The sequence below is a fragment of the Pan troglodytes genome, chromosome 2 (genome assembly GCF_028858775.2).
Source record: "Pan troglodytes isolate AG18354 chromosome 2, NHGRI_mPanTro3-v2.0_pri, whole genome shotgun sequence".
Lineage (NCBI taxonomy): Eukaryota > Metazoa > Chordata > Mammalia > Primates > Hominidae > Pan > Pan troglodytes.
In genome coordinates this window covers 184,757,237-184,829,325 of record NC_086015.1, presented here as the reverse complement: position 1 = coordinate 184,829,325, position 72,089 = coordinate 184,757,237, and the positions used below count along the sequence as shown (strand labels likewise).

The 72,089-nt window shown below is 37.6% G+C and overlaps 1 long non-coding RNA gene across 1 annotated transcript; it reads left to right on the top strand.

Annotated features, from left to right (window-relative positions):
- Window positions 1–13,404: 13,404 nt before the first annotated feature.
- Window positions 13,405–34,231, top strand: LOC134809624 (uncharacterized). Its single transcript, XR_010155876.1, has 3 exons — window positions 13,405–13,469; window positions 13,803–13,988; window positions 34,170–34,231. It is a non-coding gene; the product is annotated as an uncharacterized LOC134809624 (long non-coding RNA).
- Window positions 34,232–72,089: the final 37,858 nt, after the last annotated feature.

Below are 72,089 nucleotides of genomic sequence, written 5' to 3'. Positions count from 1 at the left end.
GTCGTTTCCACCTATTTTTACTGCATACATCAAAACCATCTGGTTCAGGGCTCAGTTAAGGTTTCAAGAATGAATGTCAAGGCTGGGTGTGGTGGCTCATGCCTGAAATTCCAGCACTTTGGAAGGCTGAGACAGGAGGATTGCTTGAGCCCAGGAGTTTGAGACCAGCCTGGGCAACATAGTGAGACCCTGTCTCTACAAAAAAAAAAAAAAGCCAGGTGTGGTGGCGTATGTATCTATAGTCCCAGCTACTCTGGAGGCTGAGGTGGGAGGATCATTTGAGCCTGGGAGGTTAAGGCTTCAATGAGCTGTGATTGCACCACTGTACTCCAGCCTGGGCAACAAGTGAGACCCTGTCTCAAACAAACAAAAACAAACAAACAACAAATGTCACAAGCCTTTGGTTTTGAACACAAATTCCATCTACCCGGCCCCACCCTCCCAAGAAAACCCTTGTCCTCACTATCTCTCCTCAGGAAGTCTTCTTTCCTCTCCTCCATGAGGCCTTTGGAGGCTGCTTTAATTTTTTCTGGAATGTGCCCTTTCCTAAGCCACTGCTACATAGAAATCCCCACCCCATAGGTTAATAGGTACACTTTATTTTTGGTGTGTGTACAGGAGTTCTGACTTCTCAAATAGATACATATTCTGTCAAGAGTTTGTATCTCTGGGTTTTCCACAGTTTTGGAGCAAGAATGTAATTTTGAGATGAATTTCTGAATGCTTCCCTCTGCCAATTGTTTTTTTAAAACAAATTCTTCAAGTATGTTTGTGACTGTTAATGGCTTGATGCATTTTTCTCTCCATTATTATATAAGCATAAATATAATATATTCATATATCACATTTCTTCTCATCCCTACTCACTCCACCCTTCCTCACCAGCTTAAACCCTTCAAAGGCTCTCCTCCTTCTCCTCAGGATAAAAAGAGCCCTTTGTGTTAGCCCTTACTCTCTGCTATTTACTTTCTAGCCCCTTGCCACTTCTTCCAGTTCTGGGTTCCACCATATCTATGCTCATCGATTGGTATGTCTCATCTTCCTTTCTCCTGAGTGATAAATATCCTCACCTTGTGCTAACACTTCCCTCCCTCACTTCCTTCCTCCTTCCCTCTCCCCTCCCTTCCTTCCTTCCTCCTTTCCTCCCTCTATCCTTCCCTCCCTTCTTCTCTTTCTTCTTTTTCCCTTTATTGCCCTCCCCCTCTTCCTTTCCTTTCCTTTCTTTCTTTCGCTTTTGAGATGAGGTCCTACTCTGTCACCGAGGCTGGAGTGATGTGATCACAGCTCAACGTAGCCTCGACCTCTTGGGATCATGCAATCCTCCTGCCTCAGCCTCCTGAGTATCTGGGACTGCAGGTGTGTGCCACCATGCCTAGCTCATTTTAAAAATTTTTCGTAGAGTTGGGGGTCTTACAGTGTTGCCCAGGCTGGTCTTGAACTCCTGGGCTCAAGCAATCCTCCTGCCTCGGCCTCTCAAAATGCTGGGACTATAGATATGAGCCACTGCATCTGGCCCACATCACTCTTTATTTAAATTGTCTTATATCTTGTCTGACTCCTATCTAGATTTTAAGTTTCTTTGGGATAGAGACTCTACTATTCAGTCATCACTTTTTTTGAGGGGAGGGGCATGAAGAACAGGTTTGGTAAATGCATTCTTAATATTTTTTCAATGTTGAATACATAGATAATTCTTCATCTCCAACAAATGATTCTTCACTGTGGGCATATCAAGTATACCAGAAAGTCACTAGAGGACATATTTCTGAGGCAAGAGGACTGTTTTCCTCAAATCATATGTGTATGTGCCTGTTTATCCTCAATTCACTATCTTTTTAGTCAAAGTGCAAATGAAAATAAAAAAAACATCAAGCACTGTTTCTTTCCCAGTCCTTGGCTTTCCATGAATAGAAACTTTCCTTAGAGTATGGCATTTCAGAGTCTGTAACACTGGAACCATTGGCTTGTCATTCTCAGGAAAATACAGTTAAGGGAAAAGAAAGTGACTCCGATTGCTGTTGTTAAAGCTTACGTGTCTACAGTTAGTGCATATCCCCATCTCTTCACCCCACCCTCACCTCCACTGCCATTATCCACAAAGGCAAAACATCTGTGTTATTACAGACACAAGCCCCTTCAGACTGAATGTTACTTAGTTTTGTCCCGTCAAAGAACTCTGTGCCAGCAGGAATCAGGCAAACCAGGTTGCAGTGCTAGCTTTTATTCTAACTATAGGAATAAGAAGGTATTCAGCTGGGCGCCATGGCTCACGCCTGTAATCCCAGCAATTTGGGAGGCTGAGGTGGGCAGATCACCTGAGGTCAGGAGTTTGAGACCAGCCTGACCAACATGCAGAAACCCCATCTCTACTACAAAATACAAAATTAGGCTGGCATGGTGGCGCATGCCTGTAATTCCAGCTACTGAGGCTGAGGCAAGAGAATCGCTTGAACACAGGAGGTGGAAGTTGCGGTGAGCAGAGATCACGCCATTCTACTCCAGCCTGGGCAACAAGAGCGAAAAAAGGTATTCAATACTTTCGGTCCCATTTAATATTTCTGCCATAGAAAGTATAGGACTACATTTTCTTGCTACAGCCTCCAAGTTTTCTTGATACCCATTTTAACCTGATTTCACTAAGATTAAAAAAAGAAAAAGGAAAGAAAGAAAAGAATAAGAAAGAGCAAAGAAAAGGCAAGAGTGTTTGATATGATTATAGTTGAGTTAGAGGTTGGTGCTTGACAGTTATTTTGCCTCAGGTAGCACACCCCTGCAAGTGACAAGTTCAAATTCCATTGTATTGATCTGACAGGCTCAGCCCACTGGACTAGGCATTCCCCACTCAGCATATTGCCTGGAAACAAAGTGTGTCTGATCTCAAAGGATGGCATTTGAAAAATAGAGACAATAGGTTTAGGGTAACTTGCTTCATTCATCCTTTTTGTTAAGAAACCCACAATTCATGTTAGTCTGCTCATAAATTGTTATTTTACAGTACTTAAAAACAGGCTGGGTGTGGTGGCTCACACCTGTAATCCCAGCACTTTGTGAGGCCAAGGTGGGCAGATCACTGGAGTCCAGGAGTTTGAGACCAGCCTGGGCAACATGGTGAAACTCCAGGTAAAAAAGCACCTGGGCATGGTGGTGCATGCCTGTAGTCCCAGCTATTCGGGAGGTGGAGGTAGGAGGTTCACCTCAGCCAGGGAGGTTGAGGCTGCCGTATTAGTGCCACTGCAATCCAGCCTGGGTGACAGAGTGAGACACTATCTCCAAACAAATAAATAAACAGAAACACCAAAGTACTTAAAATAGTACCTGAACTTCTAGGTAATTAGAACATAGGAAGAAATAATTTTTATATCTTAATTGATATACTATTTTTTTATCATTAAAAAAGGCCAGCTGCCTTTTCATGTTCTAACCTCTACAGATAGGAATGTGTTCTCCAGGCAAAATCATTAGAAGTCTCAAAACACTGAATTTTAAATACCTATCTTTGCTACAATAATAATAATATTCATTGATCTACATTTCAACATTACTGGTTTTATCCTAGAATTATCTACTTTATTTTTAAAAGTGCAACGTGTGTACCTTGCTGAAAAAAAATTTAGAAAATATAGTTAAGTAAAAAGAAGACAGGGAATCCCCATCACTCCCTCATCCATCTACAGACAACCACACTAACATGTTTATTTCTTCCCATTGCACTTTTACATTGCTTTACATAAATGTCATTACAGTATACATACTATAACTTCCTTTTTCTTCTTTTATAATTTCTTTTTTCTTCATATCAGTGTTTCAATAACATCTTTCTATGTTAGTACATACAAATCTTCTGAGAATTTCTGTTTTGGATTGAGACAGTTGTATGTTTTGGGGGCACTTAACCTCTCTGAGTCTCAGCCCTATCATCTTTAAAATGAGAATTCTGATGATATCTACCTCAAAGCATTATTGAAAGGATTGAATGAGATAATGTATTTAACTCAGAAATGGACCTTTGCTCATGGAACTTAATAAAAGTTAATACAGTTGTCTCTTGGAATCTGCTGGAGATTGGGTCCAGGAAAGCCTCCATTCTTCAGGATTTTAAGCAGTTCTATAAAATGGGGAAGTATTTGCATATAACTTATGCACATCCTCCCATATATATTAAATCATCTTTAAATTACTTATACCACCTAACACAATGTCATTGTTACACTATATTTTAAGATATATATATATATTGTTTGTTTGTTTGTTTGTTTGTTTTTTTGTTTTTTGAGATGGAGTCTCGCTGTGTTCTCCCCAGTTTTTGTCTCTATTGCATTAGTCATAGTTCTGGTAGCTGTGCCTTAAAATAGTTAACAATGTTCCTCCAAAGAATTAAAACTCTAACACCTTTGTAATTCTCTATATCTCGCTGTGAGATATAGAGAAGTGGAATTATTGGATCAATGCATTGGAGTGCAGTGGCACAATCTCAGCTCACTGCAGCCTCTGCCTCCCAGGTTCAAGTGATTCCCCTGCCTCAGCCTCCTGAGTAGCTGGGATTACAGGCGTCCACCACCATGCCTGGCTAGTTTTTATATTTTTAGTAGAGACGGGGTTTCACCATGTTGGCCAGGCTGGTCTCAAACTCCTGACTTCAAGTGATCCATCCGCCTCAGCCTCCCAAAGTGCTGGGATTATAGGCATGGACCTCGGCGTCCAGCCAAGATTTATATTTTTAACTGCAGTATTGTTATTTTCAGTGTGTTTCCTTAATATTTTTGATCTGCAGTTGGATGAACTCACAGATGTGGAACTGGATGCAAAGGGTTGACTATACTATTATCTATCTTAATGGCTGTATTGTATTCTAGCATATGGAAGTACCATAATCTATTTAGCCATTTTCTTCTTGGTGGGCATTTAATCCTCCCCCTTTTATATGCAACTATAAACACAAAATACTGTGCTAAACATCCTTTTACACACACAACTGGCAACATGTACAATTTTTTTTGGCATAAACCCCTGTAAGTCAAATTGCTAAGGTACAAGGTATGTGCATTTTAAATATACATACTGAGAATTTTTTTTTGAAGAGATACTGTAGCCACTTAAACTCCCTCCAACAATTTTGTTTAAAATTTTTGCTGTGGCATTATTTGATATACAGAAGTTTGTTATTGTTGTTATTCTGTCATAAAGTTAATGCTGCCAGAAATTTTCTTTATTGTTTCTGGCCTTTGTGTCATGCTAAGGTTAAATACATATTTTTGTATATTTATTTTTAGTAATTTTTATAGTTTTAAAAATGTCATTAAGTTCTTAATTCATAAAAATATATTTTCATGTATGATTTGGGGTAGACAAAGATTAGTAAGAGTTTATGTTTTTTTAATGGTATTGATGTAGTTGTTATACATGTGTATATGAGGTGTATTTACCTCAGCATATGATACCTTGTGTAGTAATATTCTGAAGTTTGCTTTTTTTTTCCCACTCAGTGATATGGTTTGGAAATTTTTTGGTGCCGGTGCAGAGAGCCCTGTCTTATCTTTTTCTACTTATGCATCATATTCATAGTATGGTTCTGGCATAGTTTATTTAGCCAGTCCCCTGTTGGTAGTCATTTGGAATTTCCAATTTTTTACGATTTCAACTACTGCTACATCACTGTACTGTCTTATTATGAACATGTGCCAGTGTTTCTCTGGGAGATATAGAGAAGTGGAATTATTGGATCAATGCATTGTCGGGTCAATGCATGTCTTTTAGTAGGCACTGCAAAATTGGCTTCTAAATTGGCTTACCAATTTTACATTCATACTGGTAGTATATTAAAGCAACCTTGCTTATTTAAGATCTCTCTTTTACCAATACCAAATTCCCAGAGTCTTTTTCCAGACTCTATTCTATTCTACTGATTTGTCTGTTTTGCTGTTTTGGTAGAATTTGGAAAATTCATGAACCAGGGTCAGGCCTAAAAGCTATGTAATAATTCCCACTCCTTTATATATATACATGTAAGACAATTATTTTTCTATCATCAGTTCCTAAAATGCTTGAGTGAGCTTTTTGTGTAGAGCTGTCTTCCTCTCTTTTCTGCAAAGGTGTTTGAGTTTTAAAAGAATTACAGCCAGGTGCAGTGGCTCACGCCTGTAATCCCAGCACTTTGGGAGGCCAAGGTGGGTGGATCACCTGAGGTCGGGAGTTCGAGACCAGCCTGACCAACATGGAGAAACTCTATCTCTACTAAAAACACAAAATTAGCCGGGCATAGTGGCGCATGCCTGTAATCCCAGCTACTCGGGAGGCTGAGGCAGGAGAATTGCTTGAACCCAGGAGGTGGAGGTTGCAGTGAGCAGAGGTTGCGCCATTACACTCCAGCCTGGGCAACAAGAGCGAAACTCCATCTCAAAAAAAAAAAAAAAAAAAGAATTACAAAGATGTTAGAGTTTTAATTCCTTGGAGGAACATTGTTAACTATTTTAAGGCACAGCTACCAGAACTATGACCAATGCAATAGAGACAAAAACTGGGGAGAACATAACAAAATTTCTCTATATGTGTTTTGAAATGAATTCTATGAGTTCTGTAAGATGGGACAAAAGATGGGTATCAAGGTTTCTTGGCCAGACACGGTGACTCATACCTGTAATCACAGTACTTTGGGAGGCTGAGGCAGGAAGATCGTTTGAGCCCAGGAGTTTGAGACCTGCTTGGGCAACATAGTAAGACCCTGTCTCTACAAAAAATAAAAAAGTAGACAGGCATAGTGGCACATGCCTGTAGTCCCAGCTACTTGGGAGGCTGAAGTGGGAGGATTGTTTGAGCCCAGGAAGTTGCAGCTATAGTGAGCTGTGATTGTACCACTGCACTTTAGCCTGGGTGACAGAATGAGACCCTGTCTCAAAAAAAGAAAAAATTTCTCAGTTCTTTATGTGATCCTGTGGAGGCTGTCATTTCCCCTTGGTTCTCTGCCGGGGGAAAATCCGAGGTATACCAGTAGAAAAAAAAGGTCCCTTGTCATTGCTGCTATTGCTTTGCCTATTTTCTTCATCTTAAGGTTTGGAGAGTGCTTTAGGGTATAGAACATTACAATTTAAGAATGAACATTATCAGAACTGGGGACACAAATTCCTAGAACACAAACTGTTGAATTACTGAAGCTTTACAATATACTTGCCACCTGGTACCAGTCCTTTCTCATTTTTCTTCTTTTTAAACACTTTTTGGGCTTTGATCACACATTTATTCTTCCAAATAAACATTACAATTAGTCTATAAAGTTTAAATATGGGATTAGAGTTTTTGTTTTACATCTATACATTTACTTGGAAAAATTAATCTGTTTATCATATGGAGTCTTATCAAATGATTTTTCTTTAATCAGAGAATGTTTGGAATAGAATTATTAATGTGGAATTGGCCATAATTAAAATATTCGTATGAAACATGAAATCAATTATTTGTCTCTCAATATTACATTGTACCACATCTCATATATTATAAAAGAGCAACAAATGCCACTTGTGGGTGATGGCACTATGAATTATTTTCTTTTCTGTTTTTTTTGAGATGGAGTTTCACTCTTGTTGCCCAGGCCGGAGTGCAATGGTGGGATCTCGGCTCACTGCAACCTCCACCTCCTGGGTTCAAGCGAGTCTCTTGCTTCAGCCTCCCAAGTAGCTGGGATTACAGCCATGCACCACCATGCCTGGCTAATTTTGTATTTTTAGTAGAGACAGGGTTTTATCATGTTGGCCAGGCTGGTCTCGAACTCTTGACCACAGGTGATCCACCCACCTTGGCCTCCCAAAGTGCTGGGATTACGGGCATAAGCCACCGTGCCCGACCTGATTTTCTTTTCTTTTTCTTTTCTTTTTTTTTTTTTTATTTTTTGAGATGTAGTCTCACTCTGTCACCCAGGCTGGAGTGCAGTGGTGCAATCTCAACTCACTGCAACCTCCGCCTCCCAGGTTCAAGTGATTCTCCTGCCTCAGCCTCCTGAGTAACTGGGACTACAGGTGCCCACTACCATGCCTGGCTAATTTTTTGTATTTTTAGTTGAGATGGGGTTTCACCGTATTGGCCAGGCTGGTTTCGAACTCCTGACCTTGTGATCCGCCCACCTCAGCCTCCGAAAGTGCTGAGATTACACGTGTGAGTCACCGTGCTCAGCCAATTTTATTTTCTTTATAATATTTTACATTTTCTAAAATATTTCAGTAATAGTTTCAGAATGCCATAAGAACATGAATCTCTTTCATCCCACATTTTATCCTTCTTCCCAAGGCATTTCTGGATGAGGGGAGTCCCAATGTTGCCAAATCTCAAGTTTCTTGAATTCTTGATGTTGCTGTAGTTTCTCATCATCCTGGGTGAAATTACAAAGTCCACATTACCCCTGGGCACCCAATCTGGAACTGCCACCCCAAATTCAGTAAAACCTTGTTCTCAGGGTATGTAGAAGCTGCATTACATTTCTGTCTAGAGCCGAACACCTGGGTATGCACAGTTGATGGAGCAATTTTCTAGTATATTTCTGAGTAGGGGCTGACTTACTTCTTTCCCCACTAGGATTGTTTGGGTTCTCTATAGGTAAGGTCAGGCTGAGAAAGGTTGTCCTTGGGATAACCAAGGACTCCTTGAACTCTTGCTCAAACCCTTATGGTGGCATCAGAGACTTTATTTAAACAGGATCAGACTTCACAGTAATGCTAAAAATCACTGGAAAGTGAGGCAAAACTAGAGCAAGCTAGAAACCCAAAAGGATGTCAACAGAAAGATCAATGTTTGCAACTCCCGCATCTCCCGAAGGTTCAGCTGTCTCTCATTTGCTGGTTCGTGGGCCCTCCTGGAAAGTCTTTAAGAATTAACATATTTTTAAAGAGGTGGGGAAGTTAAGATGAAATGTAAATAACTGAAACAAAAACAGAAAAACAGACGATGAGGAGAATTAGAAACCAAATTTGATTTTTTTTTTTTTTTTTTTTTTTTTTTGCCTCTCACCATGACTTCAAAACTGGGAGCTTTTACTTAATTAATTTCAAAAATAATTCAAGTATTAGGAATGTGAGGGAGATATCATTTCTCTTCTTGCTTTATTATGGAGTTCAACTGAAATTCTGTTAAAAGTATAAAAATCAATGTGAAGTATATGCATTATGTGACAGTTCCATCTACAGTTATCTTGTGTAGAATATAGGGCAGATACAATGGAGCAGCCAAGCACATGTAATTTACCCAACAAATCTAAAGCATTCCCACATTGATTTTTTTTTTCAGTTGTCTAGCCCCCAGTCACTGAACAGAGAAAAAAATGGCTTACTTTCATAACATGGGATAATTAAGGCTACAAAACATTCATCTTCATGCCCTCTAATTCAAGGCTGTCTTTTTGTTGTTTTTCTTGATGGGCTTTTTTTAGGTCATTTAAAAAATACTTGTCTTCTCTAACATGTTATGACAAGAAAATAAACTAGTTTTTAAAAATGTTCTGATTTGTTGATTAATTTTGCCCCTAAAATTGTATTATACTAGTGTTGTTTTTAATGTTTTTACTATTTCTAAATGAAATTATCTTGAAATAATTATGAGTAGAAAAATTTATATAACTGAAAAGACAAGCTTTCATAATTAAAATATTAATTTTAATTATGTTATATTAAAATACCTAATTTAGTAACTAGAATAAAAGGGACACCAGAAACCATTTTTGATACTGTAATTATAAGTTAATTCACTATTGAAATTACATGCATATATATTCCCAGTTTAAAATAATTAAAGCTTATTTCCCCCCCAAATGCTTTCACTTGCAAGATGAGACAGTTGTGAACGTATGAGTTCATACATACACAAAAATATGCCATGGAATTACCTACTGTACATAACAACAAAGGATCTGTCTGTAATGTCCAGATCCATGTAAACAAGTGATATTCGATTCCCTGAACCACACCACCTTCACCAGCTGCAGATTGACTTGCATTTTAACCAGAGTTATCGACTGTGAAATATGGTCAGATTAATATTCAAAAATCCACATAATAGTAGAGCGACAATACTTAAACATCACCAAGCCTTAGGGATGTTGTATGTCTCTAGCTATAGCTGCCCCCTCCTGTTTTATTTACTCATAAGTATCATTAATACCAAAGCTATATAACCTTTGGTGCCAATATGTCATTCTCTCTCTTCAAGTCTTTAGTAGTTGCATGCTTATCTATTTCAGTCAAATGTATTTCTTATCAAAAAAAGAGTGAGAGACCTGACAATACAGTTATCGAATTTTTTCAGCTGAGACCCCCATGCCATTCAGCATTCAGACATGCTTGCGCTTGATTGATGGATGGGTTTGTGACAAATAAAACTAGGATCAACAGCTTTGCACCTTTTCCCCCATCAGAGACCAGAGGAAAGCATAACTCTACAACAATAGTGGGATTAGGGATGCATTAGCTCTCCATCGACCAAAACCATCCATTCCCATCAATACTTTGCACGTAATAACCTGAAGCTATGATAAGGAAACAAAAGAAGGAGAAAAGGGACAGGAGAAAACAAATCAATAAAAGAAGGGAATGTCTGAAAGATGCAATGTCCAAATGAAGATTTTTTTTTTCTGCATTACTGGGCTAACGTCCCTGAATGTGGAAACAATACCTCACCCAGAGTTTTGTCAGGGGAAGCAGATTAACACATTGTTTAAACACAGGCTTGGCATCTGCAGATTGATATTTAGACGAGTTTGTTTGTTTTTTGTAGGCAAAAAGCTGTGTTATAGTATCTATTGTTAACCTGTGTCTCTAAATTGCTCTTAAATAAAAAGAATGTTTTCACCTGAATGATTCAGATTCTGTGAGGCCAATTCTGTGATAATTAGAACACTCTCCTGTATAGACAGCTTTAATGTACAAATCTTCAGCACAGTCACAAACATTCTCTTAAATATGGGTTAGGATGAAGAATCATAATTGACTAGTTTACTAAGATTCATATACAGTATATTTGTTTCTATTATCGGAAAGAGACTGATACCCCTTTAACGAAAACTAATACCTGTCCTAGAAGAGTCTTACTTTTCTGGGTAGAATTTTTTATTTTTATTTTTTGTAAAAATCTTTCTACATAAAAATGTATCTTCATTCTCAATTCATAGGATATTTTGATGATAATTTCATCATTTTCCCCACAAACAATGGACCGTTAAGCTTATTTATTCAGGTTTTTTGTTCCTTTTCTTTGGAGAGCTTTTGATTTTTGTACTACCTATCATATTTTTCTTAATATACAATTTATTCTAATTGGCCATTGAATGGGCCAGTATGGTTTTCTCCTGGTGCGGATGAACATTAGTGATATTTGTTCTCCTCTGAAGAAGATGTGTGAGGGAGGACAAACCCAAGTTCTCATTGTGGAGCCGCTGATCTTGGGAAAGGCACTTCATCATTTTGCTTCAGTTTTCAGACTTAGAATAAGAAGAGAATTATACTGTCTAATTCATCATTATCATCATCATCACCATCATTATTAATATTATCATTATTCTTCATTGACACACTGTAGTGCTTCATTTCCTAGTCAAAGTTTACAAAGTGTTGAGAAGAAAAAAAGCCATTTAGTTTCATTTTCTTTTTTAGTTCTATGGGAAGATGGAAGCCCCTTTCCTTTATTTAAGCAAACGCAGAAAGAAATGAGAGAAATTGCCCCATCTCCAAACAAATGTGTGGAAGATTCTTAGGATAGGACGATGGCTTCTAAACTACAGACCAGAGAATCCAAGAGAGTCACAGAGTTTCTAGGTTAAAAATAATGTAGGGATGCTTTATTGTTTTATTTGTAAGATAAATTCTAGTTTCATTACCAATGTTCAAATCTTAATTTGAGCAATATAAAGTCAACCCACATGTGGTTATGGAATCAACTGTATGTGTAAGGGCAGATGTTGGCTTGTGTTATTGGAAGTCATGGGTCTTTGGTCAGGAAATGTGATAGTGTTTTTATAATCCCAAAGAGAATACTCTATGAATTATGATTTTAGAAGTATTCTTTGGACCTAAAATGGTTAAAATTATTAAAGCCATATATATCTGACATTTCTGGTCATACAGCATTTCATATATGTCAGCATAGTTGGTACTTGTTCTGAATATCTCTGTCTGAACTGAAAACCTTTAAGGTAAAAACCTAATTAAAAGCACATGATCTACTCATTTGCTCTCCCAATTTGACCTATTTTATAATTTGTATAATCTAGTGGGTATTTTCTTTCAGCTTCTAAATACAGGGCCAATCTTGGGGCACTCCAGATAAGTGATTTTATGGGGCACCTTTGCTGAAGCTGAATGAGCCCCCAATATCCAATACTGATACCTGTGAGTGGGTTCATTTCATCCTCAGTAACACCAGTCACTACTTGCACATATGTTACTTTAAAATTTCAAGCAGATGCTGGCCCCTGACTCTAGCTATCTTTATTACCATGTGGAGGAAGAGTTCCAGAGGCCTAACATTTTAATATAAAATAAGCTGGATCTAAGTTTTAATATAATGGTAGCATGACCTTTGTTACTATTGCAAAACATACAGTATGTGCCTGATTGAGTCTTTTCTTTACGGCATAGTCAATCTTCAAGTTTTCCATGAAAGCCTTTTAAAGTGCTCTTACATCTATGACCCTACACAGAACTCTCTAATTTGGTTCCATGAAGGTTCCAAGTGAAGATGCATTATAAATGGAGATGTGAGATTTACATATATGCATTTATACGGACTCAAGCAGAACAAAGCTATGTCCTCTACATGGCAGTTGTGTATGTAAATCTTTGGATGATGCTTGAACATATGTCATATGCTGTCTGTTTTCTTTGTGTATATATCTCCCAGAGGGTATAAGTCTTTGGAAACAATGTGTCTTGTGCAGGATTCATTGTTTACAGCCTAATACACTGCCTGTAGGTACTCTAGAAATATTAATTAAAGGGAAAGGAATATACACATGTATTCACAGAGGATAAACATGGATACATTTCTAAAGAAATTCCAAATCATAAGCAATTGTTGATGTTTCAGACATATTCATACAAAAAATCAAAGCATACAGGTATAATGTTAAATGGAAAAGCCTGTTTTGCTGTCATTCTAGAACTTAGTAGCAGGCTGAAGACAAAGTGTATCATGTTTACTAGAGTCACCATTATAAAATTTATATCAGTTTGCTTAATTGAGACTGTGTACATAAATCCAGAGTATATTTGAATGTAGAGATAAGATATTAAAGCTAAATGTAAAGCATTATGACTAAAATTCCAAATATAAAATAGGCATTTTGAAAACTTGCAAAGTTTTTTCTCTTCTTCTATGCCAAGTGCCAAATCTCCTCATGTATTTTTTTTTTCTTTTTCATACTCACAAAGAATCAGAGATACTCTAAGGCAAGTGTTCACAAACTACTGCCTACAGGCTTGCCATCTATTAAAAAATATGTAAGTATAGCTTTATTGTAACACAGCCATGCCCATTTGTTTATGTATTTTTCCATGGATGCTTTTGCACTTCAATGGCAGAGTTGAATAGCTGAGACAAATACCATATGTTATTGACAGATACTGTTATGGGTTGAATTGTGTCCTTCCCAAACCCCACCCAAATCCATATGTTGAAGTCCTAGCCCCCATTACCTTTGAATGTGACTTTATTTGGAAATAGGGTCTTTGCAGATGTAATGAGTTAAGTTAGGATGGGGTCATACTGGAGTAGTGTGGGCCCCTCATTCAACATGACTGGTATCCTTCTAAAAAGTGTGAATTTGGACACAGATATGCACCCGGGGATAATGTCAGGTGAAGAGAAAGACAGAGATTGAAGTGATGCAGCCGAGGAATGTCAAAGATTGCCAGCAAACCACCACAAGCTAGAAGAGAAGCATGGAACAGATTCTGGCAGCCCTCAGAAAGAATCAACCCTGCCAATACCTTGATCTCAGATGTCTGGCCTCCAGAACTGTAAGACAACCCATTTTTATTCTTTTAACCACCCAGTTTGTGGTACTTTGTTACAGCTGCCTTAGCAAACTAGTATACTGAATGAGCAACAAAATCTATAATATTTACTATCTGGCCATTTACAGAAAAAGTTTGCCAACTCTTACTGTAAGGCACTGCTTTATGATCTTGGTGGAATTAGTAAGTAACAATCTGCCACAAGTAACTTGGTGGGATATGGAGGTCTCTCTGCTGTTCGAGAACAGAAATGATACTTGTTGATTTCGCTTGTAGACATTTTAAAGCACACACACACACACACACACACAGTGTTCAAGTCTTCGCATATCTTGAATTTCTATGAAAAAGTGTCTATAGGAGATAGCAAGGAAATCATCTGACTAAACTTAAGCTTTTCAAGCCTGAATGCTGTTCCACTTAGCTGTTTGCTCAGGCCCATCTTTGGTTTAAGCAAAACACTGCCTGGCAGTTTGAAGCTTTTTAACAATCAAAAGAATTTATGAGAAATTTCTGTGATTTATGTATCAGTGGAACACAACCATCTGCTTTACATTTCTCTTGAAATGTGCATGAGGTTAGAATTAAAGGACTGGTTGTTTGGGAAGGGGACAGTCATCATATGACAAGAAGATGTTTGCTTTTGCTGATTCCATCCCTATTTGGAAAGCAAATGGAGACATTCTGCCTACCTTAAAAAAACCTCAATCTTTTATTTTGTAATTAATGATCTGAAAGGGAAAAATCAATCTTGGATCCTGAGTGGGGAAAATGACCAAATGCTTAAGAATTCAAAATATTTCATTAATGCAATATCGAATACCTATGCCATTTTCCTTGAAGCAACATCTATTTTCAAATGTTTTCTTGACTCATGACCCATGACCAAAAATAACAAAAGGGTTTCGTAAGTAGATCCTTGGAGAGCTCAACCTTAAGAAAGAGACCATATGGCATTTAGGAACAGGTGTTCTCTAAACTCTTGCTCTTCAGAGGGTGATCTTCAGACCAGTGGCATCAGCATCACCTGAGAGCCTATTAGAAATGCAGAACCTCAGCTGGGCGCGGTGGCTCACGCCTATAATTCTAGCACTTTGGGAGGCTGAGGAGGGCAGATCACGAGGTCAGGAGATCGAGACCATCCTGGCTAACATGGTGAAATCCCGTCTCTACTAAAAATACAAAAAGATTAGCTGGGCGTGGTGGCGGGCGCCTGTAGTCCTAGCTACTCGGGAGGCTGAGGCAGGAGAATGGCGTGAACCCGGGAGGCGGAGCTTGCAGTGAGCCGCGATCACGACACTGCACTCCAGCCTGGGTGACAGAGTGAGACTCTGTCTTAAAAAAAAGAAAAAGAAAAAGAAAAAGAAGACATGCAGAACCTCCAGCTGCACCTTGGACCTAATGGATAAAAATCCACATTTTAACAAGTTTGCTAGGTGACATAAGCACATTCAAATTTGAGAAGCACTGATCTCTGTTTCACAACTGTTGAGACATGAACTGGTGAGACAAATATTAGCTAGTTCTCCTCCATTCCGCTGCATGGTAACAGTGACTGTGGTGGTTTCTTGGCTCTTGTCTCCTTCTTGCCCCTTTCTCTTATTCTTGAGGTCCTTGCTAGAGAATGAAGCCCTTACCATGTCAGTCACTTTTCTACATGCTATATATAGAATAAATTATTTAATCTTTGAAACAAGCTTACAAGGCAGCACTAGTCACCTCCTTGTTTGACAGATAAGGAAACTGAGGCACACAGAAGTAACTTGCCCAAAGTTAGAGAGCTTTTACATTATGAAGCCTGGGTTCAAACAAAGTTACTCTGGCTGCAGAGCCCATACTCTCAACCAGTAACCACTCCGCTGTATTGCCTTTCAGATTATGAAAACACTGTTCTAAGTATTCTTCATGAAAATTAATGTAAAGAAGTCACCACCTTATAGAACTGACAAAGGAGTCCCAAATACATTGAAAGTAAGAGGCATGTGGCGTCACAAACTACTTCTTATACATGCCCGAATCATTGGGTAGAATCCTAACATGTATTAGAAATAGAGTCAGAGACTGGAACTTACAGCGTTTATATTGCTCACAATTCCAAATAAATTTATTTTGACAGATTGGAAGAACCTAATCTTATATTCATTTCACTCCTGCTGCTGCAGATGTAGTTTTGTTTTAATACTGTTCCTGTAAAATGCTAAGCTCCAAATCCCTTGGTTTGTTTGGATATATTTGGATGCCCTAAGGGCATTTTATGGCATGGTACTCAGAGTTCAGTTCATGGGACTGTTCCATGGGACCAGTTCCCACCATATTCTAAGCCTGCATGGCTACAGAGGACTCAAGACTACATCTGGACCATTTTTTGGCTGTCAGAGTGAAGTCAGGAAGCTGTGGCCCTGGTTTGAAAGCTTTCTTCATCCAAATTCTTGCTTTACTCAGTAAAATCTTTCCATCTTCTATATGACCCAAATGAGATGTATGGTCTTACATGTATGTTCATGGAAATCCATCCACATACACATAACCTCCCTCAGCGAAATGAATTTCAGACATTAGCAAACAGATAAGGGTGTATTTGTCTGTGCTTGGGAGAGGTTAACTAAAATATATTGTACCCTACGTTGATTCTGAGTTTCGCTTTTGGTCTTGTGGGAAGTAGGAGAAGGAGAATTGCTTGAAGATAATGGGTCTACTTCCCTTTCCCCTGGGCAAGAAACACTTCCGGTATATTCCTTGAGATCTATTGATCCTTAGCACGATTCAGCATGACTAAGAGGTGTGAAGTGCTGTCATGGAACAAAGAACATTAGGACTCTGAAGACTCAATTTTAAATATGTCACTTTTTAGCTATGTAAGCCCGGGTGTGTTACTTTAATCCTACTGGAAACTGGGGTTAATGATTCTTACCTAAGGATCCTTGTGATAATTAAAGGAGGCCATTTGTGTGAAAGCCTTGGCATGATGATGCCTGCCAAATTTGAAATATCAATATGTGTTCATTTTATTCCTTTCTTTCAGTTGCCATTTTTTTTTTTTATGAAGTCTCACTCTGTCGCCCAGGCTGGAGTGCAGTGGTACAATCACCGCTCACTGCAAACTTCGCCTCCCGGGTTCAAGCAATTCTCGTGCCTCAGCCTCCTGAGTAGCTGGGATTACAGGCACGTGCCACCACGCCTGGCTAATTTTTGTATTTTTAGTAGAGATGGGGTTTCACCATGTTGGCCAGGCTGGTCTCGAACTCCTGACCTCAAGTGATCTACACATCTCGGCCTCCTAAAGTGCTGGGATTACAGGTATGAGCCAATACATCTGGCTCAGCTGCTATCTTAAGACTTGGTCTCTTTTAAGCATAATTTTACGCAACTGATGATTCTCCTCTCTGTCTTCTACCACGTTAATGTATCTACGGTCCTTCCCCCAAGACTCCTGAAGGAACTAGGGTTCATTTTCAGCATCCTTGGCTTTGATTTCCCATATCCTAGCTCCTGGAGTATGATGCTAGTCACAGTCACATCTCATGGGCAAGAGTCTTGCCTGCCTTAAGTCCTGAACCCTGGCTGGATAGGAACTAAAGGGTCAGCAGAGGGTCAGACTAAAGAGGACCAGAGGTTCAGGTGCTAATGACTTGGGTCCTGTGTATGTTTGTGTGTTTAGGGATAAACTATTAATTATTAGTAATAATATACAACAAGTTAATAAAGTACTTACCACATGCTAAGTGCTTTTCCCCATTTAATCCTCACAGCAGCTTTGCAAGGTAAGTATTATTATCTAAGCTGAGGCTCAGGGAGGTTAAGTAACCCAACTTACACAGCTGTGTGGCTACGGTGGAGAAAATGCTATTCACCACATGATTTTCTCTTCCTAGACACTAGGGAAGATATTCCCTAGCCTCCCTTGTAATTTGGTTGGGCCTTGTGACTGGATGTTTGCCAAAGGAATTGGGGCACGGAAGTCTTGTAAGCCATTTCTGGAAGTGGCTCCCAAAAGGGTTGCTTCAGGTCTTACTCTTCCTGTGAAGGTGGTCTTGGAAAACATGTATTCCGTGGCAGAGCCACAGGATAAACAGGGCCACCCAGCCCTTATCACATGAGCTATTATTAACTTATCACATAAGTTATTATTATTTTTAAGTGATTATTATTATCATCACATAAGCTATTATTAACCTTATCACATAAGTTATTATTAACTCATTGGCTATTAGGGGGTGAGCTGAGCGACAGAACTGAACTTTAGAGTGAAGTTGTCTGGACATCAGTGTTTCAACACACTGGACGCATAGGTTTTTATTTAATTTTAATTTTTTTTTTTTTTTTGAGTTGAGGCCTTACTCTGCCACCCGGGCTGTAATGGAGTGATGCGCACATGACTCACTGCAACCTTGAACTCCTGGGCTCAAGTGATCCTCCTGCCTCAGCCGCCTGACTAGCTAGGACTACAGACTCATGCCACCGCACCCAGCTAATTTTTTACTTTTTTGCAGAGATAAGATCTTGCTATGTTGTCAAGGCTGGTTTTAAACTCCTAGGCTAAGTAATCCTCCTGCCTTGGTGCCCCCACCCCACACCAAACGCTAGAATTATAGGCATGAGCCACCATGCCCAGCCTATAGTTTCTTGATATTGACATTAGAGAGTGAACAAAATGCAAACAAAGGGAGAAAAGAAAAGTAAAAAATGTGTCATGGTTACAAAGAAATAATACTAATTGCAATTGTTCAGCTGAATTAACACATAATTACCACTCAAAAATAATGAAAAACTATAGATAAGTTTTATTTCATTTTGAAGTTCTCTATATGCAAAAGGTGTGATCAATAAGTTAAAAGCCAACTAAGCACCAGTGTTGATGCTTAGAGATACATGCTTGATGGCCATAGTTATTCCAGCATAGCAGCCAGTTTGCAACCTTAAAAAATTAGAACAATATGGGTTACCAGTGAATAAATGCTAGAAGGAAGCCCTTCTGAAAATCCTAGGCATAATGACCCTTTCTTGGAGTATAGGCTGACCTATACTAACTGGATTTTAAGCCATACAAGATAATATTATACAGACACTCTAGAGGCTGTTAGAAGCAATCTCAGACTTATCTGATATTTTGTTTTCAGTCATACGTTTACTGCTAGACAGACCAGTTTTAAGAGCTGTGCCACATGATCACAAATATCTCAATGGCATGTTTATAGGTTATGTGTTTTATACACTAGAAGCCTCTTACAGTCAGAATTATAACAATCACCTGCTTGACAAGTAAATTTATTGGCTGGGCATGGTGGCTCTCACCTGTAATCCCAGCACTTCGGGAGGCTGAGACGTGCAGATCACCTGAGGTCAGGCTTTCGAGACCAGCCTGGTGAACATGGTGAACCCTCATCTCTACTAAAAGTAGAAAAATTAGCCAGGCATGGTGGCTCATGCCTGTAATCCCAGCTACTCAGGAGGCTGAAGCAGGAGAATTGCTTGAACTGGGGCAGTGGGGGTTGCAGTGAGCAGAGACTGCACCACTGCACTCCAGCCTGGGCGACAGAGACTCTGTCTCAAAAAGGAAAAAAAAAAAAAAAGTAAACTTACTGGAATATTCCTTTTCAGTATGAAAAACCTCAGACCTTTTAAAGGTACTTAAATAAAAGAAAGGTGTATTTCCTCCAATAGCAGAAAACTTATCTAGCACCTTTTTTGTACAATTGCTTTCAGTATATTAGCTTATTTAATTCTCACAACTGTATGAGAACATGGAGACCACAGAGAGATTATTTGTCCAAAGTTACACAGCTTGTAAGGGGAAAAGCCAGGATTTGATCGCAGCCAATTTGGCTCGAGAGCCTCTCCCTTTAACCACCCTGCATGCTGCTGCCTCTCAACACCACTTCTATAGTGCTTCCTGTGGGCCAGGCACTGTTGAAGCACGCACACTACATACTCTTCTTTTTGTCTGCAAACAACTCATCAGACAAGTCAATATGGACTTTCATAAAACCTTTATTTTGACCATATTTCATATTTAAACCCGTAGGGTCAATGTCATGCTGCCAGAACAATTAGAGGAAATTTGACGAGCTACTCAGTAGGCAGACTGTTCCAGCAAAAAGATTTTTGCAAAGAAATTAACTTTTAGAGTTGGCAAACAGAAATTATGACTAACAAGACAGGAAAATGCCAGACTTTACAAACATCACACTGTACAACATTAACTGGTATGATTTAATAGAAGTCTTCCGTGGGGCAGGTTTTATAGGACATAAGGTTCTACATCATTATTTTATTTATATCTCAGAACAACTCTATGAGGTATATGTTAATTATTTAATTGAATCTCAAATGTCATAGGTTGTAATTACACAGTTATGTACTAGTAAGGAAAGAAAAAGTGTTGGCAATTGAATGAAGACACACCATCAATTGTAACATGCATTCTAACATCAGAGATGTTAAAATGTGAAAAAAAATGCATCTTACTCTCATGAAATACGGCCTCATTCCTATAATACAGATGAAGAAATAGAATTCATGAAGTTAAATTGCCCAAGATTACATGGTTAGCAAGTGCTAGACCCAGAGCTCACATCCAGGTGGATCTGACTTGAAACCCATGCTCTTAACCATTTGATAGAGTGTCTCGGTCTGCGTTTGTGCTGCATAAAGTGAAATTAAATATTGTTTTGTTGTTGTTCAGTGGATCGTCAGTATATTGTGGGCTGGTAACTTAAATCCTGAGAGAACTCTTCAGGGTTTGATCACCCATTAATATGGTTTAAATTGACCAAACGGCCTAGAAAAGAAAATCAGTCTACTCTATTTTAGCTATGTAGCCAGCTTCAACATTACAGCTTTCAAGAGGTAGTTTCTGTCTTATTGTCCTGAAATCATTCTTCATTCTAGCTTATAACAAAAAGGAACTTCTTTATATAAAATAAGATCTTTGTTTCTGAAGACATTGCTTGGCCTGCTCTTTAGCTCACAAACAAAATACAATTTCTTTAACTTTTAACAACTCAAGATGTTTCCTAACTATGGCATGGTTTGAGATTTGAGAACAAACAAACAAGACCACACAAAGCTTAAAGAAGCAGAGGGCAATTTCATAAAAATGTTTTTAGTCATAAAGACCCACAAGACAGGAAAACAGAAAATGCATACATACTTGACTCAGAATTCCAGTTTTTTCCCTAAGAGGTGACAGCAGCTTTAAACATTGCCTTCCTCTTGTGTAGGATTACACATGCACAGTACACAACTTCAGTTTCTGTTCTAAAAGCATTATAAGCCATTGTTTTTTGATGGTCTCTAGAGGCTAAGGAAAAATGTTATTGGTAGTATGAAAGAATAGGTTTTAATACAGGCATTTAATTTTCTTTCCATATACTCCCTGATTAAAACAAGGTTTGCCCCATTTTCTATTTTTCTTTTGAAAACCCTCTTTACCCACATCAACAAAACAACATACTGACTATAGCTGTGACTTTGGTTCTGTTGCCCTAAGTTCAGATGCAACTTTGATTCATCTCTTACACTGTGTCTAAGCATTGAGTCAACTTTGATTACACTGGCATCATTTAACTTCTATTTTTAAAATCGTTTAATTTTGTTCTCCAAAAAGTTAAACTAAATGATGATATAGCTTATTAAATATAGTTCTTTTTGAAATTAGCTGATAAGTTTAAAAAAATGTACTGCTCCTTACCAATTACTGAAATAAACAGAATACTTAAATTCTCTAGGATAAATATATGTAAATTCAACTTACAAAAGGGGGGCTATTTGGGGTGTTTAGAGTTATCCCCCTCATCCATGATAATATTATAATATTATTAGTGTTTTGGGCTGTAGAACTAATATGCTACTTATGTCTATAAATATTTTTCTATTTCATATATTCTTCCTCTAATTATTTTTAAAAGTAAAAAAAGTTAAAAAAAAAAAAAAACCCAAATTCAACTTAGATGTTACCATAGCTTGGAGAGGTTAAGGCAACCACTACAGAGTGACAGTTTAGATTCAAACCCAGGTTTAACTATAAACTACATGCTTTAAAATAAAAGCATACTATGTTACTTTTTCATCATCACATTTAAGTTATACCTATTGGAGCTAGATCAACAAATGTGGTTTGATTTCAAGAGGCAGAATATTCTGATAAGACTTAATACTGACATAAACATAACCGGAAAAGAAAATGTTAAAATGCTCATACAAACTGGAAGTCTGGGCTTGAATCCAGTGTTAACACAACTAGAATGAATGTCTGAGTTGTGTTGGGATTAAACAGTCAGTTCTAATTCATTCAGTTTCACTGACAGGAGCCCTTCCTGTACGTTGGATACCATGTAAAGTATTTTTAATACAAAATTTCTTCCTAGTAACTGCAAGTTAGGTATTACTGGCACCTACTTTTTGCTCAGATGGTTTAGGAGACCTGTCTAAGGCAAACAAGCTGGCAAATGGCAGAGCTGACCTGAGGTACATGCTCAGGTCTGTGGGCCTCAGGGCTGCGGGCCTCAGGGCTGCGTTCTTGCCACTGTGCTATCTGAACGATATCGGATCCACATCCTCATGGAACTTACACACCATTATAGAAATACTAGAATATAAGATAAAAATGTAAAGAAACTGTCCAGAGATATAAACACACTGTTAGAAAAATTCAAATACCAGTGAGACCTAACTCGATATGTGTGGGAGTTTTGGGGAGCAATAGAGGGTAGACAATAGGGAGAATGCTTCCAGCCAGAGCCTGGATGAAAGAAGGGACTTAATGGAAGGGTGAGATTTTTATGGATATGATGAAGGGTTGGGTAGGACAAAAGTGAATCAGAGAGATGAAACAGGAAATCTCTGTGTTAGTAACACATGAGTGTCAGTAGGAAGTAGGAAGAGATCAAGCTAGAAATATGACTTGTGACTATTACATCAGACATTTGAGGCTCAAGGGGAAGAAGAGTGTGTATGTAATTCACCAGGCCATGGGGCTCACTGGAAAGTTCTGAGTGAAAGAGGCTTTAGGAAGATTAATCTGGTAGTAGTGTGTAGTGGAAGCAGGCCAAGTCACTAAAAGTCAATTCCCTGCAAGCCAGCTTGGCTTTCAGCGAGTAAGATATATATTATTAATCTCATTTTAAGAATGAAGAAACAGGCTCAGAGAGGTGAAGGAGCTTGCCCAAGATCATGGTTAGTAAACAGAAGCGCTACGATGTGAATCAAGCATCTCTGGCTCTAAAGCCCTACTCTGTGCATTCAACCTAACTACTCCAAGTAAGGTCTATGGACTGGCGGCTTTGGCTCCCCGGGGAGCTCATGAGGACTACAGACCTACTGAATCAAAATCTGCATTTTCACAGGATCCTATATGCACATTGAAGTTGGAGAAGCACTAGACTAGGCTACATTTTCTTTTTATAATGATCTATATAATTACTGGAAAAATATTCACCTGGCTACAAATGTAGCTTTTGGGGGTCTACATTAGGTATTTTCCTTACACAAAAGATAAGACTTAACTAAGAAAAGGAACTCTTCTGTGTTTCATTTTCATAAGGAGGCCAACAAGTTAAAAATGTAAAAACTGAAATTGTAACCTAGCTGTGTGACCTTGGGCAAGTCACTTAACCTCTCTGAATTTAGTTTCCTCATCTGCATAGAACTTGGCCTGTAAGAATCAAGCGAGAAGTTATCTGTGACAAAAGCTTCTACACAGGGAATTCATTATAAATATATAAAGCACTGCTATTAGGAGACATGGCTATAAAATATATTATTTTAAAAAACAAATAAAAAGAAAGAAAAGAGACAGAAAGAAGAAAGGAAGAAAGAAAAAGGAAGTAAAAAGAAAGAAAGGCAGGGATAATATACAAAAGTTAGCTGAAGGAAAACTAGCCTCACTGAAGCAGGAGCATGAAGAGCTGGTGGGTAAAAGCCCTAAGGAGTGAAGGAGTCCAGGAAAGCTAATTTCCGATTCTCATAGGTGTTTCTAAAAATACAGAGACTGTGCCACACATGGGAGTGGGAAGAGTAACAAGGGCCTGTGTGGTCTTGGCCCAAAGTCACAGACCTGAGGTCGGTAAAGCCATAAGAAATTAAAAATATAGCTATATAGTAATTAAAGGAATGAAAAAGAGCTCATCTGAGGAAAAATTAATACAGATTTTAAATCTTGGAGCAAAGAAGCCTACATAATGAATTAATAATGGAACATCTGTTACCAATGTATTGCAGTTACCACAGAAAATTAAGATACATTAACCGATTTCAAGCAAGAGATTCTTTAGTTAGCCAAAGTAGTGAGGGAGGTTAGACGCTGAAGTTAAAGAGAGATTAGGACTCCTCATCCCTAATTCATTTGACATATGCTGATTGAGAGCTTACTATTTGCAGGCATTGGGCTAAAATTCTGGGGCTACAAAGTACATAAAACACAGTTACTGCCTTCAATTTGCTAATAATTCAGCAGAGAAAGTTACTATAATGCATAGTAGAAAGTGAAAAGTTCTATAAAATAGTTATAAATAAGACAGCATGAGAATTCTGGGGCAAGAAAGTGTTTACATTGCTATAAGAGGTATTAAGAACGGCTTCCTGTATTAGGTAGACAACTATTTTTCCATTAGTTTTCCAAGAATCAAGGACATTATCAAATATTGATATTATTATCAAATAATCTGGTGAGACTTTTCTTGCTCCGTGATGCTGTGATTGTCATTATTATGAAATGAAATAACTGATTAAATTCTAATATACCTAGGACTGAGGAAAAAACTAAAAGTTAGGTAGCAGTAACTGTGACATTACTTTGGCATCACTGTACTATGATAACCCAAATCCATATCATATTTCAAAAGTTTAAAAAAAAAAACTCAAATTGGTTTTAATTCAAACAACCAATTAATTTACTGAAACATTAGCATCAAGTGACTCTTCATTGATTTGTGGCCTCACGCTGACATTAACATATGGAGACAGTATCGATGGATAGAAAACTGGTTAATTGTCCATCCCCTTTCTTCCTAACCCCTGTGAAATTAACAAAATATTTGTGAGGCAGGGAAGGGAAAGTAATAGTTGTAGTATGTATTGGGCAGGTAGTTTGTGTGCATGAGACAATTAGAATTTTTTATACTGGTCATGAAGAAAAATATTAAAAAAAACCTTCCTTTCCACATGTTGTAAATCTTTGGTATATTCAATTAAAAAAAGTAAAACATACGTCAAGTGATTACAGTTGTGAGATCTGCTAATGAATTGTCCCATTTCAAGAATTAAAACCTTAATAGTTTAGACAAGAGGAGAATAATGAAAATCAGAAAATATGCCAAATTTATTTCTGTAATTGCTCTAAGGCTAAGCAGTACTCCCTAGAAAGATTTTAGGAGGATGTAGTAACATTAGATATATTTATGATATCTAGATGGCAGAAAAAAACCTCTAAAATTTATTAATGGAAGGGATAGAATAGAGTGTTAACTAACAATTTTTTAAAAAGAAATTTCACACATATGATATATAAACTGAATTTTTTGAAGTGATGTCAATAAATGCATAAGCTCTGGGTTTGCTGAACTTCTGAAGGACATGAGCCTGTAATTGGCCTTTCTTATTTCTGTCTTGTTAACAAGTATATAAATAAGAGAAGGCTTCAGTAATTGGCTCAGAGTTACTAATGAATTAATTAACTTCAGTCTATTTTACCTAACCTTTAATAATGAGAGCCTTTTTTTGAGGGGGGAGTCTAGCAATAGGTCTGACAGACTGAAAAAACAGACATGCAGCAAAGCTCTTGAAAATTAATGAGAAACGAGGAAAGAATCAATGTACATTCTGCTTGCAGAGAACTGACACAAAAAAGACACAATAAACCATGAACAAACACAGTCAGTTTAAAAAATAGGTTAGAAAAAGTGGGCAAATTCAATTATAGAAGTAATTAGAAGATATAGGGCAAGCTGCCTTTTGGGACTGTGCCAGAAAACATGAATTAATATGAGTGAATAGAAAAAGCCCATGTAGTAATTAAGAAGCAATCACCTATGGCAATGAGTACCTGAAAACAGGCTGCAAACTATTAATTCAGTGATCAAAAATATTTTTAGATGATTAATATGGCAAATTTATTTTAAAAGACTAATTTCTGGAAAGATATCAAGACAATAGCACATTATTTGTTCCTCTGGCATTTATATAGCTAATTAAATTTTATAATTTGCAACAACAGTCACTATTATCTGAAAACAGTAAAAGCAATATTTCACCTCTTTTTTAAAAAAAACAGTGGTTCTAAAATCAATAAGTTAAATCCAGCTCCTGCTGTCCTCCTGTAAGTGCCTAAACCTTGAGTGAGTATTACATATTTTTCAATGTGTATTTTTCTTATACATCTGTTTCAGTAATATTGAACATTTGAAAGAAGGTACATATTCTCATGCCTGGGCATGGATTCCACACACTGTTTAATTTCAACACTATCAAATAAAAGCAATTTAATTTACTATTTGTGCATCAAAGACTTTCTTACTTGGTCAACAGAGGTCTGTTACTTCAGTACACACCATTCCTCCCCTTAGAATACAAAGGCATAGATATGTTATAGTGAAGAGTGCTTTACAACACACAGAAGGCTAATGGCTTCTGAAATAGGTGATTATCAGAGCCCCGTAGAGCGAGATGAGGGTCTGGCTGGTAATAAATAACCTCGCAATATGAATTATTCTATTTCCACAGCCTTAAGAAAAAGTATGTTTCATTGTGGATCAGAAAAGTCTGAAAAATGTTGTCTTTTTGGAAATAACAGGGAGCCACTAAAACTAATCAGTCTGTCAGCAGGAAGTTATTGAGCACCTACTAAGGGCAAGATGCAAAGGTAAATTTGTAACCTTGTAACATAATTTTTTCTGTGTGGTATTTCCTCTCAGAAACCAATAAACAACAACCCTTGCATGCCATGCTTTAGAGAGACTAGATTTTTAATTACTAAACTTGCTCATGGATTAATGCTATTTTAAATTTAAAAACTTTTTTTTTTTTTTTTTTTTTTTTTGGTATGGATGGGGTCTCACTATGTTGCACAGGCTGGTCTCAAACTCCAGGCTTCAAGTGATCCTCTCACCTTGGCTTCCCAAAGTGTTGGGACTATTGGCATGAGCCACCACACCTAGCCTAGGATTAATACTATTTTTTAGGTTAAGGTACAAATTGATGACCTACAAAACAGAGCAAACTAGAAACTCATCGAGAGTCACTATTGCAGATGGCATGGAAGTAATAGATGTATAGGTATTGGAGAAAAATTTAAAAGGAAGGATTTTGACAAGATATCAAATTAAACGGATTTTAGATCTATCTAGTGTTTTCATTATCCATATTTTTCTCTTTTTCTTAAAAACAAACTGGGAGCTTTTGAAAAGAACACATAAGAAAAGAGAGCTGCTAACAGAGTTCTCTCATTCTCTGAGTTTGTTTCATGTTAATTATCAAAACACAGGTATAGCAACAGCAAACAAACAATTCTTCCGCTGCCAGTTGATGATGATGACAGAGAGCTCCCAGAGAGACAGGCAATTGGGAACTAGCGAAGTGAGGACAGCTTAGAGGTGTTGGGGCTGAGAGGGGCTGCCAGCTAAACAGGACCCACTCACCATGAAATGTTAATGTGTCAATAAAGGAGAAAAGCATGAATGAACCACAAAAAAACTGAAAATGACTCAGCTGGTTGGAGATGGAATGTTGGCTTTTTGCCAAAGTAAGGTATTCAAGGGCACACACCCTAATACCTAGGGGAAAAACAAAGGCTGCTCCCTGATTTTAGAAAAAGAAAATACTTTGGAGAAGGAGACAAACGGCATTTTCTTCAGAAATAAACTTTGTTCCTTTTTTTCCCCCCTTCCTTCCATCCCACAAACATTTTCTGAGTTCTTACTTTTGCCAGGCACTGCGATAGGAATGGAGAAGGAAGAGAGGGAGAGTGGAATATAAAGATAAATGAGACATAGCCCCTTGTCCAAAGCTCCTATGATAGAGGAAGGAAAGATGTACGCAGCTAACTCTAATAAAAGATGGTGACATAAGTGCAAAAGAGGGATGAGGTAAGCTGTAGTGGTAGTGCAGAGGAAAGGAGCAATTAGCTGGGGGCTACAGTAAATCAAAAACAGGTTGTCAGAGAGGAGGTAGCATTTATGCTTATCTTGAAGAATGATAGGCAGGAATAGAAGGAGGAAATTTCAGTGGGAAGGAACTTTCTCTTACCCTAACTTCCTCTTTTTCTAATCATGGTTATTTCAGGAAAAGCAAGTAGACAACTATGACTTGTGTGTATATAGCACAATGGTGTGTGTGTGTGTAGCGGTGGGTGTGAGAGGAAAGATTGGGCGGGAAGAGGATTTTTCTGGAATTTATAATACTTCCTCATGTCTCAAACTTTTGTCTCTATACACTAGTATTTTAAAAAAAACACATTCTTTTGTTTTTAGGTATTTGAATAATATCTGGGTCCTGTTTGACTGGAAAATGTGATCTTCCAATAGCTTTTATTTTTTGTTTGATGGCTTTGTCGTTTTTGTCAACGATAAGTCCTTATTCTAGCTTATGGCTTGATGATTCTTTTGGGTTGTACTGTGTTTATCCATGCATTCAATTATTCCTTCATTAATGTATCCTTTCCTTTTCTCATCTTACTAGTTGACCAGTATTCTGCTAGACATAGTTTATTCCTTTCTTTCTTCTAGTCTGCAAATTATGCCATTTCTAACATGAAACATGGAAATTATTCTAAATACACTGACTAAAAGATCACACTTAAGCATATGGTTGTGTCCTATACCAAATAGAACATCAAAACCCATATTGTTTTTTGTTTTAACTTAAATTTTTTTTTTTTTTTTTTTTTTTTTTTTTAGAGATAGACTAAAGGAGTCCTCCTGCCTCAGTCTCCTTAGTAGCTGGAACTGTAGGCACGCATCAACATGCCCAGCTCAATTTTGTTCCTGACAAATGTATTGGTCAGTGGGATCATGTAGACTGGTCTGTTTTTTTATTAAGAGGTTTTTCAGAGGAAGTCTCTAGAGCAATACCTTAGTCAAGGTAACTAAAATAGGCTTATCTGTAAATGGAGAAGTATTTCAGACTGGGATGGGTCAAAAGTTTCCTACATACAAAACCAGCCTTGTTTACTGGATAAACAAAATCTGTTTCCATGTCTCTCTAGGGGCTAAGGAAGGAAAAGTAACTATCATGCATGAATATGAAGTCATTGAAAGGATTCTTTTTAAGTACTCCGCTAGAAATGAGGGGTACAAAAATGATTGAAACATGAGCCTTGCCCTCAAGGAACTACTTCTCTCAAGAAGAAGATAAGTTAGATAAGTAAATCAATTATTATTATACAGCCATAAGATATAAAAGCGTAGCAAGCTATGAGATCACAAAGGAGGTGTATCTAAATTAGACTGGGACAGTGGGGTAAGAGGATAACATGCCAGAACTGAGTTTTTAGGAATGAGAATTTAATTAGCTGAAGAAGCGGGCCAAGGGAAGGTGCTGCATAAAATAGCATGATGAACTTGGGAATGTCTTTTTGTGAACGTACGAAGTACTGAGTTAACAGGGTGGGGATGGTTAAAATATCCCTTACACAGACCGGGCTCTCTCTGGTGTTTTCAGTTCCCTGACTCGTTTCCTTTTCCTAGCTCCTTTTCTTTTACTCAAGGTTTCTGGACAGAGTGAAATAGAAAGTCTGGTCTGTGGACATTTCAGAATTTGAAAGCTTCTGGCCTAGAGTGTAATGATGGGGTATCTCAAATGGGTATTCATGCTAACGACCTAGGTGAAACAGTAACGGGTGAGATCATAATACACTTGTGCGGGTCTCACAAAGATGTTGACATCTATGGAAATGATTTCTTTCTCTATGCCAATGTTTTATTTGAATTTAGAGCCCAGAATAAGCAGCTTGTCACAAAGACCTCAAAATGTTTCTTATGTGAACAACCTCAAGAAAAGGAACCAAGACAATTGTTAGCAAGAAGATTGATCTGAGAATTAGCTCTAGCGTATTCAATGTTAAAGGTGTTTATTAGAAAAGTCCACTCCATTTATAAATTCTCCGCTTAGCTAACTCCCACTCATCTTTTAGGTATCAGCTCTCTTGCTCTCTCTCTGTCTCTCTCTCTAAAGATATGTCTCATTTATCTTTATATTCCTTTCTCTCTCTCTCTCTCTCTCTCTCTATATATATATATATATATATAATTTTTATTTCTGAGAAGGTTTGCCTGATATTCTATATTAGATCACATCCTTCTGTTGTGTGTTTTTTCAGTACTTTGCATTTTTCCTTTGTAGCATTTAATATGACTCCAATTAAATACTGAATTATATAATTAATGGTTTCATATCAGTTTCTTTAAGTAGAATGTTAGCTTCAAGAGGGCAGGAATTGGGATTTATACAGCAATATCCACAATGCCTAGCCACATTTCTGGTATATAGTAGGTACTCAATAAATATTTTTTGAATGTTTTATTTACTTTTTATACCAATTTCAGTGAAACTCAAATGTAACAAATTAAAATGGACCAGAACTGCTAAGTAAAACCAGATCTACAGCTTCTAAAGCTAACTGGATCCTCCAGAAGTTTCTCAAATCTGACCCTGGCTCCTAGGAGAATTCAATTGATGGGACTAGGTTATCTCCTCTTCATGCTTTTAGCTGACCTCCTCATACCAGTTTGGCTCAAAATGAATCCAACATCTTCCCATTCATCTGTGTCAGGACATCTTTATTATTGCAACTTGCTTTCCTCAGGCCAGAGCTTCCTTCGTTATTGAGTTCCAACTGGAAAAGTCACTGTGCCAAGCATTTGGGATAAAAACATGAATCACACCTGTAATCCCAGCATTTTGGGAGGCCGAGGTAGGTGGGTCACGAGGTCAGGAGTCCAAGACCAGCCTGGCCAAGATGGTGAAATCCTGTCTCTACTAAAAATACAAAAAAAAAAAAAAAAAAAAAATTAGCCAGGCGTGCTGGCGGGCACCTGTAATCCCAGCTACTCAGAAGGCTGAGGCAGGAGAATTGCTTGAACCCGGGAGGCGGAGGTTGCAGTGAGCCAAGATCCCGCCATTGCACTCCAGCCTGGGCAACAGAGCGAGACTCCGTCTCAATAAATAAATAAATAAATAAATAAATAAATAAATAAATAAATAAAAATAAAAATAAAAACATGAAAATGCATGGCCCTGACCTCAGGAGAGTCATAGGCTGCCACCTGAGTTGCAAGACTGGAGAAGGTTTCAACTGTCTTCAGGAAACCCCTGCCTACAATTATACCACAAGACCATCACCCTTTTAGATTAAATGATCTGGTCCCTGTTATAATACCTATCATCCTGGAAATAATAACTTGTTAAAGCTGTTATTAACCACATTTACCTTCATGGGAGTGAGGTATCTGAGAGTGGGTTTTGACCCAGAGGGTACAGGGACAGGGAATACGGATGTTGGGAGCATGAGAGGAAGAGGGACAAGAAATGTCAGTAAGCTGGGAAAGATCTGGAAGAATAGTGCCTAGCACATAATAGACACAAGACAACGCTTGGTTGAGTAAATAAAAGATAAACTGCTTTCTTCACATTGGTTGAGGGTTGGCCCTACCTTAGGCTGCTGTCTTAGGTAACTAGCAATTTCTGGTTCAGAAAAAGTTTACAAAATATGAAACAGATAGCCGCAGCTGTTTGGGGTTGATGCCACATCCCAATTACACTATCACATTCTAAGACTTTAGAGGGAGAACATACAAAATTTTTTTTCGTTTTTATCACCACTAAGTCAAGAGGATTTCCATTTTCAGAAATATTATAAGAAGGAGTTCTACCCTGTTTTCAAGGTTTGATGTAAGCTTGAGCTTAGATGCATATGCTGGGTTATCTTAGCTATTCCAACTTTTTTTTTTTTTTTTAATTGAAGAAACTCCAATAGACTCAAATTGGTCATGAGAACTAGTGGTGATGTTTCAAAAGACAACAAATGCCATACTGATGTCTGAATACTAAGGTTCTTTTCCATGTCTGTGAGTATAATGCTTGCTTACACATACTAGCAAAGAACACAATTAGCATACTAATTTGATTCTTTATCTAAAGAAAGGAAGATTCTTTTGACACAGACAGCTGTCCATGAATAGCTAGGGTGACCTTTGGTCAGTTTTCCATCTGTCTTAGAGTAAAAAGTCCAGACTTAGGCACACATTATCTGTATGACCTTGGGCAGCTTTCTTGTTACCGTTTCTCAGTGTCTTCCTCTGTAAAATGGGAGCACATCTAATACCTGCCTCACAGAGTTGTAGTAAGGATTAGGTTAGCACTTTGCTCACAATAGACACTGTAATATTTTTTAACTCTTGTCTGAATGTTTTTTATTCTTAGGAAATTTGCAGTAATCCTAGGACTCTTTATTTGTACCTGCCTTTGAAGAGAGGGATAGAGAGAGGTTTTCCTCCATCCATTTTGAGCCTCCCTATGAACTATGTGGGATTAAGCTTGCCCTGACTTTATTAAAGAGCAAAGAATCCTGCAGCTATAGAGACGTCACAGTTTCCTTCTTGCCCTTGGTTCCCAGGATTATAAATCTCCACAGGATTAGATGCACAGAAGCAGGGAGTGATAACTGGGGATGTCTTAGGCTCATCTAGTGGTCATTGGATGCTCTCAGACTATCAGGTTAACAAATCAAAATAGCACCAATTATAACTGCATGACTAAATTAGTTTCCTAATATCTCCCTATACTGATTCCCCCTTCTCCCACCTTTTTCCCTTCCTTAGACCGGTGGTTCTTAACCTTGACTGCACTTTGGAATAATCTGTGGAGCTTTAAAAAATACTGATGTCTGGGTCCCATCCTCAGAAGCTCTTATTCAACTTGTCTGGAGCATAGTTTCAGTACTGGGCTTTGAAAAAATTCCCCAGAAAATCATCACACTTTGAACACTAAAAACTTCAAAAATAATTTAGTTTTCAACGTAAAGCCTAAGCTAACACATGCCAATAATGCAATTAGTAAAAAGACAGAAATTTAGTTACGACACATAAAATTAGTTTTATGCTATTAATCATATTTCGGCATTTTATGGTTATTTAGATCTTAGTTTAAGGTAAACAATAACTCTGTCCTGTCTTGCTCCATAAACATAAGGCTGTTGAGTCAACCTGGTGTGAGGAGACATCAGGTTGGAAGGAGAAAAGCAGTATGATGTGCTCCAATCATTTGCTGAAATAGTCTCAAGAGCCAATGGTTGGTCAGAGTACCTTCTCAAGTCTCAGCTCCACAGATCTAAGAATCTCTCATTTCTTAGTAGCTCTGCCAATTTAGTTGCCAATTTCACTAAAAGGATATGTTTTAACCCCAGTTTCATGAGATTAATGTGCCACGATCAGCTGTGATTGAGATCTGTTGTAAGAAATATGAAATAATAATAAAGTTCTGGTGTTTGCAGACAATATATTTAAGAATGAATTACAGCAAATTCAAGATTATCCTTGCAATAGTATTGCTTTCACTCATACCCCAGTACACTGTTTTGAATGGGAGAATATGATGGAGTTACAATTACTATGGGGGACTGCTATTTGACATGAGTGTCCCTGTGGAACAAAGCTTGGGGTTTTATAAAAACCACCCTCCCAAGTCAAAGAAGTTCTTCACTGGGCCTCAAGTTTGCAGCAGTGCATACTAATGGAGGGTGAAGGGGAGACCCGGACAAAGGAGCTTCTCTGTGTTCCAGTACCCAGTCTCTTTTCAGGGGACAGAGAGAACCTTGTTTTCTTACATTGGAGATGAAAGCTTGTTTATAAAGTCACACCTGAAGCTATCTCTGCACTAAAAAAGAAAAAAAAAAAGTCCTAAGTAATTCTATCAACCTTTTCTCATCACTAAAAATCAGTTTTTAAATGTGTGAAGGGTAAATACAAAATTTTTAGGAAAAAATGAAGCCAAATCATTATATATATGTGTGGGGTGGGAATTCTCCTGATACATGAAGTACTTATGATCTGACTGGTAATTTTAATGTCTTCTGCTGAAGATGAAGGAATGAATACTTCATTTAGCTTTTCATTTGCTAACTGAACTTGCTAGTTGCATGAAAAGAGAAATTATCAGTTAAGTAATTTAACCCAACACTGATTTTTTTTTTAAAAGTTCTGAGCAGAAGGGAAAACGAGGCTTGAAGATAAGGCCTGGAGAAGGGAGAAATACGGTAAGCACTCAATAAATGATTGTCGGTAGGTAGTTGTCAGTGTAGTGATGATGATAATAAATTTCCCTGAGAACTGTTTTCAAAGTAGTAATGTGCAGAAGGGAACATACTACTCTGCCTTTTAAGAGCAATGAGCTATTTTGAATATTACTTATGACTTTTTCATGCTGACAGTCATTTTTTTCTAGTAAGAAATTTAGAATATAAAATAAAGGATTTTTGAAGAATTTAGTATATGCAAATTGAAATCACCTGGATGCTGTTTTTCATTCTGCTACTAATTGCCATTGTTTAAGACAAATTATATAATTGTTCTATCCTTTAGTGCCTCAATTTTCATTTCAACATTTAACTTATTAGTGAGTAATCTTATGTGGAGTCCTTTGAGTTAAATGAATTAAGACCTTACTTTTTAATTTTTAAAGTAAAATGGATCAAAATGAGCAAATACATTTAAAATATACAGTTTGTGAATTGGATTCCTCATTTTCATAAGGCCAGTGAAGGGAGAGCCCACATTCAGATGTCAAGCAAAAGTGTGATGGAGTCCTATTACTATCTGTTACTACCAATTCTATTAGCAACAATAAGTTTCAGAAAATTAATGGGTGGTAGCCCAGGAATGAATTGCTTATCAAGAGAAAATCAGGAAGGTTTGGGGGCACTTCTCTAAACTTTCAAAGCAGACAACTATCCTGACTTCCCATAATACATTTCACTGGGTCACTTCCTGAGACAGAATTCTACAAGGGCCAGTCTGACACATGTGGCGTTTGTTGCACTATTGATGTTGAAACACTACATTTTCTTTTCCTTCTATCTCTTGCTCCTTATTTTAAACTGCTATTTATTTTATATTGCCCCTTATTTTACATTGACCCTAGCCTACAGTATATGAAATCTCAGTTTTTTTCATTCTGCAGATAATTTCTGGCTCTGTGATTTTAGATCCATTACCCTTTACTGAGCTTTTATGTCACTAGAGAGAGCTTTGCATTTTAATAAAGTTTCCAATCCTCTAGGGCCCTCTCCCCTGAAACAGCCCCAGCTCCCCAGGGCTGCTGAAGAGTTGAGCAGAGAGAGTAGAAGCTTTTGTGGACAGTGATGCTGATGGCAGATAACTCCAGCTGTCATTACAAGATCATCCAGATAAGGGGGAACAATCAAGTAGGGGCTTACGGTCCACTTGAGTTTTTCTGATTGTAAAACCAGCCATTTTTCAATTTAAATAATTTAAGGATTCCAGCTTCTCTATACTCTAAGGCTCATTTAGCCTCTTATTAGCTAACTGTTTCTCCAGTTCAAGAGGTGGAAGGGAAGAGTGCAGATTTTTTGTTATTGTTAATTCACAGCAGTGGGTAGTGGCATGTAAATAAAAAGTAAGCCAAACAAATTTGATGAGAAGAGAGAATAGGAATCCATACAAATAATCATAATTGATTTTAAAAAGTTAATTAAAAGGAATAAAAAGAGGCAAGTACTGCATGGCCTAGCATATATCAATAGACAAATGACAGAGAGGAGAGACTGAATTAGAAAATTGATTCCCAGCTAACTAGAAGAAGGAAGCCGACTAACACAGCTCTTAATTTTAACTTGAAAATTCCAAATTCTTTTCTAAGTTCTTTTCCTCGCAGTATTCTGATAATAATTTTATGTCACATTGTTCCCATTGAAGGAAATGCTGGGATGAGAAAGAAAGAAAAAGCAAAACAAAGTTGCAATATCCCATAGAATTCAGCTCAGCACTGATTCACAGAACTCACATGTGACACATCCATGATGAAAAATGCAGGTAAGAAACCAGAGTGGGCATAAGGTCCTCCTTCTTTTTCTCTTAGTTATAAGCCTTTTTTTTTTTCTTTTAGATTTTGCAATCTTTCCTGCTTCCCTAATCTCTGTGATCAAAGGGCAGTCACCTACAATATGTATTTTCAAGTGGTATACACAGGAGTTAGGATGCAAGGCATTCAGTTTCATACAAGGAAGTGGAACACTGGACAACAGTCCAACAAGAAGATGAGGCCCTTCTTCAGCCTTTCAAGTGCTCCTTTTTGGCAGGATCATGATTTGTATTTTTGTGTAGGAGCTCTAAGGATGAGTAAGATGCTGGAGAACAATGATATGCCCATGGGCCTATCTTTTTCCTTTGCTTAGGAGACACATTCCACTCCCATGAAGAAAGGTTCCCAGCATGAAGGTCAGAGCCTGAGAGAGAAGGTTGGATAGATAGTCAGAAGCAATATGTCCTGACAGAGGTAGGACCCATGGTTACCATCAAATAAGGTCTTCTGCTGACGTTTGAAAGGAATCTTCTTATATGGAAGGTAACATCAACAGCTAAGATGCCACAATAGGAGGGAAGACCAGAAAATGCGTTTTTTTCTTTTTTCCTTCCTCCTTTCCTCCTTTCCTCTCCTTTTCTTCTCTCCTTCTCTTCCTATCTCCTTCCCTTCTAAGCAATAGAAGCCCATCTTTGAATTGCTAGAGAACTATCATAGAATCAATTGCTGATACATATGTAGCTTTCAAAGAAATATTATTTCTATCTCTATTCAAAGACCAGACCACTGAACTGGTGGAGTTTTTCCCCCTTTCCCTCTTCTCTCATTTCAGAATGAGGAAAAACAACAACAAAAAACATAGCCAGATAAGCTATGAGTGTCAGAAACAGCTAATATTGCTTGTGCTTCCTGTATTCATTCATTCCTTTCTTTCCTTTTCCCTCCCTCCCTCCCTCCCTCCCTTCCTTCCCTCCATCCCTCCCTCCCTCCTTCCTTCCCTCCTTTTGTGTTTCCTCCCTTTCTTGCTTTCTTCTTTTCTTTCTTCCCTTCTTCTGACTTTCACATTAGAGCACTTGCAGTGACTTCTTTCCCAGACTGTAAGCTCTGTAAGGTCAGGGGTTCTGACTGATTTACTCATTACTGTATTCCCAGCACTTAGCCCATGCCTAAATATTTGTTGAGTAATTGAATTAATGAGATTTACTACCATAAGATAAAGATAAAAGATTTGTAAACACAGAGCCAGTGAACATAAATAGTATAAACATCACTTTATAGATCTTTTTTAATCTGCAAAGGTTTGACTAGAGGAAAATTTCCTAAAATGTGTTAAAAATATTAGCTCTGAAGAGTAAAAATAGACTTTTTGGCAAAATAGGTTGGGGGAAACCTATGGAAAAATAGTTTGGGATACTCTATATTACACAAGGTTCAAAGAGATCTTTATGATTTACCAGAGTTTTTCAAGTACAAATTTTCATTGTGAATTTCTTAGAGAAGGACATAAATTATTTGACTGTGTTATTTTTTTTTTAGCTGGCATAGCTTATAGGGATGGTATTCCATAAAACATGTTTTGAAAAATTAGCATCTTAATTCAGTTTTTTTAAAAAAATTTCTTTCTTTTGGATTTAAGTACTAATTATTTTTCTACTGTAAAAAATACCACTTAAGTTAACATTACTGAACTATACCGTTAAAAATGGTGAGGGTAGTAAATTTTATTTTTTTAGCACAATTAGAAATACCATTAAGAAACCTCCAAAATATTACTTTACTAAGAAGTAAGAGGAATCAATCTTTTCCCTAACGGCTACAACAATGCAGCCAGAATGAATAATATTGCCAAATAAAGGGCTTGATTTTGGTCTATAATGTTATAAAATTCCATTTACCACCTAGATACTATATCTTCAGGAAGCATCCTGATTTTGAACATATGGCTGTGAATCTCTTGGTGTGAGCTTTTAGCAATATAGTTTAGGAGACCTGCACATACAGAGCCATGACTGTGTCTGGTTAGGAGAGTAAGCCTGGGACCAGGAGACAAGAAACTGGGTGATAAAATTGACACTGTCACTCACTCAGTGTACAACCTTGAGTAAACCCTGCTTTCCTTTTCTATAAGATAGCCTCAGTCAGTAATGTTTCACCTTTTCTTTCCAGCATGGGATTTTCATGAGTAAATCTTAATGGAACTCTAATATACACAGCAGATAATAGCAGAGGTACTCTTGTCTCAGTGGGGCAGGAGGCTGCTTGGTTCTTTCCAAGTCTTACTCCTGCTTCTAGGAGTTAAGACTGAAATAGAAAAGAATGTTTGTGTCCGTTATAAAGGTGGTGAGCCCCTGTAACTTCATACAGACCCACACAGTATACAGCTGTTAAAGAATATTGAACGCTGCCACACTGCATGTGGTGAACACCTTTTGAATTTCAACATATATTTTAGATTAAAAAATAAGAAAAATATCACCAGAAAGTACCCTTCCCTCAGTCACTTTATGTATACATTTTAACATATAAGCTTGATGGCAAATTAAAATCGAATGCAAATATTTTTCCTGAAAAGTTGCCCATTTATATAGTTTTCTTAGACTCTCTTAGTTTTTAATGGGAAGGCTTTCCTAATAACAAAAAGTGTTAATTACATAAATATGCGTGTTCTTTTCAAAGCCTTACACTATATTATGGATAATAAACAATAGAGAAATAAATACAAAACTGTTTCAACAGAAACACTGCTTCTTGAACAGCCTTTAACATTATGACATGTTTACTGGGAAAATGCATTACTCATGACAGGGTTACAAAAGCAATATTAACCTTCTTGAAATGTAACAGCAAAAAGTCAGATGTAAAAATCAGTACCAGACATGGTAATGTAACTACTTTTGTTAAGATTATACATAGAAATAAAGCAGATATTTAAAGCTGCATTAAGGTGTAGATAAATAAAGGATCCTTTAGAAGATTCACAACACACATTACAACTAAATTCATGATGCAGAGTGTCCTAAAGATAGCATTCTTGGAGATGAAAACCCTGTGCTTTCTTTTGATTGTTTTTCTTTTGGGCACTGCTGCTTTTGCAATTTTGTGCAGGGTGTCAGACATTAAACTTGTCCTTAAAGCAAATTAAAAAAAATAAGATAGACATAATCTATCTTTTGGGATAGGCATTTGTTATATTGACAAATTACCAAACACTTTCACTATATCTGATATGACTAATGAGTCGTTGTAATCTATAATCAAAAAGAATGTTTGCTTCTGTAAAAAATAAGAATTTACCCCAAACAACCTTTCATAATAAGCAAAGAACTCCAAAGTAATGGTTTAAAATGTCTGATGAAATACACACTATAAAATCACACTTACCATCAAATGCAAGTTAGATTTACAAAATAATTTTTCATCAAATTTATTTTGTTGCTATTGTTTTATTGTAAGACCCATTACTTGTCTAGTCATGTAGTGTTGATGTTTAAAAGGGATTCATGTTTTAAAATAATCCTAAAATATTTCATTAAAATCTGTTAGGGAATTTTTCTTATTCTAGAGAATGTTAGCTTGAGGCTTATTTAAAAAATAAAGGTCAAAAGTCAGAAAGGATAATAGCTGATGGTTTTGATAATGCTAATTATATATTACTGAGAATAAAGGTAGAAAGGGAAATATGAATACTAAAGAAAGATAAACATCCCAATGCTGGATTTTTAAAAAATAATGAAAAACCCTTAAAATGTCTTTGTATGTCACTGTCATAATTCAAAGACATAATGAAGCCTGAATTAAAAATGTCAGTTTCTGTGAGTGTTGATAACTTGGTTCTTTGTTGGGCAAGTCAAAATGTGTCTGTTTGATAGGCAAAAATGACAGACTAAAAATGGGAGAAGTTGAATCTAAAAAAAGAAACACACACACACGAACACACACACACACACACACACGCACGACTTTTAAAAAAGGCCCATAATGTACTTGAAGGAGAAGACCTGTAGGGTAGGAGGCAATATCTTTAGGAAGTCACCAAGCAGCACTAAAAGGCAATGTCCATGGCCAATCAAAACGATTTCTGAGACTGCTGGGGCTCTTGCATCTCTGTCTTTACACTAGACTGCAAACCCTTTGTAGTAATTACCAGACTGTACCAGATTTTCTGGTTCAGTTCAATCTTATAATTGACTGACAGTGATGGGCCAGGAGGGGGAAAAATTCAGGCTCACCACTGCAAGCAGAGGGTCAGAAATGGTTTCACAGAGAGCTAGTTACAGCCTGGCACTAAAAGCAGGGTTAAGCAAGCATCATCAGCAAGTTCTCCTAATTCCCAGGTTAGAAAGGAAGTTAGGAGGAAAAAACAACAATCCATGGGTGCCCTCATCTTACAGATCAATCCTTAGCATGCAACCATTTTACAAAAAATGAATGGAGAATAGCCTTAAGTGTAAATTGTAATTTTAGATGTCACTAAATTTTAGATGATTTTTATTTTGCTTTTGGGAAAAGATAAAGGTTTGTCTCCCAAACTCAAATACGGTCATCTTGCTTAAGTTAAGGAGACTTTTGTTCTATTTATACTAAGGAAGAAAAACAATGCTGCTATTTCATTCCTAGGGCTCAAAAATAATTGAAGTGCAAGGCATATTTTGCCTATGATATGTTACATAATCAAAGTTAATTTGAAAGCACTTAACATCAAAATTCTCACATCCTTTCCTTATTTGTAATTCACTGATTCGGATTTACTGTGTATCCATAGTTAGTAAATTGTTACCCATAAATCCATACTGTTTAAAAAGAAAAGATTGAATAATAATTTACATGAACTCAGAGTTAATGCATTAAAAAAATCGAACACGTTGAGCGCTGTATTAAAGACTCATTCGGCTGGCTACCATTTGTTATTTACTTAGAACTGTTCTCTACCCACTTTATTTCTAAACAAAAGAGCAACCATAGCTTTAGCTACACCAAACATTAAAAACGCAGGTGTCAGAATCAGGGTCAAAATGAGAACTCAGGCCATTCGGTAGGCAAGTGAGAATTATGTACTATCATGTTGAGGTCAATTGACTTGAAATTTAATCACACTTTAAACCCCTTTTCTTTCCAGGCTAAAGAGTAAGCAACACCTGTGCCAGCAGCAGCTCACATTGCAGCTGACATAGCAGCTAGTTCAATTTTTAGTTACAAGTCAATTACTTACTGGAATAGAAAGAGAACATTTCATTCATTCCATGGATGGCCACTTTTCCGAAGAAACCTGTCAGGCTTTCTTTCTCCAAAAGAAGAAAAGAGAAAAAAAGTGAAAGTTAAAAATAAGTGATGTACTGCAAAGTTTTAGAGCTAGGCCAGTACACTAGAGCAGAGAAGTTGTGCAAATAGCTTACCTTCCAAATACTGAACAGAGCTGTCTTGTAAGTGAGGCCTATCCCAGCTGATAAGTCCTGGGACTTTCCTTATCAGAGTATCAAAATTAGGTAAAATTAGAATAGGTGATCTACACCTGAGAAGAGGGACCAGCTGACTGTATGAAAGGAAAGAGCAAATGAGTAAAATGTCTTCCCCCAGCTACAGTCAGCCCTGGTGCAAGGGGAGTTTCAAATGCACTGGCTATAGACTTTTGTCCAAAGCTGTGGTTCTTTTTTTTTTCTTTTCTTTTCTTTTTCTTTCTTTCTTTCTTTTCTTTTTTCTTTTTTTTTTAGAGAAGCTAGATTAGTTCATACAAAACTCAACAATACAGCACTGAAACCCATTGTTGATATTCAACATTTTTCACATAGCGGAACAGAATAGACAATACGGTATCTAGGAAACCATGGGCTGGATTACAAACTGATGATATCTCATCCTTCTGGGGGCCTGTAATCCTTTTTATTACCTACCACAGTAAAAAAAAAAAAAAAATCACTATGTGTGTGGGGAACTCTCTCAGAATAAATCAATAACATTGCCATTCTTAGGAAAATAGGATAAATTAAAATGAAATCTTGCTTACAGCACTAAGTCCCTAAGTGTGCCATTTGCCTTTTATGCAAGTTAATGATTTTTTAAGTTGCTCTTATCTTAACCTTTATATAAACTTCCATAGGTTCAAAAAAATTAAATTATCTGTAAATATTTGCTTAAAAACAGTGTTCACAATTAGCTTGTATGTTCTATTTCTCATAATAAATACTTGGAAAGTTATTTATTTCAAAGTGTCCAAGATTAGAACCTAAGGCATGAGTGCAAAGTAATTTTCATTAATTTGTTTTAAATACATGTGTTGGGTTATTAGTAAACTATATTTATTCCTCCATTAGGAACACACTGAAATTCAAGGTCTTCTGGGCTTATTTACCTGATCTAGTTAAATAAATAATTTTTACTTTTAAACTTTTCATTGTCTTTAAAATTTTTCATTTTTAAAATGCATTTCCTGATTATGCATAACTGCAAAGCCATCCTTTACAAAGAAGTTATGCCTATTAACCTTTTTGAAAATCTGGTCCAATCCCTTTTTAAAATGCAATCCAGTTCCCATACTTTTCTTATGCCTCCAAATGGTCTAGGTAGCCACAGAAGTGATTGTTCCTACCAGTTTCTTTTCATCACTTCTGCAATTGACCAATTGACAACTGATTGATGGTTATCTTTTCACTTCAACAATGAAAGAAATTACCATCACTATAGCTATGTACAGTAAATGCCTCCAGAGTAAATTGCATGATTCTAAAATTCTCCTTAGCTCACTTAGTAAAACATCAACACAAAAAAGTTTCTTTTTTGCGCCTCCTTTCCTGTACCACAGATTTGGCCTTTCCTGTCAACTGCAAAAAAAGAACTTGACAGCTTCTTTAAAAAGAGGAGTATAAAGGAACTTGAATAAAGGATGGCACTGGGCCTGTCTCAAGCAAGTGGCCATTCTTTTGCACTTGGAAAAAAATTAGGCATGTGAGCACAGATAAGCCCTATAAGAATACTCTGAGGACTATTCCTGGTGACCTTGAGATTCTCTTTCCTGCCTTAACCATTCCTGAACATGAGAGAAACAACACAGATTCTGAACATGGAGTTGCCAACTTATTTCGACTAGGATTTTTTTTATTGAAAGTGAAACATCCTTAAATTTTTTAACTTCCTTTTTTCTTTAGCATTGCGAAGCCTCCCTTGCTCTAACAGTGCTCCAAAAAATGCTATTATGCAAGCGTCACATTCATTCATTACATGTTGATGGACAAGAGCTTTAAATTCTACCCCAAATCTAAATTTACTGTAAATGTATATTTTATTCTTACATGAAAGCTCTGAATCTTGTCAAGGAAAGGTATTCAAATATCTTTTTTTCTATCCCTGTGCAATTAAAGTTATTTTTTCTAAGTGAAGTGAATATGCTGCTATAAAAGATTGGGCTGATTTACTGTCTTATTCTGCCACCCCAACTTTAAGATCACTTTTTTTTTTTTTTTTTTTTTGAGATGGATTTTCAACCTGTAGCCCAGGCTGGAATGCAATGGTGTGATCTCAGCTCACTGCAACCTCCGCCTCCCAGGTTCAAGCAATTCTCTGCCTCAGCCTCCCTAGTAGCTGGGATTATAGGCACCTGCCACCACGCACAGCTAATTTTTGTATTTTTAGTAGAGACGGGGTTTCACTATCTTGGTCAGGCTGGTCTTGAACTCCTGACCTCGTGATCTGCCCACCTTGGCCTCCCAAAGTGCTGGGATTGCAGGCATGAGGCACCAGGCCCAGCCTAAGATCACATTTTTAAAGTGAAAAAAGAAAAAAAAAGAAAAAAAGAGAAACCTACGCACACCTGAGTAGATGAGAAGGGTGATTTTTCACTATTTCCCTTGATGTTTCAGGTCCATAAAATTTGTTCTACTGAATATTAAAAAAAAAGAACTACAGTTTTATTGTCTAGAATTACTTGGCACAGTTAAACTTTTGCCACTTCATCAATATTATTAGGAATAAATAATTCTTATTCACTAATGACTCCATCTAAGATGGGCTAGTTTTCTGCTATTTCTGACCTCAGTTATTTAATCAAATAAGTTTTTATTAAGTACCAACTTTATGTTTTTTACATGGTAGGCTCTATAGAATGCATGAGAAATATGAGACGAGATTCCGCCCAGCAGAAGTAGATAATTTATTTGTGGAAACAAGATATACTGTGGGAAACAGATACTGAATGACGATGCACATATTATGTAGATACATATACCTGAAATATTATGTATTTTCACATACTTGGCATAAAGATGATGCTAAATTTTATTCACTTAAAAATGATTCATAATCTTTCCCGTTACCTTTGCAACACTTGTCAGTGATATTATTATTCAAATATCCCAGGTGACATTCATGAAATATCACATTTATATCTATAGTTGATCTCTAAACACATACTTGTACTCGTCTAGACCTACCACGGGTCATAGCTGCATTAATAAAATTGATTCAAGATGCTCTAGTCTACCATCTTTAGCCTTGATCCTTTACCCGCAACATGATTGCTGGAATAACCTTACTACAAATTAGCTTTCATCATGTTACACATACCTTGGTTGTAGAATCTATAATGCCTTTTTCTCTTTTTCTTTTTTTTGTTTTTCTTTTGCTTATTGCATGAGGTCTAAACTTCCCTGCTCAGTTCCCAGGGCTCTACAAAATACAGTTTCTTGGTAGCACCTCTCTAACATTATTTCCCATCAACCAGCTTGCTATGTATTAATAATATTTCTTACTATTACATACATGCCTAGATGCACACCATGACATTTCATCTTTTATCTTTATCCTATGTATTCAAGGTCCAAAATTACCATAGTATACTTATGAATCTTGTCCTGCAGTAGCATCCATGCAGATCTCTCTATTCCTACATATGTTTTACAGTTATTATTAGCGTTATTATTATTATTTGATACAAGGTCGTGCTCTGTCACCCGGGCTGGAGTGCAATGGCACGATCATAACTCATTGTAACCTCAAACTCCTGTGCTCAAGTGATTACCCTGCCTCAGCCTCCTGAATAGCTAGGACTACAAAGATGTGCCACCATGCCGGGCTAATGTTATTTTTATTTATTTATTTTGGTAGAGACAGGGGTCTTGCTATGTTTCCCAGGCTTGTCTCAAACTCCTAGCTTCAAGTGATCCTTCCATCTCTGTCTTCCAAAGTGCTGGAATTACTTCATTTATTATTGAGTTTGATATACATTTGGCTCAGTTCTAATGCCACCTCTCTTACGAAGATTTCCTTATCAAATGAGATAAAATAAATCTGTTCTTCCAGTAGACTCAGTAGTTCTTGGCATGCATCTTTATTATAACAGTCATAATCTTGAATTGTATTTGCATATTATTTTTCCCAGGTAGAAGTTAAACCCCATGAGGAAAGGAACTAATCATATGTATCTTTTTATGTCCAGTTATTGACATATAGATGCTCAATTAATGGTTATTTGATAAAGACATGATCCTTGTTCCTAAGAAACTCTCATTTCGGGGAGAAGTTTCTATTAGCTGTGAGATTAAGATGGTAACTGAGTAACTAAACGAAAAGTATTGGCAGTTGGAACAACAAGTAGTTCGTTTAAAAAGTAAATTGAAAATGTAAAGTGAGTATTTAAATGTTTTCATAGTGAAGACTATCTCAAAGCCAATCACTTGGAACATAGAAAATGGCAATTGATACATAGTTGCATTTTTAGGCTAGTCCAAAAAATGCCTATTTGATCATAACCTAGCTGAGTTGTAGTAACACAGCCATTTATTGAACACTTGGTAGTTTGAAGCACTGCAATAAGTACTAAAAATTATTTCATTTACTTTTCAAGATAACCTCATGAGGTGGGTATTATCATTGCTATTTTACAAATAGGAAACTTGGACTTAGAGAGGTTAACAGTTGCTCGAGGCCACCTAGACAGTGAATGGCAGAGCTGGGATTGGCTCTAAGGCTCCCATGCTTTACATTACTCAAAACTGACCCCGCTAGTAGAGATCATGTTAATCCTTAGTTAATGATTCTGAGGAATCTGTATGTGATGAATATGGGGGAAGAAAAGAAGAAGGAAGATGATTTTCTATTCATTTCTTCATCGTACAATGAGTTTCAGGTACCATAGTTAAAAATTACTCTTTGTGTATTCTGATTTTTCTTTCTTCACACATATCTTACTGACTCAGATACCCGTCTCAATCTTTCAGGTTCCCATTGTCCGGGTTTTTTTGAAAACTTCTCTGCGGGCCTCTACTTAGACTGTCAATGTTCTTTGTACTCCCTTCTTTGCTCATTCAAAATACCTATTACTTTAGGACATATGATAATATAAAACCAACCTTGATAAAGTGATTCTTGCCAACATGTCAATGATGGATGGATGTTGGATTCTTCTTCTTAATAAGGACTTAGAAACAAATGCTTATTAGTCTGAGTGAATATGCAAGGATAAACATTTCAAGCCTTGAAGCTATGCAAAGTAAAGCAGGTATTTCCCACAGAAGCCTTAATGTATGAACAGAATGGAGTTTGAAACAATATATGATGGTGATGTGTGTGAATGTAAGAAATTGTGTAAGCAGGCCAGGCCTCCCTAAGAATCAGCTCCCTTAGTGATTTTTAATTTGGGTGGTGGAGTCACAGATCCTTTGGAGAATATGTTGAAGGCTACGCACTCCCTCCCTGGCCACACACGACCCTTTTGCTTATTATTTTATGGAATTAATGGACTTTGGAGGAAACCACGGGGCAAACCCCTACCCAAGGCTATTGCTTTTCTGAGTGGTATTTCCTTTCCTCTGCTTCTAAACATATGTATCTTAACCATGATTGCATGTTAGAGTTAACTGGGGAGCCCATTACCAGATATTTTGATGTAATAGGCCAGTAGTGGGTCCTGAGTAGCAGTAATTTGCTTTCTTTCTTTTTTTTATTTTTGAGACAGAGACTCGCTCTTTCGCCCAGGCTGGAGTGCAGTGGCGCTATCTCGGCTCACTGCAAGCTCCACCTCCCAGGTTCACGCCATTCTCCTGCCTCAGCCTCCCAAGTAGCTGGGACTACAGGCGCCCACCACCACGCCCGGCTAATTTGTTTTTGTATTTTCAGTTGAGACGGAATTTCGCCATGTTAGCCAGGATGGTCTTGATCTCTTGACCTTGTGATCCGCCTGCCTCGGCCTCCCAAAGTGCTGGGATTACAGGCCTGAGCCACCAAGCCCGGCCAGAGTAGGAGTAATTTTCAAAAGGCTATCCTAGTGATTCTGTTGTGCAGCTATGTTTAAAAACCGTTTTCTAAGCCAGCGATGCTCAAAGCATTGTGCCTGAAACAGCAGCATCAGCATCACTTGGAAATTTGTTAGAAATACAAATTCTTGGACCCACCACAGACCTACCAAATCAGAAAACTCTGGGTATAGAGTCAAGCAACTTGTCTTTTAACAACCCTTCCAGGTAAATTCTGATGAAATCTTAAGTTTGAGAACTGCTGTTCTAAGCGGAGACCTTAGGAACTCTGAGAAACAACTCAATGGCAATGGCCTCATACTTGACTGGTTCTCAAGGTTGTGATCGCTTTGTGAATTAGTGGTTGTTTTAACGTATGGATGGCATAAGAGGGATGGCAGCACAGAGGTAATCATTCTGTCAACAGGAGATATAAACATGAGCGACATTGTAATAGAAAGGGCAATTTAAGCTAGCAGAGCGGATGAATTATCTGAAAGTATGCAGCATGTACAGTGAGAAATGAGCCCAAGTGCTACAATACAGGGAATACTTACAGTTGGAGACAAGATGGGGAAGAAACACCAGCAGAAAGGAGAGAGAAAACTGGCAGAGAGACGGGAAGGAAATCTGAATGAGGCAGTGATGCAGAAACCTAAAGACAGGCTGGTCAATCTGCAGTTTAAAATGGGTCCTGAAATTGATTCACTTGATCTTAGAAATTGAAAAAGGATTTGGCTAGAACAGGGGTCCCCAACCCCTGGGTCACAGTCTAGTACCAGTCAGCCACACAGCAGGAGCTGAGTGGCAGGCAAGTGAAGATCTGTATTTACAGCTACTCCTTATTGCTCACATTACTGCCTGAGCTCCGCCTCCTAACAAATCAGCGGCTGCATTAGGTTCTCACAGGAGCGTGAACCATATTGTGAACTGCACATGTGAGGGATCTAGGTTGTGTGCTCCTTATGAGAATCTAATGCCTGATGATCTGTCACTGTCTCCCATCACCTCCAGATGGGACTATCTAACTGCAGGAAAACAAACTCAGGGCTGCTATTGATTCTATATTATGGCACGTTGTATAATAATAAAGAGCACAATAAATGTAATGCTCTTGAATCATCCCAAAACTATCCCCCCTGCCCCTGGTTTGTGGAAAAATTATCTTCCACAACACTGGTCCCTGGTGCCAAAAAGGTTGGGACCACTGGGCTAGAAGGAAGTCATTGATAGCTTTTGAGGAATTTAATAGTGGGATAGAGGTAAAGCCAGATAGCAGGCATTCAGAAGAGAATGGGAGGAGATAGATGAGCTTAGTGGGTATAAACAATGTCTTTTAAGGAGTTGGCTCAGAAAGAAGAAAGGAGGACAGTTATTGGGAGCAGCAGGCTCCAGGAAGCCAGTGTAAGTTGGGAGAAGTGTACATATTTTAAGAAATAAAGGAAGAGGCCTTCAGGAGAACAAAGTCAGGAGTAGGAAAGAAGTGAAAGGACTCAGAGATGCCTTAGGAATAGAAAAAGAAAGGGAAGGACTCATGCAGGAGAAGGGTTGTGAAGGCAAAGATGATGGGTATGAAATAGGTCATGCCTGATGGCATCAAACTTATTTGTGAAGTAGGAGTAAAATCATTTACTGAGGCATTATTATTATTATCATTATTATTGGATAAAGGATGGCAGAAAGTAGAGGTGCATAGGGATTAACAAGAGGAAAAAAAACTAAAATGAGTCAAAATTGCATTTCTTTATGGCCTGACACTGGCTGCTTCTTTCTACTTACAAGTCTCTCTTTTGCATACTTCTATAAAGTTAACTGTCTCCTGCTTAACTTAGTTTTCCTGACTCTTTTGGTGGCTCTTTTTCTACATGCTCCATAAGAGGTCATGATCCCCAGGGTTTTTTTGCCCTTAGCCCTCTTCTCTTTTCAGTCTCCACTTCTTTCCTGGCTCCACTTCTGTAGCTTTGTCAATCGGTTATCAAATTCATATGCAGCCCCAATGTTTCTTTTGAATTCTAGATCTGCACTTAGCTGTTTTTAGTATCTCAGTTTCACTATGTGTAAAATCAAACTCTTCATCCACTTTACTGTAAACTAACTTAAACACGTACCTCTGACTTCAGCATGCTTGTCTATGTCAGCAGCTTCACCATTAATTGCCTGAGTTTCCAAAGCAAAAAACCATCAACGATCTCTTCTTACTCATCAGTCCTGATAACTAACAATTGTCTAATTTTTAAAATCAATTTTATTTATCAAATGTTGCATTTTTTTTCCTGATTCATATATCAAAGTTTTTTTTTCCAACTTTTTTTTAAGTTCAGGGGTACATGTGCAGGACATATATCAAAGTTTAATTTTCCGTCCTCTTACATAATAACCTTCTTGCAAATCTCTTTGGTTCTAATATTTCCCCTCTTTAACTAACTCATCCTCCATTTTATGACAGGAGATTTCATTCTACAATGCAGATCTGTGTGTGCCTCTCACTTTTCCATGTCCTACAGCTGTGGTTTCCATAGTGTTCTGAAGAACTCAGGGTTTGCTAGAGATGTTTTAAGGACCTCAAATTAAAAGTCTGATCATGAAAATGAACTTATATCATTAATCACAGTCTTTTACTGTATCATACCTGATAGAGATGCACATATCAGTGGAGAGAAGTACAGATGTTTCTTGATTCACGATGGGGTTACATCCTGATAAACCCATTGTAAGTTGAAAATACCATAAGTTGGGCCAGGCGCGGTGGTTCATGCCTGTAATCCCAGCATTTTGGGAGGCTGAGGCGGGCAGATCACTTGAGGTCAGGAGTTCAAGACCAGCCTGGCCAACATGGCAAAATCCCATCTCTACTAAAAATACAAAAATTATGCCGAGTGTGGTGGCTCATGTGTGTAATCCTAGCACTTTGGGAGGCTGAGGCGGGTGGATCACAAGGTCAGGAGATTGAGACCATCCTGGCCAACATGATGAAACCCCGTCTCTACTAAAAATACAAATATTAGCCAGGCATGGTGGTGTGTGCCTGTAATCCCTGCTACTCGAGAGACTGAGGCAGGAGAATCACTTGAACCCAGTAGGTGGAGGTTGCAGCAGTGGGCTGAGATCATGCCACTGCACTCCAGCCTAGGTGAGTAAGACTCCACAAAAAAAAAAAAAAAAAAATTAGCCAGGCTTGGTGGTGGGTGCCTGTAATCGCAGCTACTTGGGAGGCTGAGGCAGGAGAATTGCTTGAACCCAGGAGGCGGAGGTTGCAGGGAGCCCATATCACGCCACTGCACTCCAGCCTGGGTGACAGAGTGAAACTCTGTCTCAAAAAAAGAAAAAAAAAAAATGAAAGAAAGAAAATACCATAAGTCAAAAATACAAAAATACATTTAATACCTGATCTACTGAACATTATGGCTTAGCCTAGCCTACTATCTTATATGTGCTCAGAACATTTATATTAGCCTATAGTTGGGCAAAACCATCTGACAACACAGTACATTGGAGACTATTGGTTGCTTACCATTGTGATCATGTGGCAGACTAGAAGCTGCGCCTCCCTGCCACTGCCCAGAATCTTGGGAGTCTTGTATTGCATATCACTAGCCAGGGAAAAAAATCAAAATTCAAAATTTAAAGTGTGGTTTCTACTGAATACACATGCTTTCTCACCCTTGTAAAGTCAAAAACTCTAAGTTAAACAATTGTAAGTCAGAGACTGTCTGTACATCAAGTCACTAGATAGACTATTAGAGAAAAATAGTTGACACCATTATCTTATAATGCATCCAGAGAAAAATTTTAAAAATGCATCCATGATGCTTAAAGAATAAGCATGAAGGCACAAAAACTTTCCAAACCAACTGGACCAAAGTCCAATATTGCCAATTACTCTATTTCGCATATCTTTGCATGCAAAAAGAGATGTATTATAAATAAAATATGTAACATATATGTAACAGGAGAAGGTACTTAGATCAGCTTTGATACATTAAATCAGGTGGAAAGAATGTAGAAAGCTGTATATGTACTTTTGGCACAAAAACAATAGTAGAGAAAATAGCAGGAGTAGTGATTTTTATAAAAGTTATTACTGATAATGTGTTGGACTAATCATTTAATTTGCATAGGCAAGCATTAGCCCTTAAGAAAAGTGCTGCTTTCTTTTCAAGCCAGTTTGTTTATTCTATGCAGATCAACAATTTTACTAAGACATAGTCTTTAATACTCCAGGACATTGGTCTGAGCAAAAATTTCTTGAGTGAGACTTCAAAAGCACAGGCAACCAAAACAAAAATGTGCAAATGGGATCACATCAACTTAAAAAGCTTTTGCACAGCAAAGGAAAGAATCAACAAATTGAAGAGACAATCCACAGAATGGGAGAAAATATTTCCAAATTGCCCATCCAACAAGGGATTAATAAACAGAATATAGAAGAAACTCAAACTTAATAAGAAAAAACAACCTGATTAAAAATGGGCAAAAGATCTGAATAAGCATTTCTCAAAAGAAGACAGACAAATGGTCAACAGGTATATGTAAAAGTTCTCAACATCACTAATCACCACAGTAATGCAAATTAAACTACAACAAGATATTATCTCACCCCAGTTAAAATGGCTTTTATTCAAAAGACAGGTAATAACAAATGCTGGTGAGGATGTAGAGAAAGGGGAATGCTTATATTCTGTTGGTAAGAATGTTAATTAGTGCAACCACTGTGGAGAATAGTATGGAGGTTCCTCAAAAAACTAAAAAAAAATAACTACCATATGATCCAGCAATCCTACTGCTGGGTATATATCCAAAAGAAAAAAAATCAATATATCAAAGACATATTTATACTACCATATCTATTGCAGCACTATTCACTATAGTCAAGATATGGAAACAATCTATCAGAGGCTGGGAAGGCAAGTGGGGAGGAGGAAGTAGAGATGGTTAATGGGTACAAAAACATTCTAGTTTTAACAACAGAATGAATAAGATCTAGTATTTGGTAGCACAAAAGGGTGACTATAGTTTACCACAATTTATTGTATATTTAAAAATAACTAAAACAGTAGAGTTGAAATGTTTTTAACGAAAAGAAAGAATAAATGCTTGAGGTGATGGATACCCCAATTACCCTGATTCAACTGTTATACATCATATGCCTGTTTCAATACATCACATGTCCCATCAATGGGATGTATCTCAAAATAATAAGAGCTATCTATGAGAAACCCACAGCCAATATCATACTGAATGAGCAAAAACCGGAAGCATTCCCTTTCAAAACTGGCAAAAGACAGGGATGGCCTCTCACCACTCCTATTCAACGTAGTGTTGGAAGTTCTGGCCAGGGCAATCAGGCAGGAGAAAGAAATAAAGGGTATTCAATTAGGAAAAGAGGAAGTCAAATTGTCCCTGTTTGCAGATGACACGATTGTATATTTAGAAAATCCCATCGTCTCAGCCCAAAATCTCCTTAAGCTGATAAGCAACTTCAGAAAAGTCTCAGGATACAAAATCAATGTGCAAAAATCACAGGCATTCTTATACACCAATAACAGACAAACAGAGAGCTAAATCATGAGTGAACTCCCATTCACAATTGCTTCAAAGAGAATAAAATACCTAGGAATCCAACTTACAAGGGATGTGAAGGACCCCTTCAAGGAGAACTATAAACCACTGCTCAATGAAATAAAAGAGGACACAAACAAATGGAAAACCATTCCATGCTCATGGATAGGAAGAATCAATATCCTGAAAATGGCCATACTGCCCAAGGTAATTTAGAGATTCAATGCCATCCCCATCAAGCTACCAATGACTTTCTTCACAGAATTGGAAAAAACTACTTTAAAGTTCATATGGAACCAAAAAATAGCCCACATTGCCAAGTCAATCCTAAGCAAAAAGAACAAAGCTGGAGGCCTCACGCTACCTGACTTCAAACTATACTACAAGGCTACAGTAACCAAAACAGCATGGTACTGGTACCAAAACAGAGATATAGACCAATGGAACAGAATAGAGCCCTCAGAAATAATACCACACATCTACAACCATCTGATCTTTGACAAACTGACAAAAACAAGCAATGGGGAAAGGATTCCCTATTTAATAAATGGTGCTGGGAAAACTGGCTAGCCATATGTAGAAAGCTGAAACTGGATCCCTTCCTTATACCTTATACAAAAATTAATTCAAGATGGATTAAAGACTTAAATGTTAGACCTGAAACCATAAAAACCCTAGAAGAAAACCTAGGCAATATCATTCAGGACATAGGCATGGGCAAGGACTTCATGTCTAAAACACCAAAAGCAATGGCAACAAAAGCCAAAATTGACAAATGGGATCTAATTAAACTAAAGAGCTTCTGCACAGCAAAAGAAACTACCATCAGAGTGAACAGGCAACCTACAGAATGGGAGAAAATTTTTGCAATCTACTCATCTGACAAAGGGCTAATGTCCAGAATCTACAAAGAACTCAAACAAATTTACAAGAAAAAAACAAACAGCCCCATCAAAAAGTGGGCAAAGGATATGAACAGACACTTCTCAAAAGAAGACATTTATGCAGCCAAATGAAAAAATGCTCATCATCACTGGCCATCAGAGAAATGCAAATCAAAACCACAATGAGATACCATCTCACACCAGTTAGAATGGCGATCATTAAGAAGTCAGGAAACAACAGGTGCTGGAGAGGATGTGGAGAAATAGGAACACTTTTACACTTTTGGTGGGACTGTAAACTAGTTCAGCCATTGTGGAAGACAGTGTGGTGATTCCTCAAGGATCTAGAACTAGAAATACGATTTGACCCAGCCATCCCATTACTGGGTATATACCCAAAGGATTATAAATCGTGCTGCTATAAAGACACATGCACATGTATGTTTATTGTGGCACTATTCACCATAGCAAAGACTTGGAACCAACCCAAATGTCCAACAATGATAGACTGGATTAAGAAAATGTGGCACATATACACCATGGAATACTATGCAGCCATAAAAAATGATGAGTTCATGTCCTCTGTAGGGACATGGATGAAGCTGGAAACCATCATTCTCAGCAAACTATCGCAAGGACAAAAAACCAAATGCCACATGTTCTCATTTATAGGTGGGAATTGAACAATGAGAACACTTGGACACAGGAAGGGGAACATTACACACCGGGGCCTGTCATGGGGTAGGGGGAGCGGGGAGGAATAGCATTAGGAGATATGCCTAATGTAAATGATGAGTTAATGGGTGCAGCACATCAGTATGGCACATGTATACATATGTAACAAACCTGCACGTTGTGCACATGTACCCTAGAACTTAAAGTATAATAAAAAAATTAAAAAAAGAAAAAAATATATATCCCTAATTTAATAGGTGAAAAATTCGACTTCATTGTTGCTTTAATTTGCATTACTTTAATTATGAGTATGGACACTTTTTCCACATTTGTTTACTGATGATGTTGCTGTTTGTGAATAAGATGTGTTTGTTCCTACCCCTTCCTACCCCTAATCTTTCTGGCAGAAAATAAAAAGATTGAAGTTGGAAAAAAAAATCACGTGTCCCATAAATATATACAACCATTATGTACTCATAATAATTTTTTAGAAGGTGTAGTCATTAAATAAAAGACTTTATTTTTCACACAGTTTTTCAACATTTATCAACTACCTACTACATGTACTAGATAATGTAGTCTGTTTCAAAATTCACATTTTGGTAAATGAAATTTGCTGGCCCTCTCCCAACAAGGTATTGATATATTTCAAATAAACAATAATCCACATTTAGCTACATCTTTCTCAGTGGTACAATAATTGTGCCAGCTTTCATATCTTTCTGATAATTTTTCACGAAAAAAGCCCAATTTTATAATGTTTACAACAAAAGATGAAATACTAGAAGGGAAACTGAACACTATTGAGACTTGATGTATAAAACAAAATAAATGAGTGCCTTTAAAAAGTTGAATATCTGGCCCTATTATAACTTACTAGTATCAATATCTGTTACAACATCTTCCTTACCTCACCCTATCTAGTTTTAATTTAAGAAGCTGTATACATCTGCTTGCTTAAGGTCGTACCTCTGTGATGGTGTTCATGCTTTGCATGTGTGTGTGTGTGTGCGCGCGCGCACGCACGCACGCATAGTTGTGTGTGTGTGTATTTTCCAAGTAGTGATTAAAATTATTTCCAAAATTAGACCTAGGTTTAAATAAAAATTCTGTCACTTACCAACTACATGACTCCAATATTAAACTGTGGATGACTTAGTTTTCTCCTACGTGGAAGAGAATAATAATAGTAGCTTCCTTATTCAGTTGTTAGGAGCAAAAATTAGATAATGTATGGGAAATACTTAGCCTGGCATAAAATAAACTCTAATTTTCAATTAGTTACTGTTGTCACTGTGGTTGTTACTCAGTTAGTTGCTGTTGTTGCCATTGTTGTTACCTAATTTTACTTTAAAAGCCAGTTTAAACAACTACCTTCATCCTGGCTCTGACCATAGGAGGGATGGAATTTGGATTAGGCTTTGATGAGGAGACATGATCCAAACTGCATACCTTAGCCTGTGCATCAAAGGGAGAGAGAAGGATTGAGGATAGAAGGCCTTGTATGGGTTTAGGCAGTTTAGTTAATCCCTTTAAATCTGATTTGTACAATGAGGTTAATGCTTACAAATTTCTACCTGGTTGTTTTCTGGAAGAAAAAAAAAAAAGCCTATGTGAAAGCTCTTAACCCAGAGGCTAGCACTTAGTAGGAGCACCAGTTTCCTCACCTGCTGTCAGTCAAACCATCTGCTTCTCTTTTTTTCTTCCTTTCTTCCTCTGCTTGAACACTAGTTGAGGCCCTTTCCTTAGGCTGTGGCCACATATAATCTCCATGCAGTGCTTCAAGGGACTTGCTGTAAAGGAATTACTTCCCCCTCATCAAAGTAGACACGTCTACTGAAAACCAACTCTGTTCCTCAGTAGAATAAGAAGGAAACCAGCATTATCATGATGATGATGATCATCATCGTCATCATTTTTTGTGTCTTTCTGATAATTTTTCACTAGCTGAAGCATCATCATCGTTTTGAAACATCTGTGTAAAAGGTCTTGTAGACTCCCTGAAAAAGCATCTTCTTTTTATTCACCTTATTGTTTTCACTGCTTCCCTCCTTGAAGCATATTAGACAATTAAAGTGAGTTGGATTCCAGCCTTTTCAATATTTTGATTAAGATTTTATGTTCAGTAGTCAGTGGTATGTAATTTTGGAAGTATAATAAGAATTTTAATTAATTTTCATAGGTTTGCTAATGAAAACAATTAAGAGGTGGAACTTACTCACTGGAAAAATAATTGGGGGATCTCTAGTGAACATTATCCTTGAGGTTTCACACAAGCACAAAATGGTGTAAATTTGTTTTAAAAATAGCTAGAAATCCAAAAGAAGTAATTATAATATCAAGCCAAAGTTGTGTCTGCATTTATCCTTTTTAAAAATAGGAGATAACATTTTCATTAAGCTTCTGGAAGCTGCTTCTGCCTGCCTCTGTGTTCATGGCAGTAGCAATAATTAGAAGCACCACCAGACTACTTTTTAAAATAACAGCATGATATGTAAACTTTAAACTTTGGAGATAAGTTTTGACAACACAAAGTACTGAGAGGTGAGAAAATGAGGAAAACAAACACTGAGAAAGCCCAAGAAAGTAAAAGAAATATCAAATGTGAATTAAACTACTCTCTGCTGACAGGATGGAGTCCGTAAAGTGAAAGCGTTTCTAACTTTTTAGAAGTCACAGAACCTTTAGGGTGAAAACATATTTTCTAGAAACCTAACACAGGACACAATCCTTGATAGTAGTAGAACCACAGAGTGAATATGAAAAGAAAAAGGAACACATACAGAAATATTCAAGCAGTTAAGCACAGTGGTTAAATGCAAGAGCTTCGGAGTCACTCTAAGTTTTAATCGTTACTTCACTGTTAAAATAGGGTAATGAGACCTATCCCAAAAGATTGTTGTAAGGATTAAATGATTTAATATATGTTAATCACTTAGAACAATGCTCTATCCAAACTAAAGTTTAGTTATTTTTATAATTATCCTCATTTGCATTTAAAGTATGAGAAAATAGTAATTTCTTCAAGTCCAAAGCCATGTCCACTGTGGTAGCTTATTCAAATGATGTTATACAACCTTGCAAGAGGCCCAGAGTTTTCTGGAAATGGCGTTTTAAAACCTCAGCATGTTCATCCAAAGCCTTACAAATGTCGATACCCTTTAATTCCATAATTACATTTAACAGTATCTAGTCTAAGGAAATGATAAAAATGTAAGCAGTTGTATACGAAGATATTCACCACCGTATTATTTATTAAAAAAACTTAGAGGCCAGGCACAGTGGCTCACGCTTGTAATCCCAGCACTTTGGGAGGCTGAGGTGGGTGGATCACGAGGTCAAGAGATTGAGACCATCCTGGCCAACATGATGAGACCCTGTCTCTACTAAAAATACAAAAATTAGCTGGGTGTGGTGGCACACACCTGTAATCCCAGCTACTTGTGAGGCTGAGGCAGGAGAATCGCTTGAACCCGGGAGGCAGAGTTTGCAGTGAGCTGAGATCGTGCCATTGCACTCCAGCCTGGTGACAGAGCAAGACTCCGTCTCAAAAAAAAAAAAAAAAACAAAAAACAAAAAACAAAATACCAAAAACTTAGAAAGTCTAAATGTCAGAAAAAAGAGGAAAAAATAGTAAATTATTTAAATGGATGATAATATTTTTATAAGATGAAATATTATACAATGATTAAAAATGTTGGCCTCTGGTTACCTTTCATAATTATATGTAACATGCTGATGGTATGGAGGTAAGTGAAATCAGCAAAAGATATATAACTTTATTTATAATGTGATCATAATTTACAATATGACTATTTAAAAATATGTCTAGAATATCCCTTTGAAAAGTATACTAATAATAGATTATTTCAGAGGGTTAAAACAGGGACCAGCAAACTTTTTCTGTAAAGGGCCAGGTGGTAAATATTTTAGGTTTCGTGGGGCATGTAGTCTCTGTCTCAACTAAACAACTCTGTTATTGTTGTGTGGAAAGTAGCCATGGATAATAGTAAACAAAGGGGTGTGGCTCCCTTCCAATAACATTTGATTCATAAAAAACAGTTGGTCAACCTGCTGGCTATAATTTGCCAACCCCTGGGTTAAATTTGTGGTGTATTTATTTTCTTTTAAATATTTTTCTATATTTTCTAAATTTTTTTTTTCAGTAAGAAAAGCAAAAATTACCCTCATAATTTAAAATAAAACAATAAGTACTATTGTTTGTTATTAAAAAATAGAAAATACCATGGATAGTTAGAAAATGGCCAAGTAGACTTTTGTAACTTAAACATTTATATCAGGTGCTATGGTCTGAATGTTTCTCTATCTTCAAAGTACATATGTTAAAATCTAAACCCCAAGGTGATGATATTAGGGGGCAGGGCCTTTTGGGAGTAGATTAGGTCATAAGGGCAGAGCCCTTACAAATGGGATTAGTGCCCTTATAAAAAGGCCCCTAGAGAGCTGTCTTACCCCTTTCCACCATGTGAAGACACAAGAAGGCACCATCTATGATTAGGAAATGGGCCCTTACCAAACATCAACTCTGCTGGTGCCTTGATCTTGGACTGCCCAGCATCTAGAACCATGAGAAATAAATTTCTGTTGTTTACAGGCTACCCAGTTTATGGTAGTTTGTAATAGCTGCCCAAATGAACTAAGATATCAAGTCACATTAAGACTTGCTCAAAAATACATACCTCAAAATAATAAGTACTATCTATGACAAACCCACAGCCATCATACTGCCTGGGCAAAAGCTTGAACTATTCCCTTTGAGAACTGGAACAAAACAAGGAGGCCTACTCTCACCATTCCTATTCAGCATAGTACCAGAAGTCCTAGCCAGAGTAATCAGGCAAGAGAAAGAAACAAAAGGCATTCAAATAGGAAAAGAAGTCGAACTCTCTCTCTTCACTGAAGATATGATTCTGTATCTAGGATATCCTAAAGACTCTGTCAAAAGGATCCCAGAATTGGTAAACAACTTTAGTAAAATTTCAGGATACAAAATCAATGTACAAAAATCAGCAGCATTTCTATACACCAATAACATCTAGTCTGAGGGTGAAATAAACAACACAATCACACTTACCATAGCCACAAAGAAAATGAAATACCCAGGAATAGAGCTAACCAAGGAGGTGAAAGATCTCTGCAAGGAGAACTACAAAATACTATTGAAACAAATCAAAATCGGAGACAACACAAATAAATGCAAAAAATTCTGTGCTCATGAATTAAAAGAATCAATGTCATAAAAATGGCCATACTGACCAAAGCAACTTACAGATCCAATGCTATTCCTATCAAACTACTAATGTCATTTTTCACAGAATTAGAAAAAAACTATTGTGAAATTCATATGGAACCAAAAAGAGCCCGAATAGCTAAAGCAATCCTAAGGAAAAATAACACAGCCAGAGGCGTCATACCACCCGACTTCAAACTATACTATATAGCCACAGTCATCAAAACAGTTTGGTACTGGTACAAAAACAGACACATAGAACAATGGAACAGAATAGAAAACTCAAAAATAAAGCCACACACCTACAACCATCTGATCTTTGACAAGGCTGACAAAAACAAGCAATGGGGAAAGGACTCATTCAATAAATGGTGCTGGGATAACTGTCTAGCCATATGTACAAGATTGAAGCTGGACCCCTACCTTTCACAATACACAAAAATTAACACAAGATAGATTAAAGGCTTAAATGTAAGACCTCAAACTATAAAAATTCTGGAAGACAACCTACAAAATACTCTTCTCAACATTGGCCTTGGCCAAGAATTTTTGGCTAAGTCCCCAAAAGCAATTGCAACAAAAACAAAAATAAGCAAGTGGGACCTAATTAAACTAAAGAACACTCTGCACAGCAAAAGAAACTATCAACAGAACAAACAGGCAACCTACAGAATGGGAGAAGGTATTTGCAAATTATGCATCCAACAAAGGCCTAATATTTAGAATCCTTAGGGAACTTAAAACAAATCAACAAGTGAAAAACAAATAAACTCATTAAATAATGAACAGAGGACATGAACAGACTTTTGCTTAAAAGAAGACATACAAGTGGTCAACAAACATATGAAAAAATGCTCAGCATCACTAATCATCAGAGAAATGCAAATAAGAACCACAATGAGATAACATCTCACACCAGTCAGAATAGCTATTATTAAAAAGTCAAAAACACAATACAGGGTAGGTTCCAAGATGGCCCAATAGGAACAACTCCAGTCTGCAGCTCCCAGCGTGATCAACACGGAAGATGGGTGATTTCTGCATTTCCAACAGTTACCTGGTTCATCTCACTGGGACTGGTTGGACAGTAGGTGCAGCCCAAGGAGGGCAAGCCAAAGCAGGGTGGGGTGTCACCTCACCCGGGAAGCCCAAGGAGTCAGGGGATTTCCCTTTCCTAGCCAAGGGAAGCTGTGATAGACTACCTGGAAAAACAGGACACTCCCCGCCCAAATACTGTGCTGTTCCCAAGGTCTTAGCAACCAGCACACAAGGTGATTCTCTCCTGTGCCTGGCTCTGTGGCTGCCACGCCCATGGAGCCTTGCTCACTGCTAGCACAGCAGTCTGAGATCGATCTGCAAGATGGCAGCCTGGCTGGGGCAGGGGCATCCGCCTTTGCTGAGGCTTGAGTAGGTAAACAAAGCGGCGGGGAAGCTCGAACTGGGTGGAGCCCACCGCAGCTCAACAAAGCCTACGGCCTCTAGACTCCACCTCTGTGGGCAGGGCATAGCTGAACAAAAGGCAGCAGACAACTTCTGCAGACTTAAACGTCCCTGTCTGACAGCTCTGAAGAGAGCAGTGGTTCTCCCAGCATGGCGTTTGAGATCTGAGAACAAACAGACTGCCTCCTCAAGTGGGTCCCTGACCCCCGTGTAGCCTAACTGGGAGACAACTCCCAGTAGGGGCCGACAGACACCTCATATAAGCCGCTGCCCCTCTGGGACGAAGCTTCCAGAGGAAGGATCAGGCAGCAATATTTGCTGTTCTGATATATTTGCTGTTCTGCAGCCTCTGCTGGTGATACCCAGGCAAACAGGGTCTGGAGTGGAACTCCAGCAAACTCCAACAGACCTGCAGCCGAGGGACCTGACTGTTAGAAGGAAAACTAACAAACAGAAAGGAATAGCATCAACATCAACAAAAATCTCATCTACACCAAAACCCCATCTGTAGATCACCAACATCAAAGACCAAAGATAGATAAAACCACAAAGATGGGGAGAAACCAGAGCAGAAAAGCTGAAAATTCTAAAAATCAGAGCACCTCTTCTCCTCCAAAGGATCGCAGCTCCTTGCCAGCAATGGAACAAAGCTGGATGGAGAATGACTTTGACGAGTTGACAGAAGTAGGCTTTAGAAGGTCGGTAATAACAAACTTCTCCGACCTAAAGGAGGATGTTCAAACCCATCGCAAGGAAGCTAAAAACCTGGAAAAAAGATTAGACGAATGGCTAACTAGAATAAACAGTGTAGAGAAGACCTTAAATGACCTGATGGAGCTGAAAACCATGGCACGAGAACTTCGTGACGAATGCACAAGCTTCAGTAGCTGATTTGATCAAGTGGAAGAAAGGGTATCTATCAGTGATTGAAGATCAAATTAATGAAATAAAGTGAGAAAACAAGGTTAGAGAAAAAAGAGTAAAAAGAAATGAACAAAGCCTCCAAGAAATATGGGACTATGTGAATAGACCAAATCTACATTTGATTGGTGTACCTGAAAGTGATGGAGAGAATGGAACCACGTTGGAAAACATTCTTCAGAATATTATCCAGGAGAACTTCCCCAACATAGCAAGGCAGGACAACATTCAAATTCAGGAAATACAGAGAACACCAGAAAGATACTCCTCGAGAAGAGCAACCCCAAGACACATAATTGTCAGATTCACCAAGGTTGAAATGAAGGAAAAAATGTTAAGTGCAGCCAGAGAGAAAGGTCAAGTTACCCACAAAGGGAAGCCCATCAGACTAACAGCGGATCTCTCTGCAGAAACCCTACAAGCCAGAAGAGAGTGGGGCCAATATTCAACATTCTTAAAGAGAAGAATTTTCAACGCAGAATTTCATATCCAGACAAACTAAGATTCATAAGCGAAGGAGAAATAAAATCCTTTACAGACAAGCAAATGCTGAATGATTTTGTCACCACCAGGGCTGCCTTGCAAGAGCTCCTGAAGGAAGCACTAAATATGGAAAGAAACAACTGGTACCAGCCACTGCAAAAACAGGCCAAATTGTAAAGACCATTGATGCTATGAAGAAACTGCATCAATTAATGGGCAAGATAACCAGTGAACATTAAAATGACAGGATCAAATTCACACGTAACAACATTAACCTTAAATGTAAATGGGCTAAATGTTCCAATTAAAAGACAGAGACTGGCAAATTGGATAAAGAGTCAAGACCCATCAGTGTGCTGTATTCAGGAGATCCATCTCACATGCAAAGACACACATAGGCTCCAAATAAAGGGTTGGAGGAAGATCTACCAAGCAAATGGAAAGCAAAAAAAAGCAGGGGTTGCAATCCTACTCTCTGATAAAACAGACTTTAAGCCAACAAAGATCAAAAGAGACAAAGAAGGTCATTACATAATGGTAAAGTGATCAAGTCAACAAGAAGAGCTAACTATCCTAAATATATATGCACCCAATACAGGAGCACCCAGATTCATAAAGCAAGTCCTTAGATACCTACAAAGAGACTTAGACTCCCACGCAATAATATTGGGAGACTTTAACACCCCACTGTCAATATTAGACAGATCAATGAGACAGAAGGTTAACAAGGATATCCAGGACATGAACTCAGCTCTGCAACAAGCAGACCTAATAGACATCTACAGAACTCTCCACCCCAAATCAACAGAATATACATTCTTCTCAGCACCACATCACACTTATTCTAAAACTGACCACATAATTGGAAGTAAAGCACTCCTCAGCAAATGCAAAGGAACAGAAATCACAACAAACTGTCTCTCAGACCACAGTGCAATCAAATTAGAACTCAGGATTAAGAAACTCACTCAAAACCACACAACTACATGGAAACTGAATAACTTGCTCCTGAATGACTCATGGGTAAATAACGAAATTAAGGCAGACATAAAGATGTTCTTCGAAATCAATGAGAACAAAGACACAACGTACCAGAATCTCTGGGACACATTTAAAGCAGTGTGTAGAGGGAAATTTATAGCTCTAAATGCCCACAAGAGAAAGCAGGAAAGATCTAAAATCAACACCCTAACATCACAATTAAAAGAACTAGAGAAGCCAGAGCAAACAAATTCAAAAGCTAGCAGAAGGCAAGAAATAACTAAGATCAGAGCAGAACTGAAAGAGATAGAGACACAAAAAACCCTTCAAAAAAATCAATGAATCCAGGAGCTGGTTTTTTGAAAAGATCAGCAAAATTGATAGACTGCTAGCAAGACTAATAAGGAAGAAAAGACAGAAGAATTAAACAAATGCAATAATAAAAAATGATAAAGGGGATATCACCACCAATCCCACAAAAATACAAACTACCACCAGAGAATACTATAAATACCTCTATGCAAATGTACTTGAAAATCTAGAAGAAATGGATAAATTCCTAGACACATACACCCTCCCAACACTAAACCAGGGAGAAGTTGAATCTCTGAATAGACCAATAACAGGCTCTGAAATTGAGGCAATAATTAATAGCCTACCCATCAAAAAGAGTCCAAGACCAGAAGGATTCACAGCCAAATTCTACCAGAGGTACAAAGAGGAGCTGGGACCATTCCTTCTGAAACTATTCCAATCAATAGAAAAAGAGGGAATCCTCCCTAACTCATTTTATAAGGCCAGCATCATTCTGATATGAAAGCCTGGCAGAGACACAACAAAAAAAGATAATTTTAGACCAATAACCCTGATGAACATTGATGCGAAAATCCTCAATAAAATACTGGCAAACCAAATCCAGCAGCACATCAAAAAGCTTATCCACCACGATCAACTCGGCCTCATCCCTGGAATGCAAGGCTGGTTCAATGTATGCAAATCAATAAATGTAATCCATCACATAAAGAGAACCATCGACAAAAACCACATGATTATCTCAATAGATGCAGAAAAGGGCTTTGACAAAATTCAACAGCACTTCATGCTAAAAACTCTCAATAAACTAGGTAATGATGGAACGTATCTCAAAATAACAAGAGCTATTTAGGACAAACCCACAGCCAATATCATACTGAATGGGCAAAAACTGGAAGCATTCCCTTTGAAAACTGGTGAGAGAGGCATGCCCTCTCTCACCACTCCTATTCAGTGTAATGTTGGAAGTTCTGGCCGGGGCAATCAGGCAAGAGAAAGAAATAAAGGGAATGAGGAAGGTCAAATTGTCTGTTTGCAGATGGCATGATTGTATATTTAGAAAACCCCATTGTCTCAGCCCAAAATCTCCTTAAGCTGATAAGCAAATTCGGCAAAGTCTCAGGATACAAAATCAATGTGCAAAAATCACAAGCATTCTTATACACCATTAACAGACAAACAGAGAGCCAAATCATGAGTGAACTCCCATTCACAATTGCTTCAAAGAGAATAAAATACCTAGGAATCCAACCTACAAGGGATGTGAAGTACCCCTTCAAGGAGAACTACAAACCACTGCTCAATGAAATAAAGAGGACACAAACAAATGGAAGAACATTCCATGCTCATGGATAGGAAGTATCAATATCCTGAAAATGGCCATACTGCCCAAAGTAATTTATAGATTCAATGCCATCCCCATCAAGCTACCAATGACTTTCTTCACAGAATTGGAAAAAACTACTTTAAAGTTCATATGGAACCAAAAAAGAGCCCGCATTGCCAAGACAATCCTAAGCCAAAAGAACAAGGCTAGAGGCATCACGCTACCTGACTTCAAACTGTACTACAAGGCTACAGTAATCAAAACAACATAGTACTGGTACCAAAACAGAAATATAAACCAGTGGAACAGAACAGAGGCCTCAGAAATAATACCACACATCTACAACCATCTGATCTTTGACAAACCTGACAAAAACAAGAAATGAGGAAAGGATTCCCTATTTAATAAATGGTGCTGGGAAAACTGGCCAGCCATATGTAGAAAGCTGAAACTGGATCCCTTCCTTACACCTTATACAAAAGTTAATTCAAGATGGATTAAAGACTTAAATGTTAGACTTGAAACCATAAAAACCCTAGAAGAAAACCTAGGCAATACCATTCAGGACATAGGCATGGGCAAGGACTTCATGACTAAAACACCAAAAGCAATGGCAATAAAAACCAAAATAGACAAATGGGATCTAATTAAACTAAAGAGCTTCTGCACAGCAAAAGAAACTACCATCAGAATGAACAGGCAACCTACAGAGTGGGAGAAAATTTTTGCAATCTACCCACCTGACAAAGGGCTAATATGCAGAATCTACAAAGAACTCAAGCAAATATTCAAGAAAAAAGCAAACAACCTCATCAAAATTTGAGCAAAGGATATGAACAGACACTTCTCAAAAGAAGACATCTATGCAGCCAATAGACACATAAAAAAATCCTCATCATCACTGGTCATCAGAGAAATGCAAGTCAAAACCACAATGAGATACCATCTCACACCAGTTAGAATGGCAATCATTAAAAAGTCAGGAAACAACAGATGCTGGAGAGGATGTGGAGAAATAGGAACACTTTTACACTGTTGTTGGGAGTGTAAATTAGTTCAACCATTGTGGAAGACAGTGTGGTGATTCCTCAGGGATCTAGAACTAGAATTACCATTTGACCCATCAATCCCATTACTGCGCATATACCCAAAGGATTATAAATCATGCTACTATAAAGAAAAATGCACACATATGTTTATTGTGGCACTATTCACAATAGCAAAGACTTGGAACCAACCCAGATGTCCATCAGTGACAGACTGGATTAAGAAAATGTGGCACATATACACTATGGAATACTATGCAGCCATAAAAAGGATGAGTTCGTGGATGAAGCTGGAAACCATCATTCTCAGCAAACTATCACAAGGATAGAAAACCAAACACTGCATGCTCTCACTCTTAGGTAGGAATTGAACAATGAGATCACTTGGACACAGGAAGGGGAACATCACACTCTGGGGACTGTTGTGGGGTGGGGGGGGGGAGGGATAGCTTTAGGAGATATACCTAATGCGAAATGACGAGTTAATGGGTGCAGCACACCAGCATGGCACATGTATACATATGTAACTAACCTGCACATTGTGCACATGTACCCTAAAACTTAAAGTATAATAATAATAAAATAAGAAATAAAAAATAAAAAAATAAAATAAATTTTCACCTGTACACTGCTAATATAATCTCACTTATGCTTATAAAAGTAGATAATTTGATAAATTCATATGAAGACAGCAGGATTTCAGTTATTAGTAAGATAATCTGTGGCACTGTACTACACAGCCCCCAGGAGAGTATGTGAGTTTTCATTCGAATGATTGGTATGTGCAGCCACTAAGTAAAAAGGGAACACTACTGGGTTGCTTTCAATATCTAAAGTAAAAAAAAATGGTCTTTGTTTAAGCAGCAACCAATGATGTAAAATCTCTCAGACATCTAACAGTATGTATTTAGAACATAATGGGAATTTTGTGTCACTGCCTCATCAATGATGAAAACAGTGATAATTAGTTTTACTAATTATTATTAATATTTTAGATACTAATGATAATTAGTACCCAGTATTTTAGAAATACCATCTCATTTACTCCCTACAATATTATATCTCCCACATTAGAGATGAGCAAATGGAGTCTCTGAGAAGTAACCTTGCCCAAGTCACACAATTAGAAAGCAGAGGAGCTGCCACTAACACTCAGGCTCTTAAAAGATCAAGGTTTTTCTATGAAACCATGATGCTTCCCAATCAACCGAGCTCCTTCCACCTCCTGAGACTATCCCTTCTTCTTCTGTCATGGAAAGAGAACCCGAGCAGAACAAAACAATCAGCACCTCACATGCAGCCTGTCTCCTGGCTGTAGGGACATGGGCACGTCAAAGAGTCGAGTATGGCTTTCCCTTAAGAAGGAAGATCATGAAGATGGGAGTAATTGCTCAAAAAATTGCAGGAGCCACATAAAACCAGTATCTCAAAACAAAAAGTTACAGACTTTCACAATAAGTAGTCCATCATTTAGACCACTTATTCAGCAACAATAGGGGTGCAGGTTTCTCTATTAGCTTCCTGCGCCCCTTCATCTACCCTCCCGATGCAGTTGAAATAATTCATGCAGTTTGGGCTGAAAAGAAACAAACAACATTTGCAGGATACCATTTCATAAATCCCCCTGCAGGGCACTGACTGGCAGCTCACTGCATTTCTCATGGCACATTTCACATCCCTGGGGTGTGCAAAACACTTGCAGTAATGTAAAATATGAGAATATCAAATGAAATGTTTATGGAGATTTTTCTACAGCTGCTAGCTAGGAACCCCTCCTTTGTAGAAATGTTGCCAGGATTCCCAAAAATTACACAGAACTGTCCTTCTAATTAGAGTCAGCAAGTAAGAAAATTTTGTTAGCATTTATCATAAGGTCATGATGTCATATTCTAAAGATGACTATCAGATAATTTTGGGAATGTGTTATTATGTAGTATGTAAGAGTAATCAGTCAAAAGTAGTTGCTCAAAATAAACATAGTCTACAGAGAATAGGCTTGAGAGACAGATTGATCTAGGTCCTAGATCCTGATCCACTCCCTCTTAGCCAACTAATCGTATCAAATAAAGACCTCTCTGAGAAAATATTTCCTCATTTGTAAACCAGGGAATAGTATCTCAGGGGACAGTTATGAGGACCAAATAAAATAATGATCACATATAAAGCACTTACAAAACTTTCTGACACTTAAAAGGTATTCAATAAATGTTAGATTTTTTCTCCTTTAGTATCCCAAATAGTTTCAATATACTGATTACTTACCTATTTACTTGATTTCCAATAGACACAAAAACTACAGGGGAAAATATAGTTCAAAAGACAGCAAGGTATTCAGTTGTTTCCTGTAATGAAGAACTTTGTATTATAGGCATATTTGATCTACAGTTGAAGTTTCTTTGCAGAACACACTTATGATGTCATGTAATCCAGTCTGCAGGAAAATAAAGGACATTTCGATAGGGTCTCAATTTTATAATTTTAATGAGTATTATCACTATGGTGATCTTTGGATATACACTAATTCTCATTTAATTGTGTTTCTAATTTTTTTTAAATTTTCATAGAGGTATCCAAAATGTTAAGTCAATTTATTATTTTAAAAGCTACTATAAGATACAGCATGATATGTAACTTAGTCATGGAATATTAACGATGAAACAGTAATTATAAATAATACTAATGTGAACGAAAATGTAGCATTTACTACACTCCAAGTATCTGATATGTGCATTTTAACTGTATTAATTTATCTAATCCACCCAACAATGAAAGAGAGGGTATTATTATTATCCTATTTTACAGATAAGGAAACTGAGGCACAGAGGGATTAATGATGTGTCTAAGAGCTAAGTAGAGTAGGAGACACAAAGGGGAGAAAGAGGAAGATAAATTTTCAGTTACTCTTTATAACATGTTAGCCCTTTTGAATTGAAAAGTAAAATCTGAGGCTATTTATTGTTTTTGTTTGTTCCTTGAAGTTGCTTGGCTGTTGGCCTATTAAAAATCTTCTATCTGCAATAGTCTGGATTTGCATCCCGTTGCTATGGGCTGTACTTTTCTAATAATAAATATATGGATATAAAATACAGAAAACTGAATTAAATACTGGGTTGTTTTTATGCACAATATAAACACCTACTTTTTTTTTTTTTTTTTGAGACGGTGTCTCCCTCTGTCGCCAGGCTGGAGTACAATGGCACAATCTCGGCTCACTGCAATCTCCACCTCCAGGGTTCCAGGGATTCCCCTGCCTCAGCCTCCTGAGTAGCTAGTAGGTGGGTGCACCACCACACCCAGCTAATTTTTTGTATTTTAGTAGAGACGGGGTTTCATCATGTTGGCTAGGATGGTCTTGATCTCCCGACCTCGTGATCCGCCTGCCACGGCCTCCCAAAGTGCTGGGATTACAGGCGTGAACCACCGCGCCCGGCCCAACACCTACGTTTTTAAAAGTCTTCTGAGGATTGAGTGATTTTTAAACAGTTATTTTCAAGACACTTGAATCTGTAGGCAGAGTCTTTGTATGAGAAGGTGAGGAAGCTAACGGCACTATAATACTACCTGATATGTCATATGTGGTTCTGGGGTTGTGAGAGGTAAATAAGACATAATCCTGCCTGGAATGAATGGGGTAGTTGTACTGGCACTATCAGCTATTTGATTTCCTAAAATATTCTGCTGGATGAATAGAGTTATATCTGCACTATTTGGAAAATGACCCTTTCATAGGTTCCAAGTATTCCTTAACAGCGACTGCCAGTCAGTGTCAAATCTGGCTTGAACACACTATAATTTCAATTAAGTGGCACACCACTTAAATATGCACATAAATAAATTGCATAGAAAAATTATGGAGGGAGAGTAGAATGATCTAACAATAATGCATGTCAAACTTATGGTAAACACCTATCATGCCAAATCCCCCTGACATTTTTCCTTCTGGTGAAAATATATACAGTAATATTTCTATTAAGGATGCTTTTAACAGTAAACTTTGATGTCAGAAGCCTAGTTATGAGAAGGAGAAAGAGGAATAGTGATAGTTTTTGGGGAGATTCTTGTCTCACCACACTGACGGGGCACTGAATTCCTTAAGTGTTAAGTGTATATAACTGTGGGTTTTGGTTTTTTGGGCCACATGTGGAGATTCTTTTCACTCTTAAGAGGATCACAAAAGGCCTAAGAATGTGAAGCATTTTTGTCAGTTTCAGGCCACCCGAGTAAGGTCTACCCTTCAGCAGGCTTCCTTGCTAGTTTGCCTTGGAAAAGTTTGTGCATAACATGCATCCTTCTACCATAGCAGTCACCACCAATCCAGGTCTAAGGATACGGGATCTGGTCCCGTCTCCCTCCCACTTATTGTCTCCCCAAGCCCAAGTCAAGTGTGTGACTACAGGTAAGTTGACAATCTCTTCATGACTCAGTTTCCTCATCTGTAAATTTAGGAAGACAATAGAACCTACCTCAAAAGGTGGTTGTGAGGATTAGTTTTATCTGCCATTAGATGGTTGTATGGTTGAGAGAAAACATCTCTTGGAATAGAATAGACCTGGGTTCAGATTCTGCCTTTGCCATACACTACCTTTGTGATCTTGGGCAAAATCTTGAATTTCTCTGAGCCATAGTTTCTGCTATTGAAAATGAAAAAAGTTTACCTACCTTTCGGGGTGGATGTGAGAATAAAAAATAATGTATGAGAATTATCTAGACCATGTTAAATATTCAGTTAATTGAAGTTATTTTGAAGTAAGCCCTCATTTATGTATCTACTACGTTTAATGCCCTGTGATATGTGCTGTAGGGAAGATGTGAATTTACAGTATGGCTGGAAAATATCTTGTATTATGATGAAGGAGGTTATTATATCACTGTACTAGCCACTGTTTTTTTCATATTCTTAGCTTGTGGCACTAACAGCTGTCACAAATACATAATACCCCTAAAATGGTTTGAGGATAAAGTGCTTAATCACTTCTAAGCATTTACTACTTTCACCAATTATCACAGGGCTTATTCTGATATTGAGCCTGTCAGTTACAGATGGACATGAAAGTTATTTTCTTACAAATTATCTTGCATTTGATTGATATGTAAATTATATTTCTGACTTTTCCAACAAGTTACCTATTTATAATTATGTTTTTAAAAACATGAAGTCCCTTATTTTATACATACAAAACTATATATACAAGGCAAAAGTATATATTATATTGTTTTGTATGTATAATACAAATTTTATGCATGTATAATACAGATTGTTTTGTATGTATAATACAAATGTGTGTATATATATATGTATATATATCATAAAGAGTTATAAAACAAGAACCCATGTTCCCTCCCCTCTACTTCAGAGGTAGAAGTGTCCTTCCCTATCATATTCTTTTCTCCCCTTAGACAAAAATAACCACTCTTTTGAATTTCACGTTTCTCATTTTCTTTCCTTTTTAAACATTTTTTTAAGTTCAAGGGTACATGTGCAGCTTTGTTACATAGGTAAACTTGCGTCATGGGGGTTTTAAATACATGGATAATAATTTTTATTATTTTTTAATTTTATTATACTTTAAGTTTTAGGGTACATGTGCACAACGTGCAGGTTTGTTACATACGTATACATGTGCCATGTTGGTGTGCTGCACCCATTAACTCGTCATTTAACATTAGGTATATCTCCTAATGCTATCCCTCCCCACTCCCCCCACCCCACAACAGTTCCCAGAGTGTGATGTTCCTCTTCCTGTGTCCATGTGTTCTCATTGTTCAATTCCTACCTATGAGTGAGAACATGCGGTTTTTTGTATTTGCGATAGTTTGCTGAGAATGATGGTTTCCAGCTTCATCCATGTCCCTACAAAGGACATGAACTCAGCCTTTTTTATGGCTGCATAGTATTCCATGGTGTATATGTGCCACATTTTCTTAATCCAGTCTATCATTGTTGGACATTTGGGTTGGTTCCAAGTCTTTGCTATTGTGA